The sequence below is a fragment of the Quercus robur genome, chromosome 11 (assembly GCF_932294415.1).
Source record: "Quercus robur chromosome 11, dhQueRobu3.1, whole genome shotgun sequence".
Lineage (NCBI taxonomy): Eukaryota > Viridiplantae > Streptophyta > Magnoliopsida > Fagales > Fagaceae > Quercus > Quercus robur.
This window is the reverse complement of record NC_065544.1, coordinates 36,862,072-36,934,160: the sequence shown is the minus strand read 5'-3', so window position 1 is coordinate 36,934,160 and position 72,089 is coordinate 36,862,072. Positions and strand designations below refer to the sequence as shown.

Below are 72,089 nucleotides of genomic sequence, written 5' to 3'. Positions count from 1 at the left end.
GATTTCAATATTCTCCATCTACCATTTTGCCTCATCCTTTATAAACCCACATTTTGATGGAAATATGCATGTACACAGCGGAAAATTAATGGATCTACTTCATTCGCAATTGATAACATGTACTATGTAAATTTCAGAATACAAGAACAAGAGAGTGTACCTTGATGTGATGAATTTCAAAAAAAAGATTGTAAGCACTTGGGAATACTTTTAATCTTTACTCCAATTCCACTAACGCCCAAGATGTGTGGTCTCTCAATCAGTAATGTGAATTTGTTCAAGAGAGAATTAGAAAGTGTCCAACACTCACATACACCATTTCATGCAAGTTGTTAGTTACAAAATTCTGTATGTTTCTCTCCTTATAACTGATTATCTAATTGGGCTAGCCTTTTGGGCCTTTCCAATTGGGCTCTAGTATGTGGCTTAGAGTGGGACCAAAAGGGACCAATAAGACACTAGCTTCAACGGGCCTTGGACTTTTCTATCAACTCTTGACAAGTCTAAAGTTACCATTAATTATATTTAATACCACTATATAAATATAGTTGCACTCTAGGCCTTATCTATAAATTATATCCCAATACTTTATTGTACATGCAACCCCTTCATAAAATATTCGTAGTAATACAAAGTCATAAATGTAAACTGCCACTTTGTAGATTACTACATCTTAATCATTGAGTACCTGATTTAATCCTTTTAAGTTATTCACCATATATTTATGAAATCCAATTTCATAAATATATACTCTAGTAATTTCTTACTAAAGTGGTTAGGCCTAACTCTCTGAATAACTGAACCCATTAAACTTATCTCAAGGGAATATTTTATATCTCCGTTAAGAGACTATGAATTCCATCTTGAGAATATATGTTCCATCAACACTAAATGTGGCTACCCAATATACTGAGGTTTTGACCATTACTTTAGATCTCACTCCTGATATATCAAAGCAACCTACATTCTATGATCAGATCCATTATTTTCTTAGGATTAAGAGTTCATGTTAATATAAGTCATGAGATTTATTATTCAATTGATAGTCGTTACGAGAATAATAAATCTCACAGCGGTCCAGATCAATATGTCTTAACTCTTAAAACATATCAACATATCAACTAGAAGTCACCACTTCCATGATCAAGACAAATCATCTTAGTTTATATGTTATAGTCTTCGCAGATGAAACACCCAATTTCATCATCGACTACGAACTATATTCTGAGTTTACAAAGAACTTGTGATTTATATTTTCTGTGACTTTTCACATAAACCGCATACTATGCATCTCATGAACTATATGATAATGTCTGAATATTCATGTTACCATTATTTCAGATAATAATAAAACAGCTTTATTAATTACAATATTAAGTCATATATCATGTCATACATAATGTCATACATAATATTACATATAGCATCAAACAATAGGATTTAAGGGCACTATTCCTAACAATAGCTTGTACCAGTCTCCTCCCCTTTAAACGTTAGCTGCATGAAATTGCAACAAGTTTAAGCCCATCTTAATATGTGTATCTTAGTTAAAATATGTTTAATTAATAAGAAATGAAATTTAAAAATAAAAATAAAAATTTATTAAAACATGTCAATTCATTTTGTCCCTTTCGGTCTACGTCGGTCTATTTTGGTCTATTTCTATCCACTTTGGTCCATTCGATCCATTGCATCCAATTTGGTTCATTTCAGTTCATTTGGTCCATTGTGATCCTTTCACTTTTGTCCATTGCAGTCCACTTTTGTCCAATTTGGTCCACTCAGTCCACTTTGGTCCATTCCGTTCATTTCAATATTCTTACTAAAGAATGAGAAAAAATATATTTGCGTTGAGAGTACCTATTCTAAATCCAAATTTATTAAAAAATATAGATCTCAAACTCGTTCTAAATTTTGTTAAATTTTAGCAATTTAATTTCAAATTTGTTCCACATATATTTAATGAATCCAAACTCATTTCAAATCCATCTATTTATTTCTTTATTTGTGCTTAAAAAGAGACAACATTAATTATTGTTAAATTTCTAAAACACTATTATATCACATTCAAACCTTTAGTACCATCATATTCAATCTTGAGGCCTAATATATATTGAGTAAAATTAATCTATAAATATTTGTTGAATATTCTGTATTATGTCTATAAATTACTTCTACGATTACCATTAATAATATTTAAACTATCTAATAATATTAATAATCTAAAAGAACATTTATATTATATTGCAAGTCTAAGAGAGAGAGAGAGAAAAAAAATGGTGGATAAATTTTATCATAAAGAAATTATGATAAAGCCAAATGTCTAATAACATGTTATAATCAACCCCTAAACAATTGTACTCACACAATAAAATAAAATAAAATATTGCAATATTTGTATGTATTTGCTACGTATTGGTCAAAACTAAAAATCATTTTGCAAGCTTAATACATATAGTGTTTGAATATTTCACAAGATCAATATTTTATCCTAAATTCTCAATGTAAAATCAATAAAAGCACATTTTTTTAAAAGTCAAATGTGTAAAGTTGTGATTTACAACTATTGTTGGCTTTGGTTCTGTGTCAAATTTGATTGTATTTTGTTAATCTTTTCCCTGTATGTTTGTCGAATTTAATGTAAGGGTTGAGTGTGAAAGATTGGTGAAGAATTGTGAAAACAGTGAGATTCGAGACTTGCTCACGACTAACTCGTGAGTGGACAACCCGCAAAAGGTCACGTGAGAAACACATACTGGATGCTAAACAGTCTTTTGCTAGGCTATATTATGCGAGTCTCTTCGCGACTCGGCCAACTCGTTGGTGACCTGCGAAACTCTCTGCCTGGAACTTTTTAATTGTGTTTTCCTCATTTTTTTACCTACACTATATAAACCCACATTACCCACGAAATTTTAAGGAGACTTTTCAGAAAGAAAACCTAGCAATACACTTGTGAGTTAAAGATTACAAACTTACAATCATCTATACAATTTCTCTTAGTTTTCCTCTACTCCTACCTCTCTAATTACAAATCCTTAAGAGGTTCTTAGCCCAAACATTTGCCTCACCCAATCTGAGTGTTAAGAGAAGTTTTGGTGCATGTGGCAAGCATTGGAAGAAGCCATTGATTGGCGGACGCAATTTGGAGCTAATTGCGAGTCCAGATAACTAATGAAGAATTGACTACATGAAGTCCATTAGGAGCTAGAACTTAGAGGATTCAAATACAGTGAGTAGCTTAGGCTTGGAGGGTCTTTTTGATATTCTTGCACTCCAACTTTATTCACTAGTGGATTGATTCATCTTGGAGGGCCGCAGAGAGGTTTTTCGTCAAGTACCTCGATTTCCTCTTCAATAACATGTTTTGGTATTATCTTGTGTTTGCATCTCTCTTCTCTTACTCTTATGCTTTATACTTATTGTCTATTGTATATGCATATGCTTCAGAGTAGTTTCGCCTTATTGTGTTACACTTACTCTTATTCCACACTTAGTTAAGTAGGGTAAAAGCAATCTAGCTGTAAGTTTAAAATTAGGGGTTTAAACAAGCGAGTTTTACACTATTTGAGCTTTCAAAATGCAATAATTTTCTTGTCATAATACACTTGAAATTAAGAATGAATATGAGAAGTAGTGTTGACGTGCTGGATTGTGAAAAATAATTTTTTTTTTTTTTTAAACCTCCAATTCTTACGAATTAATTGAAAAGATGTGCAATTTTCAAAGTGTCACTAACCTACCAACTTCCAAACCGACAATTCAAAATATAAGCAATTTTGATTTGGTAGGTACTTTAATTATTAAAGAGAAATAACTTTTTCTAATTGAGTTAATTAGAATCCACGAAACAATCTAAATTTAAGATGTATAAATATGATTAATAGTTTTTTTTTTTTTTTTCTTTTGGTCCACTAAAAGCCTTTTTTTTTTTTTTTTTTTTAATTTGATAGTTGGGGGAGGGAGGAAAGGGGATTTTAATCTTAATTAGAGTATTATAAATAAGGTATTAAAAGTTTGATCTTGTTCATTTAATTTTTTTTAAACACAAGCTAAGCTCAAGCTCATCACCAAACGAGATTTTATGTTCAAGCTTGGTTTATTTTCTTGTGGAGCAAGTTCGAGCTTGTTTACGATCTACTTGATTAACTTATTCTTTCCTATATATTGTGAAACCATGACAAAAATGCTTTACATCTTCACAATTCTATGAATTTTTATTTCAAATAGACTATCTATATCATCAATTAATAATCTACAAATAATAATTTAATATCATATGAATCTATTGACAAACTTATATAATCCAATTTCAAGTTTATATAAATATATTTTTAGACAAGTATACATATAAAAATATAATATTACATATAGTTAAATTGAGTCCTCATGTTCACGAGTTTGTTCACGAACACATTATTATGTTTGAGCTTAGTCTATATATATATCTCTAAAAGTTGAGTGTAGCATTTATTATTACTACACTCTAGTTAAGCCACATTAGCGTCTATGTCATTATCTCTTTTTTTTCCAATTTTCTTATAATATTTTATAACATTCACTCATTTTTTAAAATATTTATATTTTCTTCAACCTTTTTCCTTCCCTTACGTTTTATTCTCCCCACTATCCTCTACCTTAATATCATTATTTATTTTTTCCTTAATCTTCCTTTATTTTACCTCTTCTTATTCATTCCCTCTTACTATAAATTTCTCTCTCTCTCTCTCTCTCTCTCTCTCTCTCTCTCTCTCTCTCTCTCTCTCTCTCTCTCAAATTTTTGGTGGATTTTTATTTTTCTTGCATCTATATTTTAGGTTGATAAATTTTTGTGTTTTTTAAAACTCTAATTTAGGCTGATACGATTTAGTGTTTTGTGTTTTGTGTTTTAAGTTATTATTATTATTATTTTTCGTTCTCTTTGATTGTTAAATGTTATACTATTGCATTATAAAGAATTAAAGATAGTAGACAAGAATATAATATTATTTTATTACATAGGATGATTTAGATAATTTAGCGTTTATTATGACATCTTTTAATTTTAATTTTTTTTCTCATCTTATTTTATTCAATATTAAAATTCAATTACATCCTTCCTTATCATTAAATTATTTATATTTTCTCTCTCTTTTTGTTTTAAAAAATTATAAAAAGTAATATTTTTCTTAAATTCAATAAAAAAAAAAATAATTGTCCTCATCAAATTGTACTCATTTTTTAACATTTACACTTTCTCTAACCTATCTCCTTTCCTTCACCTTTTCATTTCCCCAAACCTTCTACCTTAATATCACTCTTCCTCTTTCCTTTTATCTTTCTTTATTTTGTTTCTTTGTATTATCTTCCTCTTAGTATAAATTTGTAATCCACTCCTCCATTCTTTGCATAATCTTCCTTCACAAAAAAGGGTTATTTCCCTCTCTTTCTCCCTCAATTTTTTGGTGGATTTATTTATTTTTTTTTTTTTTTTAATTTTCTTGCATCTCTTCTTTAGCTTGATAAAGTTTGTGTTTTTTAGAACTCTAGTTTAGGTTGAAGTGATTTAGTTTTTTGTTTTAAGTTTTTTTTTCACTTTTTTTTTTTTTTTTTTGAGAATACTAAGTATTAAAACACACACACACACACACACACACACACACACACACACACACACACAGGGAGAGGGGAGAAGGTTTTTTAAAGAAACTTATAGTGGTGTATATCCAAATATTTACTCCATTCTTTGCATAATCTTCCTTCACAAAAAATGATTATTCACACACACACACGCACGCACGCACGCACGCACACACACACACACACACACACACACACACAGAGGGAGAGGGGAGAAGGTTTTTTAAAGAAACTTATAGTGGTGTATATCCAAATATTTACTCCATTCTTTGCATAATCTTCCTTCACAAAAAATGATTATTTCCCTCTCTTTCTCCCTCAATTTTTTGGTGGATTTTTTTTTTTTTTTTTTTTTTTTTTTTTTTAATTTCTTGCATCCCTACTTTAGCTTGATAAAGTTTGTGTTTTTTAGAACTCCAGTTTAGGTTGAAGTGATTTAGTTTTGTGTTTTAAGTTTTTTTTTTTTTTTTTTTTTTGGTGAGAATACTAAGCATTAACACACACACACACACACGGAGAGAGGGGATAAGGTTTTTTTAAAGAAACTTACAGTGGTGTATATCCAAAAGAGCCTAACTTTTAGATACATAGCACAAGCTTTAAATCTCTTTAACTCACACTCATTTTCCAATGTGGGATTAACCCACTATTTTTTTTGTTCACTTTGATTGTTAAATGTTATCCTATTGCATTATAAAGAATTAAAGATGGTATATAAGAATATAATATTATTTTATTAAATAGAATGATTTGGATAAGTTAGTGGTTATCGTTATATATTTTATTTTTACTATTTTTCTTCTCTTATTATTTTATTCAATATTTAAATTCAGCAAAATCCCCCATATATATTATTAAATTATTTATATTTCCTCTCCTTTTTATTTTAAAAAATTAAACATATAATATTTTGCTTAAATTCAATAAATAAAATTGTCCTCATAAGTGTAATAATGCTAGGAAAAATGAAATACAAAACAAATGCCAATTTAGAAACACTAAATTAAAAAAAAAAAAATAATGAGGATATTTAACCAAATATAACGTAATGAAACTAATAATGCATATTTAATATCATAGAATTATCATCAAAATTTGGAAAACAATCGGATGCCAATGGAGAGAGAGAGAGAGAGAGAGAGAGATGGTAAAGCAAAAAAAAAAATCAAACATTAATTGGTGACCGTTAAATAGAAAACAAAGAGGTTGTAAGGAGAAGTAAAAAATAAAATAGAGATGACCATACGGAGAACATTAAAAACTTTATCATGGATGATCTGACTTAGATAAGAGTGTTTGAGGGGACTTTAACCATGGACGATTTGACTCAGAGTTGGAGCTGTCTCTCCCTGTCAGAGAGAGAGAGAGAGACCAGGTTGTAACCTCTCAAATGATGATCAAAACTCGGACTATTCCATCATAGCAAGGTTTCTAACTAAGAGAGCTCTTAACATGGATGTTATTGCAAGAACTTTCAACCCTTTGTGGAGGGCGCACAATGGTTTCAAGATTCAAACTATTGGAGACCATATTATTCTTTTACATTTGACAACCAAAAAGAGGTCGAACGAATCCTTTCAAGTGAGCCTTGGAGTTTCAACAAGCATTTGGTAATTATGCAGCAGTATGACAAAGACATTCCAGTTAGTGACGTGAAGTTTGATAAGGCAAGCTTTTGGGTCCAACTTCATGGCATCTCGCCACGATACATGACCTTGGAAGCAGCTATGAAAATAAGCAACATGATTGGAGAAGTAGCTCGCCCCAAGGAGTTTAATGAAATTGATGGAGGAAGTTTCCTGTGACTCAAGGTGATGCTAGATTTATCTCTCTCAATGTGCCGTGGACAGTTAATAACATTAGAAAATGGGAAACAAGTTTGGATAACTTTCAAGTACGAAAGATTGCCGAACTTGTGTTATTGGTGTGGACGCCTCACTCATAACGATAGGGATTGTGAGTTATGGATTGAAAGTGAGGGAACTCTAAAAACTGAGGGAAGGCAATTCGGACCGAGGTTGAGAACACCAACTTTCGTCGGGTCAAGAAAGTTGGGGGTGAAAGCGCCGGGATACTACGAGTCTAGGAAGAAAACTGCCTCAAGCTCCTCAAACGCTGCCATGGATACGGAGAACTTAGGTCAGGCCATGGAGAATCTTCGGGGAATAGTGGAACAAGAGGGTCAGAGCGGAAAACAGGGTAACGGTGACAAAATAGGGGGCATTCATGACAGGGGGAGTAACGGTAGCCCTGACATTAATCCTGGCATTAACCACATTAATGGGGTTCGGACAGAGTTATTGAGGGACAGTGCCAATGATAAAAACTCGGTCTTAACCTCCCAGACTGTAACTGATTCAAATGATGATCATTTAAGGGCATCGGTTTCACACAACGATAAGGTGGATATGAATCACGAAGTTACCACAAATTTAAACTTGACTAATGATGAGTTGGCAGGTTTTGAATGTCTTAAAGAGTCCAGGTCTCACTCCACCACAGCCAATGCACATGCAACATTTACTTCTCCTAGCACTAATCAATTAAGTGAAGCACGTAACCATAAAAAAATAGCTAGGGTTCTAAACTCAACACCACAACGCCGTGTTCTCCCCACTTGGACTCAAAAAACATGTGAAGGAAACAAGCCTTCAGCTGCACACGTTGAATAGATCGTGGGGAAGAAAAGAGAAGCTGAGACAGAGGGTAGATATTCCAATCTTCCTTCCAGATGCCAAAAATTCTTCCATGGTAACAATGATGTCTTTTTTGAAGGGGTGGAGGCTGTGGATCAGCCCTGCCAAGCGCGATGAATTGTATAAGTTGGAACTATCGTGGTTTGGGGCAATCATGTGCATTTTCAGAACTCACTGAGTTGGTGAAAAAAATGTCACCTTCAATCATCTTCCTCATGGAGACCAAATCAAAGGATTAGTACTTGAAGAAACTTTGTTTGAAGCTTCAATTAGAGAATGTACACATTGAACCACGGGTTAATACAGGTGGTGGATTAGCACTCTATTGGAAGAACGGGATTGATCTCAGAGTACTGGACTCCACACCAACATACATTGACGCAGTAGTTAACCCAGGAATGGATGACGCCTGGCGATTAACGGGTTTCTATGGAAATCCTGTAATGGCCAACCGGGAACATTCTTAGGCGCTACTAAAACATCTTTGCTTGAAAATGGAGGTACCTAGGCTATGTGTGGAAGACTTCAACGAAATTACCAAAGCTAAAGAGAAAAAAGACAGAGCAAACAGAAGGGAGAGGCAGATGAGGAAATTCAGAGAAGCCTTGGACTTTTGTGGATTTAGAGATCTGGGATTCGTGGGATCTTCTTTCACATGGTGTAACAACCAATTTGATGGTGAGGTGACTTGGATTCGGTTAGACCAAGGGGTGGCCACCCCATCTTGGATACAATTGTTTCCCACAGTGTGAGTGCATCATGTTCAAGGTACGTTATCGGATCATTGCCCATTGTGGATTTGTTCTAGTGATGAAAATGTTAGATTTTACAAAAAATCCAAGCCATTCCGCTTCGAGGCTGTATGGTTGCAGGATGAAAATTGTGAGGGCATCATCAAAAGTGCTTGGAATGGAGGGAATTCAAGAAACTCAATGGACAGGTTAATGGGTAAGGTTGAAGCTTACAGAGTGAGATTGAAGACATGGAGTAGGTTGTCTTTTGGTAATATACGCAGATTGTTGACTCAAAAATAAAAAAGGAGCTAGTACAAGCCGAGAATCTGTCCATGGCAGGGATGAACCACGAAAAAGTCTAGATTCTTAGGGGTGAAGTGTATGAGCTCATGGTCAAGGAAGAGTGCATGTGGCAGCAAAGGTCACGGGTAGAATGGTTGAAGAGTGGGGATTTGAATACAAGCTATTTCCATGGCCGAGCAACACAACAAAACAAGAGGAATTTCATATCCAAATTAATTTTGGATGATGGCTTGGTGGTGGAAGAAACTAAGCAGATCGGGGATACCTTTGTGGACTACTTCAAAAATATTTTCACTTCCTCCACCTCTTTAAACTTTGATCAGATTCTCCAAGAAGGTTTACACTCACTTATTCAACAAGCAAAACTTGCAGGTTCAATAAGAGGGGTCTCTCTCTGTAGTGCAGGCCCAAAGGTCTCTCATTTGTTCTTTGTAGACGATAATTTGTTGTTTTGCCGGGCAACCACACAAGAGTGCAGCACCATCCTTGTCATTTTACATCAATATGAAGAGTCTTCGGGGAAAAAGATTAATCAAGGAAAAACCCAACTATTTTTCAGCCCTAACACCGACCATCATGTGCAGCAAGAAATCAAAAATATGCTTGGAGTTAGGGCTACCATCAATTATGAAAAATATCTCGAATTACCGTCTTTTATGGGTAGAGCAAAGAAACAAAGCCTCAGCTACATTCGAAAAAGAATTTGGCATAAAATGCAAGGGTGGAAAGAGCGTCTAACAAGGGGGAAGGGAAGTACTCATCAAAGCGGTCCTCCAAGCGATGCCAATTTACATCATGGCGTGCTTCAAACTCCCAAAGAGTTTATGTAAAGATATTGAATCTCTAATCAGGAAGTTTTGGTGGGGCTACAAAGGAGAAGGTCGAAAAACACATTGGATGGCTTGGAAGAAGTTATGTAAGCCGAAATGTCAAGGTGGTCTAGGATTCAAGGATATTGAAAATTTCAACTTAGCAATGTTGGGGAAACAAGTATGGCGATTGCTTCATAACAAAGACTCTCTTTTCTATAAGGTCTTTAAATCAAAATACTTTCCCAATTGCTCTATCCTAGATGAGGGTGTGAAGGTGAAGGGATCTTATGCTTGGAATAGCATTCTCAAAGCTTATAGAGTTGTGAGGTTGGGGTCGAGGTGGAGAATTGGGGATGGAAAGTCAGTCTTAATTCGGGGAGATAAATGGTTGCTGGAACTGCACTCAAGTCGGGTGGTCTCACCCTAAAAAAATTTGCCCAATGATACTCGGGTGTGTGCTCTTATTGGTGAAGAAAAAGGCAAATGGAAGGAAGACCGTATTCTGAATGAGTTTGCCCCCTATAAAGCTGCTGCAATCCTTGGCTTACCCTTGAGTTCCACCCAAGCTAAAGATAAACTCATTTGGTCAGCAACGAGGAATGGACAATACTCCACCAAATCGGCTTACCAGCTCCTATCAAATGAAGAAGCAGTACTGAAGGCACCGAGTCCGTCAAACACAGCAGCCAACAAGCAGTTTTGGTTGGATATTTGGTTGCTAAACCTGCCAAACAAAATCCGTCACTTCCTTTGGAGAGCAGCAAATGACTCTTTGCCAACAAAACTGAACCTCTTGAAGAGGAATATCACAGCAAATTCCATGTGTGACCGCTACAGCTGTGAAATAGAAGACACAATTCATGCGCTTTGGGATTGCATAAAGGTGAAAGGTGTCTGGTGGGAGTTGGAAAGTTGTCGACCTTTTTTGGCTGAGAGATTGGTGTGTTTCCGTGACTTATGTTAAGGAATTTTAGCTCAGAATGCACCACGGTTGGCTGAGACATTTGCTTACATGGCTTGGGGCATCTGGCATAACAGGAATGCTCAGAGAGTGGGAGCAACCACGATGCCGTTGGGGAAGATACACACTGACGCTGTTGAATGATTCCATGAATTCCAAGCAGCCCAAGACATCCCAATGCAGCAACGACCGGTGGACCATCCAACGCACTGGTTACCTCCGCCACCAACTCAGTACAAGGCCAACAGTGATGGGGCGATTTTTCTGGACACGGGCACAATAGGCATCGGAATGCTGATACAGGATTCAGAGGGTATGGTGATTGCAGTGCTATCAGAACGCATTCCATTACCAGCCACAGTGGAGGACGTGAAAGCTTTGGCTTGCAAGAAAGCTATCTCTTTCGCCATTAAACTCGGACTACAAGATGTAGTTTTTGAGGTAGACTCCGAGATCATCTACAAGCATCTAGTTTCGGACTCAAAGTGCATGACAGCTTTCGGTCACATCGTGGAGGACTCACACAGGCTAGCCACAAGTTTGAGAAGTGTGTCTTTCTCACATGTTAGACGGAAAGGAAATAAAGTAGTTGATAAGCTTGCTAAGTTAGCAAAATTCTTGTATGAACCACAAATTTGGCTAGAAGACATCCATAGTGATGTGTCAAACTTTGTAATTCTTGACAGAAGTTTTCTGTTTTCGTAATGAAATTTCTCGCTTTGATTCTCAAAAAATAAATAAATTAAATCAACAATCAACTATTAAATACAATTATAGTACTAAATTTAAATTTAAAACTAATCAAACTCTAACCATAAAAACCATATTTCTAATCATAACTAAAAAAGAGATTCTCTAGGAATAATAGATATGACATAAGAAACAAAGTTAGAAAATTTTAAAATCTCTTTTTTGACATTTCATTTAACCTTTTATATATATATATATATATATATATATATATCATACACTATTACTTCTGAAAATGTAATGAACGATGCTGCCTCTAATTTAATGTCTTTTCTAAACAAACAAATATATACAATCTTTTCCCTGAGCTAAGCTCGAGCTATATACAAACATAACTTGGTTTATTTACATTTGTAAACACAAAATCTCAAGTTTTGAAATCAAACAATTGAATATGTTTTACAAATGTAAATTTGTATTGATGAATTTGTAGGTACAATTTGCTATATTTAGATTCTAATACAATAGAATAATCCTTTGATTTGATCTCCTTGAAAGTCTTTAAGTATTGCGCTAATGTAGTCTTGTTTCAAACACAAGGTGTCCACCACTTGAATTGGAAAGTGGATTGAAAAGTCTTTAGAATAAACTTACAATGAATCTCTGGCTATATGCCTGTTAGAAATTTCTTATTTTTCATGTTCTTTGTGTTCTTCATGGGTATTTTGAATGTTCTTGATTTTCATACATTTGTGGTGAAAGTTTTTTGGGGCTATAGAGCTTGAATCCAATGAAATTTTGATGGATCAAAGTCTTTAAATTTCCTAGAGGCTTTAAAGCTTGATTCTAATAGAACTTTGAGACTTTGAAAAGTGATTTGGATAAATGTTCTTTGAATGTTTTTTTTTTTTTTTTCTTTTTTGTATTAAAAAATTTGCAGTGGAAGTTCTTTGGGGCTTTAGAGACTTGAATCCATAGAGCTTCACTAATTTGTAGTCTCTTGGTGTTTATGGAGGCTTTTGATCTTGATTCCAATGAACTTTTGAAATCTAAAAGGATGACTTGAATGCTTTTACTTCGAATGCTCTTTGTATTCAAAGGGTGAAGTTCTTGGAGGCCTTGGAGCTTGATTTTGGCAGAGTTTCAAGACTTCTAAATATCCTCCACAAGACTGAGGAATGTCTCTATTTATAGAAGTCTTAAGGAGGTGTGATCACACGTGATTGAATATGAGCAATGACAGATGTCATAATTTAAATGAAAGGATTTTATATCTTATTCTCCAAGGGACACATGATATTATGTGATTTAAAAAATGTTTTAATTTAAAATAATACATGACAAATTTTAATTAAACTACTTATGTCATTTAAATTAACACGTGTTGACGTGGAATAGACTCTTAAGTATTCTTTGTAATTTTTATTTAGAAACATTTGGAATATTTCCATGTGTCTAAATAATGTCAACGGGATCCACTAAATAGCACGTGGCACTTTGTGATTAGGTGCAAAATTTTAACTTCTACAACAATTCTACTCCAGAAACACTAAGAGAGAAGGCAAACTTGAATCCCTTGGAAATAGACTAGTCTGTATGAAATACTAAAATTTTGAAGAAAAAACCAAGATGAATACTTGCACACGTGACACACATGGTTGAAGGACCCTAGGCCCTAGCTTCTCAACTAATGGTTTGTTAGAGCATTTCCAGCAGATTCTCCAAATTTTTGTACTATTTGGAGAATGAACAGTAACTTTTACATTTAATTACCCACTTTTTCAAATCCATTTTCCAACAGATTCTCTATCCCATTTTCTATCTCATTTAAATATTATTTCTTCATTATTTCTTTAACCTTTCTTTATTCCTTTTTTAATATTTTTTTTATTCTTTCTCTATTCATTCCCAACAGCTATATTTTTCAAATTTTCAACAGCAACACACACACACACAGCCCCTATATATGGGCAACACACACATGCACACGCACACGCACACAACCCCTGTTAAAGGGACACACACACAGCAGCACACATATAGCAACACACACACACACACACACACAGAGCCAACAGCAGCAGCAACACACACACACACACAGCCTTTGTATATGGGCAGCACACACACGCGCACACACACAGCTCCTGTTAAAGGAACACACACACAGCAGCACACACACAGCAACACACGTACACACACACAGAGTAACAGCAGCAACGCACGCACACACACACACAGCCCCTGTATATGGGCATCACACACACACACACACACACACACACACACGCAACAGCAGCAACACACACACACAGCAACAGCAACACACACACACAACCCCTATATATGGGCAGCACACACACGCACACACACAGCCCCTGTTAAAGGGACACACACACACAAAGCAGCAGCAACAGCAGCAGCACACACACACACACACACACACACACACAGAGAGCAGCAGCAGCAACAGCACACACATATAGCCCTTGTATATGGGCAGCACACACATACACACAATTTGAAAGAAAGTCCTATATATGGGAAGCATGAAATTTGAACAAAAGAACAAAAGCTTTAATACAATCAAAGCTTTAATACAATAAGGTTGAACACCACCTTTTTTTTTTTTTTTTTGATAAACTGCAATTTCATTAAAAGACTAAGGACTAACATCACCTTGGATATACATATATAGTGCAATAGGATCACATTGTAGCAAAACAAAATGAATAGTGCAACAGGATCATACAAGACTATTCTTTTACATTAAATTGCAACAGGATCACATTTCAAATTACATCAAATTTTACTTATACAAGACTAACATAAATGAAGAGAAATTTCAAATTACAATAAAGACTAAAGACATAAAAATTAATGCAAGCATAAAACTTAAAATTAGATGATCCTACAACTCGCTATATCGTTGCCACAAGTGCTCAATGAGATCCAATTGGAGTTTAGAATGAGTTTCTCTATTTCTAATTTTTTCATGGATTGCAATGAACGTTGTAAATTGACTAAATTCTTCTGTAGCCTCCTAGGACACTGTTGTAGGGATGCTTTCAGGCACTTGTTCATAATCAAGGTCTTCTGCTCCATTGGCATCACGTTCATCTTCAATTATCATGTTATGCAATATTTTGCATGCCTTCATAATGTAATCAAGAGCCTCTGTTCTCCAAAGACGTGCAGGCCCACAAACAATTGCAAATCGTGCTTGAAGCACTCCAAATGCACACTCTACATCCTTCCTAGTTGACTCTTGAGTTGTAGGAAAAAGACTATTCTTTCTACCTTGTGGAGATGGAATTGTCTTCACAAAAGTGGACCATGAAGGATATATACCATCAAAAAGATAGTATCCCATTGTATAATCATGACCATTGATTTTGTAATTCACCGGAGGTGCACGGCCTTGAGCGAGCTTGGTAAATATAAAAGAATGGTCTAGCACGTTGATGTCATTATGAGACCCAGGTAACCCAAAAAATGCATGTCATATCCAAAGATCATATGATGCTACTGCTTCCAAAATAATTGTTGGCTCACGACTATGACCAGTATACTAACCTTTCCACCCCGATGGGCAATTCCTCCATTCCCAATGCATGCAGTCAATGCTCCCTAGCATCCTTGGAAATCCACAACTTTCACCAACTCTTAGCAACCTAGCAATGTCATTGCTATTTGGTGACCTCAAGTACTCTGTAGAATAAATATCGACTATGGCTTCAACAAATTTTTTGAGACACTCTATTGTAGTGCTTTCTCCAATTCTCACATATTCATCTGTAAAATCCGCTGCTACTCCATACATAAGCATCCTTAGTGCGGCAGTCATCTTTTGAAGGGAAGACAAACCAAGCACTCTGGCAGCATTTCTTTTTTGAACAAAATATTCATCTTTCTCTTCTAGATTAGATTTAATACATAAAAAAAGAGAACGACTCATTCGAAACCTCCTTCGAAATACGTTAAGAGGATATACTGGTGATTCTACAAAATAGTCTTGAAAAAGTCTTTGGTGGCCTTGCCCATGATCACGTTGGATGAACTTACGACCTAGAACAGAATCACGATGTGATGTTGACGCCCTCTCTCTTTCTAATCGTTCTTCTTCCAATGTAAGAAGTGCAGTTATCACAAAATCATCATCAGAATCCGAGTCATTTAGAAGCATATTACGTGCATAATTTGTATTACGACCCATGGAACAAATTTCCCAAGTTGCTGCCACAAAAAAAAAAAAAAAAAAAAAAAAAAAAAAAAAAAAAACACATACAAGAATATGCCACTTTATCTCCAAACAGTGGTTGATTTCTAATTGATGCATCTATGCAGCCAAGTTAAGTGCTCTTGTAAGCTTGGGACTTTAAAGAACACTTTACAAAGTTTCATTTCATGCTGAATTTCAACCTCATCAGGAACAGAGCAATAGGAACTTTTTCTATATATTCCTACACACATACCTAAGCAACTAATACCTCATTTAGCAAGACCCAAAAAAATGGTACCAATCATAGCCATTTAATGCACAAAGTAATGCAGAGCATTAACTAGCATTCATATTGGTGAGAATATACACAATCAAAAAAAAAATATTCACCTCAATAGCAGCATCCAGTTGCAGAAGTACAGGAATTGGTGAACCGAGAGTAGGTGTAATAACTCCTGCTCTTTCTCGAGCTTTATGGTCCAATACCTCCAACTTAAAAATAAGAAAATCTAACCTACAATTACAAATGCACCTCAATGATACATTATGACTAAAATTTGTGCACAGAAACACACATTCACGCATTATCAATGAAAATCACATTCAGAAACAAAAATTCACAGAATCATATGGAAATTATGACAATGCTCTTTAAAAAGAACAAAAACAAGAATTCCCAGAAAACATTTTCCAAAAACCATTCAAACCACATAGATATCAAAAACCCACCAAGCAAAAATGACAAACATGCAAAACCCAATATGAATTCATTGATCAAACATCATTGCCATCACAATTTCAGCTACAAAAAAAACCAAGAATTCAGATTCTCAATATTTCCACACCAAAAAAAAATAATAAAAAAAAGAGACATAATAAGATTAAAGTTTGGGTACCGATATTCAGATTCTCAATGTTTTTGTTTGGGTTTTTTTGTTTTTCTTGGTATGGGTACCGATATTCAAGGTTGAGATTAATTTATTGACTCTAATAAGATTAATTAAATAGAAAAAATAGAGAAAAGATCAAGAACAGAGTGAAAGACAGACAGAGAGAAAAGAACCAAAAACCCAAAACCTAAACCCACATAGTGGTGAAGAACAATAGAAAAGGGTGAGCTTCAAAACTCGTATGATAAACTAATAAATTCAAAAATGATAAAAACCCTATTAAATCAAAATTTTGGGTACCGATATTCAAGGTTGAGCTTCAGAACTCCACTCTTCGTCACAGGTGGTTGAGCGAACTTCGATTGAAAGGCACGGTGCAAGTTCTTTTGTGAAAGACACAGTGTGAGATTTTTGTAAGAGAGAGCAGCAGTGAGGGTTGATTTCGTGAGAGCAGCGTTTTTGAAGAGAGGGAGCTTTTTGAAGAGAAACCAGACAATAGAGAAGAAAGAAAAACGTTTGGGAGAGAGAAAGAATTGTAAATTAAATGCCATTATTTAATTTTTTTAATATATAATAAGGGAATAGAGTTGCTACAGTGTTCTCTAAAATAAGAGAACTACTGTAGCAACTTCAAAAAAAAAAAAAATTAGAGAACCTCTGCATTTGGAGAAGCCAATGGAGCATGAACAGTAATGTTTGGTGCTCCAAAAATGGCTTTACAAGAACTGTTGGAGATGCTCTTAATTAAAAAAAATTTAATTTTTTTGAGAAGGGGCCCAAGTTGGTAACGGATGTCAAAAAGCTTAAAACTATGTTTTTGAACTATAAGCTCCGTTGGGTCAGAAGACAAGCCAATATTTCTATATCTGGGCTATCTCTTGCCTATCTGTAAAGTGTTTAAATGAAATTTCTATCTTTCACTATCCCAAAAATAAAATTTCTTCTCTCTACTAACCCCATTTACATTTTTTTTTTGTGTGTGTGTGTGTGTGGGGAAACCCCCCATTTACATTTGCAAGTTCTATATTGCAGACTCCACGGGATGATTTTTTATTTATTTTTTACCTTTTTTTTGTTTTCTTCGTATTTTGACAGATAAATGTATTACCCTATATTGGCCTTTTGTCCTTTTTAACCATGCATATTCATGCGTATAGGTTTAGCTCAGCTTGGCTATTATATTATTCGTGGATTTAATTTTGTGAAAATTTAAATAACTGCCACAAGTTGATAAATTCATTATCTTTTTTTTTTTTTTTTTGAAGTAAAATAACTTGATGCTTTTTTTGTTTGTTAATATTTTGATTGTTTAAGGCAATAGATTTGAATATTGGATATCTTTTTTAGAAACACAAAAATGTGCTTACCAACCAATTGAGTTACAAGATTTTTTTTTAAAAAATTTAAATTCCATAGTTGAGGATGGAGGGATTTGAACCCTGAATGTATTCATTAGAATACCACATTAACGCCAAGAGCCTTGTAACTTAACTAGCTGGCACCTCCTAGTGTTTTCCACAGAAATATTCGAGGTTCAAAATCTCTCATCCTCAACTATCAAATTATCAAAAAGAAACACCACATTGACATGTAAGTTTACAATAACTCTATAGATACAAAAATTTCATAAACCATCAAGATGACAAGTTAGAAATGATAGGTTCATAGTAGCATTACTCAAAGCCTACCTAAAAATTTAAATTCCATAGTTGAGGATGGAGGGATTTAAACCCTGAATGTATTCGTTAGAATACCACATTAACGCCAAGAGCCTTGTAACTTAACTAGTTGGCACCTTCTAATGTTTCCCACAAAAATATTCAAGGTTCAAAATCTCTCATCCTCAACTATCGAATTATCAAAAAGAAACACCACATTAACATGTAAGTTTACAATAACTCTATAGATACAAAAATTTCATAACCATCAAGATGACAAGTTATAAATGATAGGCTCATACTAGCTTTACTCAAAGCCTACCTAAAACCTCTCCAAAATGGAGAGAAAATGAGGAGGAATTGGGGGCAATTGCAAGGTCTGAGATGACCTGGAAGCACTTAATTATGGTCAACTCTGTAAGCCTGGGTTGAAAGAAAAAGATACAAATGCCCTCTATTATAACCTTCAAGTTTTAAACCATCCACACCTACTAAAGGCTTCTTTTCTTTACCTTATCATCTTCCTTCCTCGTTATCTTTTGTCATTTTCTTCTTATTTGCTACCCTCTCTCTCTCTCTCTCTCTCTCTCTCCAAAACTATTACTTATCAAAAGTCATTGAAGTATTTATTATGCAATTGATAGGAACCTTTATGCAAAATTGTGGTCGAATTGGGTTTTTTTGTTGCATATCCCTTGTGCTCCGCTCATATATATATATATATATATATGCCCGTCCTATCTGGCTATCTCCAGTAGTAAACCTGTTCTTGTGGTGCCTTTCAACACCTCTAAGGATTACTATTGTTTCCTGCAACTTGTTAAGCACTTTGCACAAGCACATCATCAAACTGATAAAAGGGGACAAGAAAGTTATAGTGCAAACACAAGACACACCAAACACTTCGCATTCCACATCAAACACAAGACATATAACATGGCTTATAAAGTCATAGTAGTGGTGATACTACAGCCCTTACAACAATATAAAACATACATATAAAATATCATTTGATGAGAATACATCTTGCGGGTGACCCCTCAGCACCAGGCAACCTAAGGGGTAAGCAGTGAAGGGAATATATTCCTGGTTGGATGTGATCGAGCTTTAGACTTTCCACGAGAATGATATCCTGAACCATTTTAGCAGTGTTAGTGTTGAGTGTCAATATTATTTTCCTGCATTAATTTAAATACGACCCCAGTGCAACAAAATCCAGTCTCCTTAATGTCAGGATGAAATTTCAGGATATTCTAGCAAATTGAATTCTATCACCTATATCCTCTCAAACTCATCCCAAACAAAAGTGGAAGAACATATTATGATACTTAAATTACTCTATTGATCAACATTGCATGGAAATGATGAAACTTGGTTTCGTAGACAAGAAAACTGAAAATACAAGAAACTTTACTAATGTCTCTGATATACAAGCCATATATTCAAAATTACACATTCTACAATTACAAAATAAGGATAGTTCTTCTGAAAAACGAAGGAAAATTTTCTAATTCCAGGAGCTTGAATGAAACTTCACCTATTGGATATGAGTTACTTCGGAACAAGTATTAAGAGAATAAATAGCTGCCAAAAGTAAAACATAGAAGAAGCACAATTCATCAGACAGTTTTTCTTACCCTGGCTTCTAGTAAAACAAGATGAGATGGAATTGCTTCAACATAAGCAGCAACACTTAGGTAATCAATTCCTATATTTCATAGCAGAAAGATGGGTTAGTGCAACCAGGTGACTTACCTTTGAAGATGGGTCATTTTCTGCTAAATAAAATAAAAAATAAAAAACAAACAAACAAACAAACAAATAAATAAAATATAATGACCTACCCTGGAAGGAGGAATGATTTCTTTCTTTCTTTTTTTAAAGTACTTGTCATGCCATTTTCATTGGAATCTCCAAAAGTTTGTGAAAGTTGTGACTTACCTCAGCGTAATGATAAAATGTCACATACTATTGAGGGATTGATCAAATTAGTCATGTAGATTGAAAGTGAAGAAGATTCTGCATTTGGTGCAGGACTTGTAGATTGTATTTAAGTTTCTGTTAAACTACGTGTAACTTAGTATAATATTTATCTATTATAAAGATGGACACGTGTAAGCAGCTCATCTATTTAGTTAGATAGTGGATCCTGTTTTCCAGATTTAGTAGCCGTTAGATATGATTAGTTTTCATTTCTGTTGCTCTGTTTCTTGTGTAAAAGAATAGAATTTTTTTTTTTCTTTTTTTATAACAGAATTTTATTATTTATTCATGAATGAGAATTATATCAAAATTCCCAAATTGTCTCGAACTTTAATATACTCAAAGCTATTTTGTGGAATTGAACAGTTTATGATAAGAAACTAATATGCACATCAACTTGCAAGGCATAAGACCAATATTATTAATGCATTTGTATATAAAATGAGGCGGATAGACAACTTGACCTATGAAGAAAGGGGGGGATTCTAAGAGAATGCTAATGGGGCAGTGGAAATGAAAGATTGGAAGAAACATGGTTGAGAGTCTTGAGACCCAATGCAAGGTAATTTCTGCCTATAACTATCCATACATGCCCCAAGAGCAGAAAGTAATGGATAAAAGAGTCCTGTGTTTTCTACCGTGGCCCCAAGATTCCTTAAATCACCAGGAATTAGCTAATGATTTTACTGGTCGTTACCATTCAGAACCAAATCTTTGCTCGTTGGATCTGCTTATAGTTACCTCTAAATAAGGTTTAAACTATAAGAACGAAAAGTCAAGTTGCATCATGATAGATTGCCGGTTCACAATGGTAAGAATTATATAACTATATGAAGTAAAGGTGTTGTAAGTTAAGCACACAGAAATTCTTAGCTCGCAAGGACAAAAGAAGGCCACAATAATTTTATTTTCAAGTTGCTCCAAATTGATAGAAAGTACAATCTCTGTCTTACCAATAAGTTTGATATCTGTGTTCTCTACCAACCATTCAGCACCATCCTTCATCAGTCCTGCAAAGCTTGTATCAAACTCCTTTTTCCACATTAGCCGCCTGAAAATAAAATTAGTTTTAGTTCACCAAAAAAAATTATTTTAAGTATGACTTTTTATGATTCTGCAATATCTTTTGCCCCTAGCATAAAATTAGATGTCCATACAAAGGAGCACTACAAACATGAACAGGAAGTGAATAGAGAGAACAACGGATGAAAAAATAAAACCACCTGAATTGGACTATATCTTACCATTATCTAAATAAGGATACTTAATTGAAAAAAAAAAAAGGCTAATGCCCATTTCCACAGCATTGTCAAAGGAAGGCAAGCTAGGAATGAAATCGAATGCCTGCTTGATAATGATGGTACCAGTATGGAGGATCCAAATGCTATTAAGGAGCACATAAGCAGTTTCTATAATAAATTTTTGGGTTCAAGCACCACTGTGAATGAGAAAAGGATGATAAGTAAGGTGGCTTTACTGTTCTCTGATCAAATACCTGAATCCGTGAAGAGCTGGCATAGGAATGTGACTAAGCACGAAATCCAGCAAGCTCTTTTCAGTATGGAGAGAAACAAAGCACCTAGACCTGATGGTTTCACTGACAAGTTCTTCAAGGAAGCCTTGAATACAGTAAAGAGGCTCTTATTGAGATTGTTTCTTCCTTCTTTAATACTGGCAAGCTGCTTAAGGAAGTGAACTTCAAAGTTATCACACTGATTCCTAAAGACCCCAACCCCTCTTCCATCACTGATTTTAGGCAAATTGGTTGTTGTAATGTCATCTAAAAGTGCATTACGTATCGGTCAACAAATGAAGAGAGTAATTGGGAGAACTGGTGGATTCAAACCAAACAGTCTTCATTAAAGGTATAAGTATAACTGAAAATATTCTATTAGCCCATGAGTTAGTAAAGAACTACTACAGGAACAAGGGGTTGGCAGATGTGCAATTAAAGCTGATCTCAAGAGTCTTATGACTCAACTAGAATGTTCGCCTCATGTGTTTAATGGTGGCTGGTTTTCCTCCAAGGTTTGTCCAATGGATTAAGGAGTGCATCAGTATCCCTAAATTCTTAATAGCAATCAATGGATCTTTAGTGGATTATTTCAATGGCAGGAAGTTACCGGGGCAGAGGGACCCATTGTCACCCAACCTCCTTGTTATTGCCATGGAAGCCTTTAATAGGCTGTTCAAATCCAAAGTCCTATCATCTAGTCTATTCAAATATCACCCCCAATGCAAAGGGCTGTAGATTACTCATCTTAGCTTTGCTGATGATCTCCTTATATTTTCTGTTTCTGATCTATCTTCAATCCATAATATTAAGAATCCCTTGAAGAATTCAAATATATCTCTGACTGTATCAAGCCAAGCAAAAGTGAGGTATTATGCTCATCTATTTCTGACAGTTCAAAGAAGCAAATACTAGAGGTTCTTCAATTCAAGGAAGGCTCCCTTCTAGTAAGATATCTTGGTATGCCATTAATCCCTGGTAAGTTTAGTTTCAAGGATTGCCAGCCCTTTCTTGATAAGATTCTAGCTAGAATTAATTCTTGGACCACCAGAAACTTTTACTTTTCCAGAAGACTCCAATTATTACAATCTGTACTTTACATTATTCAAAATCTTTGTTGAAATTGAACATTGCTTTAGCCATTACCTTTGGCATGGAAAGGAAGATTCCAGAGGGGGTATTAGACTAACCCGGGTATGTTTTCCTAAGTAAGAGGGATCTAGCCTTGAAAAGGCTGGCTGACTGGAATAAAGCAACAGTCATAAAACACATTTGGAACCTCTTCACCCAATCAGATTCCCTATGGATAGCATGGACTCATGCTTGTCTCTTAAAAGGGAGATGCTTCTTAACCAATAAAATCCCCCAAGACAGCTCTTGGGATGGAGAACTATCCTTGAACTCGGGTGAAGCAAGAAAATTCTTGAGGTATTAGATGGAGGATGGAAACAAGATCTTATATAGCTTGATTTATAATATCCAGATGGAGTTTTACAGCATAGGGCTTATGATGCTGCCAGTCAGGTTGAATCTAATCTTGCATCTGTTCATAAAGATAAATTTTGGATTTGGAGGCTTGCAACTGGTTGAATTAAAGGATGAAGATAAAGCCTTATGGTCCTCATCTCCTAAATTTGTGTGTGCTGTAACAGGGAATGAGATTGGTGAAACCTACTGTGGTTTAATCTAGCTATTCCTAGGCACTCATTCATAGGATAAATGGTCATGCTAAACAAAGATAGAATGATCCAATGGGGAATTATGGTAGACAAATTTTGTTGTTTCTGCAAGTTCTGTATCTCTTTTTTCATTGCCCCTTCACTAAAAGAGTATGGAAATCCATTATGAGCTTATGGTTACTGTCTGATCCCAAAGTCAGCTGGCAGGATTTAGTTGATTGGAGTGTAATACACCTAAAGGGAAGGGGATTGAGAGCTGTGCTCTGTAATTAGCTAGGTGGGCAACTATATACCACCTTTGGAGTTGAGGAAATGCAATTCTTCATGCTAAGAGGCTGTATGCCGAAGAGTAACTTATTAGAGCCATAATGAATGACATTAAAGGTAGAGTTGAAGGCAAGAATATGTTCAAGAATTCAATTCTAAATTGTGTACCGTGCTGTAAATGGAGGATGATTGCATCACTAGTTTTTAAGGCTTTTAAGCTTGTATGTCTGTTTGCCGCAAGTTGGGACTGATCAGTGTCCTTTTGTTGGTATTTTATGCGATAGTTTGTTATTCCCAGCTGGATCCTCTAAAGGTGGGGTTGGTTTCTGTCTTTGCTGTTCACATATTGTGGTTTTTGGGCTTAGCTGTGCTGCAAGCCTGCAGCTCTTTTTTGCAGATAGTTTCTGCGGTTGGTTTTCTGTTTGTACATGGTTAATTTGCAGCTAGCTGATGGTTGTTGTATTGGTGTTTGAACTCTAATCTTTGTTAATGAAATGACTGATTCTTTCAAAAAAAAGAGAAACATAGTAAGGGATAATCTTCCACCTTTTCATAGACATTTGTAGAACTACATTGTTTATCTGCTTCACATCATATTTTGCTTTAATTGATAGCTAAATGTTAATCACATTCTATTCACTACACTCTACAGGATATATTTAGTACTACATTGTTCAATCTTTTTCCCATCTATCACATTTTATATTCATTGGTAGCTAGATGCCAACCATATTCCACTTTCCATACCATATCTACCAATTATAGTAGTAACCAAAAGCGGCAGCACAGTATAATCTAAAATTAAAGATTGAAGAACATAGCTTAATCTACACTGAAAAGGTGCAGGCATGCCAAAATCATAAATGAAATCTAAGGTATAGCATCTAAAAAACATGTAAGATCAGATTTAACTTGATGACTTTTATGGATGCCATCTTAAGCGCAACATACATTTTGTAATGAAAACTAAGAACTAACTATGACATTTACTTCCTTTCATTAAAAATTATAATACGGAACCCAGTGCAGCAAAAAGATTTTGGTTTATAAACCTGTTGCACTGGAAAACAATAACTAGCAAAAGAACAAAAATATCAATAAAAATTTGGCTTTCATTATATCAAATGTCAAATGGAGAAATTCCAATAAGAACCAATATCTCTAACACTAGCTTATGAATGTCATACTATAGTTTAAAATTGGGCCATAGTCCTCTATGATAGTATGATGGGACTTCAACAATATAACTAAAATAAATTTACCTGTCAGTATTTAATGTTCTGAAAATGACACGTCGAATTCCCTTGGGAATATTCAAGGACTTCATAACTTCAGCTGTGTCAAGTGGACTTTATTAAAACCTAATATACCCAAAACTACAAAATAAATATGTTTTTTCATGGTTTAGAAAATCAATTTGTTACATCACGATATATGTTGAGCACCCCATCTAATTAAACACTGTTCTCCCATTGTACACACATACACGTGTGCAGTAAGAAACAAGTTATTGAAATGTACGCATGTCTCATAAAACAAAAAACTACAGTAATTTTTATCTATTTTTGAACCAATATTTGCTGCATATGGCTAGTGTAAACTGACAAGCCAATCAGATCATTCACTGAATTCTTGAGTTGTTACAGTAATTTTTATCTATTTTTGAACCAATATTTGCTGCTTATGGCTAGTGTAAACTGACAAGCCAATCAGATCATTCACTGAATTATTGAGTTGTTATTCTATCTAGCACAACTCTAATGTGAGATGCTTACTGAGATGGCTGTTTAGTGCAGAGCAGCAAAACTGAAGATTAAACTTTGAAACATTAGAGAAGCCATGATTACATGACAGGTTTGAACCCCATTCTATGCATCCCAAATCCCAAGAATAGGTAGTAATTCAGTACATGATAAAGAGGATTGGAACAGAGGAGGTGACAAATAAGTTATTTATAAATTAATTTTCAGTACATAATTTTTTTTCTTAAATCATTATGGTTCCACATCACAATCTTCTCAAACTTCACTAAAATTTCAAAATTGATGCACAAGATTAATCGATTAGTAACATGCTAGTATGCTACAGCCATTGCTCTGTTTCAATCAAAGAAGAGATAACATACCAGTAATGTTCTTATCCCTTGGAACATCAACTAACAGTGCAGGACCTATCGAAACAAACATAAATAACAATCAATGTAACGTAAATTAACAACTTTATTGTAAGCAGGGAGATGAAGTTCTAACGGAAAGAGTAAATTTAACAAAAAACAAGAGAAGGAAGACATTAAAAATAGTAGGATTTTTTAGATGCCAAAAAGGATGAACCTTTAAAATTGCTTAAGCTAGAATTTTGTAAGAGAGCAGTTTATTATACACACAAACTTACACATATTTCATCTTTGAACTGAAATTGTGTCTTGAAGTCATGATTTCAATTCAAAACGTTTCGCACAAAAATTATAGCTTCAAGACACGACTTTAGTTCAAAAATGAAATGTGTGTACGTTTATGTGTAACAAGGTGTATGTAAAGAGGATTTACCCATTCTACAATGTGCAAGGATCTTCCAAGTAAGAATTTGCATTGGTTAAAGATGAATTCTGAATTTATCAAGTCCCTCAATTTTTTTTTTTTTTTTTTTTTATATGGATTAGATTAAAAAAAACAAGGATAGTTCAGAATCATCTTCACTCCTCTCTAGGCAAGGTGTATGAGATACATCATCTTATAAACTACCGTTTGTTATAAAAAGCATAAGTTAATACAAAATGGTAAATTTAATCACTAAACCACCAATTTTAACAAAATCAGACAGCCTGGTCATAACCCATGCCAAAGCTTTCTTCAAACATCACAAAAACTTCTTTTTGCAAACCAAGGAGATGTTAAACAACTAGAACAAATTTCATTGTGGAGTAGACCCACCAATTCTAATCTACATATTCCACATTCCTATCCGTCTTATATCAAACTTTAAGAGTATAAATTGTAATTTAGTCAAAAATAATAATAATATCTAACATAGCTTTAATAACGAAATTGTTTTGAATTTAGTTGGTACGTACTTAACAGACACCTCATCATGTGAACTGAAAGACAACTTTAGGATGATTATTTACCGTTAAGCAGTTCCAAGTCAAGCGTATCAACATCGAAGCCGGCATCAAAGTAGTGATCGAACACGTGGCCTGGCGCGTCGACGTGGGTGCCGGAGTGAACAGAGAAATACTTGAGCTCGGAAACGTTGGCTAGGGAGCCATTCTTTATGGAGTGGCGGAGACGCAAGAACTGGCCTAGCCCATCCACGGAGTCCCAGGACGGCATGTCCTCCCTGAAACTGTGACTTATATCAAATATTCTACCATTTCCGTACACTTCTCTCCTTACAGGGACGAGTTCCTCCATCCCACAGTCGGAGATGGTGGGATAGGCAGAATCACTGGTCGCAACTGTAAGCACCCATGTGCACGATAGCACTAGCAGCAGGACAAGGGGTTTGATTTTGATCATCATCATGGTTTTTCTGAAGTGTTCAGTCTTCAGTGTACAAAAGTTATGGGCAATCAATGTAAATTATATATATATATTTGCTTTGTTATCTATGGATTGAATTTTTTTTTTTTGTGAAAACTGTTCGGTTGTGTTTGAAGTTTTAAGGTTACTTTTAACTTGTTTCAACCTTTTCAGATGCCTGCAAAGACAATTTGCTTATTTCTCATCCACAGCCACAACAACGATAATGACCTTTCATTATATTCTCAATCGACCAGTGTTGTGTGCTTTATCAGTATTTAAAAATAACACCCCAAAAAAAAATGGTATTCGGAAATTTATTACTATAAATTTATAAAAAGTTATGAAACATACCGGTACCAATGAATAAGAAAAGGGTGGATTCAAGCGATAGTGTAGCATTAATGATATCATTTGTTGCACATGACATATTTGTAATTGGAACACCACTAATCCTCCCCACTGGCCACTATATATAGAAAAAAACAATGAATATAATTAGTATCATGGGTTAATAATTTTAATAGATTAAAATAAGTGGTCTCAACCTAAAAATGTCTTTTCCATATATCTAAGTCCACAAAAATAGACCAAATTGGACCTAAGTAGACACAAATGGACTGAATTGGACCAAATGGAACAAAGTGGATTGAATGGACAGAATAGGACTGAATGGGAACAAGGTGGACCGAATAAGAGCGAAATAGACCGAATAAAACATAGTGGACGAATGTAGACCGAATAGGATCAAAGGGGACTAAAGTGGACTGAATAAGACCGAATAGAACATAGTGGACCAATGTAGACCGAACAGGATCGAAGGGGACCAAAGTGGAACGAATAAGAAAGAATGGACTGATTAGGACCAAAGTAGAAGTAATGGACCGAATAGGAACAAAGTGAACCGAAGTGACGGAATAGGACCAATGTGGACCAAAGAGAACCAAAATGGACAGAATGGACCGAATAAGAACAAAGAGGACTGAATGGCCCGAATAGGTTTGAAGTGTATCAAAATGCACAGAATGGACCGAATAGGACCAAAGTGGACCTAATAAAACCAAAGTGGACCGAAAATGACGTAATGGGCTAAATAGGACCGTAGTGGACCGAACAGGACTTTTGAATATACAGTAATATCATTTTTATTGCATTTTTATGAATCATATGTCAAAATTTTAATGTCTATTTTTTTTTTTTAATAACTCAAAACTAAAGAGTTTAGCCCAAATATAATAAAATTTCATACTTTTCAACCCAAAAATTATGAAAAAAAAAAAAAAAAAAAAAAATTTGAGCTAAACTTGAAAATGTAATCTATAAAAAGAATCAATTTAAGGTCCAATAAGTCCAAAATGGACCAAAGGGAACTAAAATTGAATGAGTGGATCAAATTGGACAGATGGGACCAAAGTAGACCTAATTAGATCAAATAGAAATTGTTTAATTTTTAGAAAGAACAAATTATCTTCAATAAATTTTTAAGAAAAAAATTATACATTATACTACAATTACAAAATAATTACTTATTCTCACGCATGGGCCTGCGACTAGTTGTTCTAAAACAAATCCCATTGGCAAACTTGGTGCTATCAACCACCACCAACCAATGTTTTGAATATAATTCCATAGCCATTTCGATTTGGTCATTGAAACATAATATTTCAATATCAATAATATATGGTTATACACTCACGTGGCATTTTGAGGTATATATATATATATATATATCCTGCCAACCATCTCGCCATTTCATCAAAATTAACCCAACTTTTTCTTTTTTCTTTTTCATCTTTATTTTCCTAATACTTTCCTCTTTCCAAAGTTCAATTCCCACCACCTCTTTACTTCTTCCATATATTTACTCCTTTCAATTACCTTCCTCACCATTGCAATTATTTTCCCATTGGGTCAGAGGGTGGCCATGGCCCCCCGAGAGACATCACATGGCTTACAAAGTCACAGTTGGTGATACCATATCTCTTACAACAATATAAAACATACATGTAAAATATCATTTGATGAGAATACATCTTGCTGGTGATCCATCAGAAGTAGGCAACCGAAGGGGTAAGCAATGAAGGGAATATATTCCTGCTTGGATGTAGTGATCAAGCTTCACAGCTTCCACAATAATGATTTCCTGAACCATTTTAGCAGTGTTAGTGTTGATTGTCAATTCTATCACCTATCCTTCTGAACCCGCCCCACACAAAAGAGAAAGAAGAGACCATCAACTTAAGCTACTCTTCTTTTTGTCTTTTCTTTTTTTTAAGAGAATCACTTAAACTACTCGATTGATCGTCAAAACATTGCATGGAAATTATGGCCAGAGACAGGACAGCTGAAAAATATAAGAATCTTACTAAAATTCTCCGATATTATATACAAGCCAGATAATCAGAAGTGCACATTTTACAGATACAAAATAATTATAAAATGAAAGGAGAGTTCTGAAGAAAAAAAAGGGGGCTTGATTGAAACTTCACCTATTGGATATGATTTATGTAGGAACAAGTATTAGGAAATATCCCATAAAAAAAAAAAAAAAAAAGTATTAGGACATAAATTGCTGCCAAAAGTAAAAGACATTAGAAGCCTATTTCATCATATAATTTTGCTTACCCTGGCTTCAAGAAAAGCATGATGAGCTGGAATTGCATCAAAATAAGTAGCAACATTTAGGTAATCAACTCCTATATTTCATACCAAAAAGATTGGTTAGTGCAACTAAGAAAAAACAATGACATCATAGCACAGAAATAGTGTACACACATACAGAGAGGGACTTCAACACAATTTCCCCCTTAGTGCAGATAATTAAAAATTAGGTTTAATGGATCCAAGAATAAATGTAATTGAATGAAAAGATACCATCCCAAAATTAAATTAATGGTTTAGCACATAGCAACCAAGTAAATTAAGCTTCATGTTTGGAATAACTTGTCAAGTTAATAGGTGCATGTGCATGTAGAAGTAATTCCCATATAGAACTAGTAATAAACTTGAAAAACAGATACAGAACATTGCACAAGTGTCGGTCTATCTGCAGTGGTAGATGGTTGTCTGGATAGGAGGTTTTCTAAAAATGCTAAGTAATAAAGGAAGGAAGAATGATATCTTTAAAAATATATATATATTTGGTAGTGATCATGCCCATTACATTGGAATCTAAAAACATTTGTGGAAGGGCATGATCACTGATTCACTATGACTTACCTCACAGTATAATGATCAAAGATCACATACTTGCTGCTTTTTGTGGAATTTAACGGTTTATTATAAGAAACAAATATGCACATCAACTTGCAAGGCACAAGAGGAAAACTATCTGCTATATCACGCGGTGCTTTTGTACACAAAGTGACACTAATAGACGCTTGGGAGGGGGCGGGGGGTTGGATTCTAGGGTGAGTCTAGTCTTATAGATTTGAAATAAGATATTCCACCTAATCATCTCAAATCCACAATCCGTCCTTGAAATTCATCAATAAAAAGTTCTTTCCATTTTATATTTTATTCAAGTCCCTTAAACTAAAAACTTAAATGTAAATCTTCTCTTCAAATACTTCCATCCAAATAAATCATTAATAATTTCCTTCAATGCTAATAGTTTGAAAAACAGCAAAGATATGCAACAAAATCAAGTACATATTAAATATAGTCAAAATGCATGAAATGTACGTGGCGATTGAGCTACCAATTGATATTTGTGGCTATTATACAACTACAAAAGACATGAGCCCTGGTTTCCAACAAAGACACAAGATGCTCAAGGCAACTTGGAGGGACAAAAGCAGGCCACAATCTTATTGTCAAGTATCTCCAAATTGATAGAAGGTACAATCTGTGTCTTACCAACAAGTTTGATATCCGTGTTCTCTACCAACCATTCTGCCCCATCCTTCGTGAATCCCACATAGTCTGTGGCAAACTCCTTTTTCCACATTAGCTGCCTGTAAATAAAATTAGTTTTAATTCACAACACGCACACAAAAAAAAAAAAAAAAAAAAAAAAAAAAAAAAAAAAAAAAAAAAAAAAATCTATTTTATTATGACTTCTTAAGATTCTGCATTTTCTTTTGCCCCTAACCTGAAAATAGATCTACAGACAAAGGGGCACTACAAACATGAACAGGAAGTGAAAAGAGCAAACAATAATGAATGAAATAATAAAATGACCTGAACCAGTACCTTATGAATGTCATAACTATAGTTTGAAACTCCAGTCCACTATGATGGCACTTTGACAAAAATATAACTTCAATAAATTTACCTGTCAGTATTTAATGTTCTGAAAAGCACACGACGAACTCCCTTGGGAATATTCAAGGACTTCATAACTTCAGCTGTATCAAGTGGACATTGTTAAGGCCTAATGAACCCAAAACCAAAGAATATAAAAAGGCATAAAATGTATAAACAAAAAAGGCACAAAATGTTCTTATCAAAATAATTATGTTTTTTCATGGTTCAGAAACTCAATTTGTTGCATCGTGATATGTGTTGAGCAACCTGTCTAATTAAACAATGCTCTCTCATTGTACACACACAGGCAATTAATCAGATGAGGCAGTTCAATTAATCAAATGACCATGCGAAATTTGTATTCATGTGCAAAGCATATTATGTGTATATAACTAACTATTCAACACTACAACTATTATTTTGGTAGTTTCAGAAATATTCTTAATCTTTGAAACATTAGAGAAGCCATGATTAAATGACAGGTATCACCCCATACTTTGCAACCCAAATCCCAGGAATAGGCAGTAATTCAGGGCATGAAAAAGAGGATTGGCACAAACAAGCTTATTTATAAATTGATTTCAGTACACTAGGGTGCATTCTTTTATCAAATCACTATGGTCCCACTCCACAATCTTCTCTATCCATCTTCACTAAAATTTGAAAAATGATGCACGAGATTGCTCGATTATGAACATGCTATGGCCATTGAAACAGAAAGCAACAAGCATAGCAGAGTAAAATCAGTCTCAATTAAAGAAGAGAGAACATACCAGTAATGTTCTTATCCCTTGGAACATCAACTAACAGCGCAGGACCTGTCAAAGCAAACATAAATAATCATCAATGTCACATAAATTAATCAATTTATTGTATGTAGGAGATGAGTTCCAATGTAAAGGGAAAATAGAACCAACAAAAAGTATTGAGAGAAGGAAGATGTTATAAATAGTAGAATTTTTTCAGATGCCCTTTAAAATTTCTTGAACTAGAATTTTGCAATGTACAAGGATCTTAACATGATTTCTTCAAGCTTCAAAGCAGGAAATTGCCTTGGTTAAGATGAATTATGCACTTCTCATGTCCCCAAATTTACTCTAGCCAACTATAATTATAAGCAAGGAGTATAAGATTCATCCAGCAAAATGGATCAGATAACCCATGCCAAAGCTTTTTTCAAACATCCCCACTCCACTAATAACCCTCCATTAATGTTTATGCATCAAAAGATTTTGTGCAAATCTAAGAGATGTTAAATGCTAGAACAAATTTCTGAATAGAGTAGACCCTGCAAATCCCATTCACCATGTCTACATTCCACATCACTCTCCATCTTTTTAATATTTTAGTTAAACTGAGGTGAGAATTTGTAGTTTTTCAAATTTAAATCATGGGTGACAATTACTAAAAATATATATATATATATATATATGATTATTAATAACCTACACCTTCTTCCCAAATGTCTAGTATGAGAATTCAATTGAGTTACACTTTATTAAACACATAGATTATTGAGCCAAGAAAATCAAGTGTAGCTCATCTTTTGTCTCAATCACCTATGTCCTTAAAAATATTTGGTAGTTCCTCCCGAATGTCTAGTGTGAGAATTTTTTCAATTGAATTCCACTTTATTAAACACATATAGATTTCGACACTCTCTCTATCCAAAATTAATGTCTAGATTGTCGCAATATATCTAATAGATAACTTGGTTTACAGGCTTTAGTAATAGATTTATAAACGTAATAAGCAAATTGATTTTCCTAAAAGAAAAAGAAAAATCATAAAAGTAACTGTAAAATAAGGAATAAAATATATATTTTTTAGAGATAAAAGATAGAAATTGTATTAATGAGTGATGAAAAGTGTATACAAGTGTACGTCTGAAACATAACGCTTCCTGACAATAAAAGGCCAAGCCATAGCACTTAAGGAAGCAAAACAAGAACTAACTACAGATTTGACAGAAAATTCTGCAGAAACAGAAACCCCTATGATTTGTTGTCCTTAATTGATCAATTACCTCCTATCCTAAAAATCCAAATTCTGAGAGTAGTTGTCACTAGTCATAGTACTTATCTTGATATTCAATTGTACTGGTCAACTATTTCCATTCATTTATCATTAAAATTATTATGAAAATTAGTTATATCTTATATATATGAGAATATTGAATATCACATGACATGAAGTAGCTGTTTGAACTAAAACTTAATAATTTTTAGTTCAAACAGTAGAATTAGAGAGAGATATATGGTTGTAATTAAGTGTGCAGGCACGTCCATCTCACGTGATGTAACCAATTTCAAATAATGATTCTAGTAGAAATGAATAGAAATAATAATTGATCAAATACTTTCTCCATAAGGGGAAAATAACTTTGAATGCCACACAAAGTGTGATTAGAAAATTTTAGAAACCCAGGATACTGTCAAATAAAATTATGACTACAAGTTTACTTTAGCCCAAAATATTCGTTTATTTCGAGAAAATAGATACTTTTACTTTAAAACAGTAAAATACCAAAAACATAAAAATACCACGACAAAAAATAAAATGTCTATACAGTTATAACAACGAGTTTGTAATAAACACCGCTAATCATTACTATAGTTTTAAAAATCAGACCGAACTGATTAGTTCAACCAGTTTAACTAGGAATCACCAGTTCTTTAACCATATCGGTTTTTAAAACCATGCTACTAATACGATGAAGACCTACCGTTAAGCACTTCCAGGTCGAGAGAGTCGACGTCGAAGCCAGCGTCATAGTAGTGGTCGAACACATGGCCCGGCGCGTCGACATGGGTGCCGGAGTGAGTAGAGAACTTGAGCTCTGAAACGTTGACGATGAAGCCGTTCTTCATGGACAAGCGGAGCCACAGGAACTGGCCAAGCCCATCGTCCGATTGAAACGACGGCATGTCCTCCCTGTACCTGTGGCTTATGTCAAATATCTTACCTTCTCCGTACACTTCCCTCCGTACTGGAACGGCTACCTCGTCTACGACGCCACAGTCGGAGACGCTGGGATAGGCATCGCTGGTAGCAGAAACTGTGAGCACCCAAGTGCACGATAGCACTAGCAGGAGATGGAGGACATGGGGTTTGGTTTTGTTCATCATCATGATCATGATCATGGGTTCATGGTTTTGCCAAAGTAACTAACTAGATTATATATAGAGGCTGCTTTGTTTTCTTTGTCTTTCTTTCTTGGTTTTTTTATTCTTGGTTTGTTGACAGATAAATCCATTACTATATTATATTATCCATGTGGATTGAATTTTGTGAAAGCTATTCCATTGTTTTTGAAAACTTTGTTTCAGTCTGAATTCAGGTGGCGTGCGGCTGCAAATTAAGACAATTTGCTTATTTATAATCCGCTATTAGACCTTTTATTATTTTAAAAATAAATTTTAAGAAAAATAAACAAAAAAAATTATGTTACTTTACTGATGTATCTATATTAATTATTGAAAGACTTTTAAGTGATGTTTAGATATTATAAATTTGATTATAATGACTTTGTAAATTGATGTGCGAACATTTATTTTAAATTTTTTTTTTAATTGAAATGTAATAGCTTTCATTAAAATTAGTCGCAGATCTATGCAATGTGTAAGAATATATAAATATTATGTAATGATGTATAATATATAAAAAGTAACAATTACTTCAAATATTAATTTTTTTTAAAGATTTCTATAAGTATATATATATATATATATTTTTTTTTATCTCTACAAAGTACAAGTATATCATACCATTATATTTTGTATGTTTAATTAATATTTTTTTTAAGATGAACTATATTTTTCTAACTTCTATTGTAGTGTATTATATTTGATATACAACTAAATTTTATAAGTTTCAAATTTATTATTCAAAATTCTCATCTCTTAAGGAATAATGAGATTATCATAATAATAAAAATTCATTACAAAATTACAATATTATCTTAACCAAAATTAAAATGAAATAAAAGGAATAAAAGATAAACTTTATAGTAATTTATTACTCAAAAAATCAGTAAGCATATTCAAATTCATAACCATGTAGATTGTGTTTTGACATAAACTCAAATTCTTATTTCCAAAAAAACTAAGTATTAACCCAAATTAAAATTCAATCAAAGCTATAAAAGGGAGAGAGAAGAGTTTGTAATAGGAAATTAAAAAAAACATAATACCAAAACGCATATTTAAAAAAAAAAAAAAATTCATCAACCTTAATTAGAATTATAAGAAAGAACAAAAATTCACAAGAAAGTAAAAAGAGAGAGTACTCACAGTTTTTTTGTTTTTGGAAAATATGGATTGAATAAGAGAAATGTTATCGAATTTATACAAAATAAAATGGAGAGAAGAATAATCATAATATAAGAAAGAGAAAATGATGAAAGAAGTGTAACAATAAAGTAAAGAGTAATGGGGGAGATAAAAGAGGTAAAGTAGAGAGTAGTGGAAAGATAAAAATGTAAAGAGTAAGGAGAAAGGTAGAAGGAAGTGTAATAGTTAATGTAGACTAATAGATAAATAGAGAAAAGAAGGCTTTTTTTTTTTTTAATAGAATTGGGAGAATAAAAGCTTAGAAAGAGAAAATAAAAGGTAAAAAATTAAGGGGATAATATGGTCACTGATGTGACTTAACAAAAGCATAGCAACCATAAATACTGTACCTCAACTTTTAGATATAAATAAATATAGACAAAACTAAAAATCATCATTTTTCATCGTCACCTTCTTCTTTTTCTTCTTCTTTTTTTTTTTCTTTTCAACTTTAAAAAGAACAAAAAAAAAAAAAAAAATCATCACGTACATTCCTCTGTCGTCCAATTGCAAACAGTAAAATCATTAAACATTTTCAGTACTGGTACTTTACTTTTGTCTTTTGTCTAGGTACATTATCAATGTGAAGCGGAGAGAAAACTACATTATAATTAGTTATTGACTTGCCCCTCTCTAGTCTAGAACTGTAGATATGATTTTTTTTTTTTTTTTTTAAGATTTTTTATAAAAAAGGAAAATGGCTTTCTTTCTTTCTTTTTGACAAACAATGCTATTTAAACATTTTTCAATATCTAATTATTTCCTTGGACATGTGTTGTCCGTTGTCTTATACACACCAAGTTATTACAGGGAATAATTCCTTTGAGATGACCCCAATGCTAACAAGAGATTTTGAACTTAAAATCTCATGAATACCATGAGACTTTAGGAACCACTAAGTCAATTTCTTGAAGTAGATAATAGATAACTTAAGAGCATTCATTTAGGATACTTTTTTCCTTCCTCATAAAAAGTAATTTTTTTTTAACATTTTTTTTATATTTCTCATAAAATTGGTATCAAAACTTTCCTAAAATAAGTTCATTAACAAATACTCTAAGGAAACCTAATACCCAAAAAAATATATTACTTATGTGCTTGATTGTTTAAAATATAGTCTTAAAGTTCAATTGTATTTTTTTTTTTTATGTTTCCAACAAAAGCATCTAGGTTTAAATCCCCCACTTATTGAATTTACACACATGCATATATATATATATATATATATATATCCCAAAAATATAAATTACGTACTTATGTGCTTGATTATTTAAAATATAGAGTAAGTTGAATTGTATTTTATATTTTATATTTTTATGTTTCCAACAAAAGCATCTAGATCTAAATCTCCTAATTATTGATGTAATTGAAGAGTTGGCCCACATTAGATCGTGCTCACTTAAAAATAATATCATGCTCACTTAAAAATAATACTGTAATCAAATAGATGATAACATATATATTATACAAATTAATGTAATGAAAAGTTGTTGGGTATTTGCGTCACGGTTGCTATTTTATATTTTTGGTTGAATAACAATTGAGAATTTATTACCAAAGTCAAGTTAGAGTTAGTAAATCGGCCCAGAGTTATTATAAAAGCACCCCAAGACACTATGCAATGGGCCAATTCATTTCCAAGTCCAAGTGCAAAAGTAAAGGAGATCATCTCTAGCCCACAAACCAAAGTCAAAATGTCTCACAAGATTTCCTAGACATCATTTTAGGAAGTGACTATAAACAAAATTTATTTTATATATTTTTTGTGAGTCCCGCACCATTTTTTTTTTTTTTCAGTTTTATTTTAAATAATCTAATTTTTAGTTTTTTGAAAATAAGCTAACTTTTAACTTTTTGTCTCATATTATGCAAATAAATTACCAAAAATATGCAATTTCCAAACAGGCATTAAAGAACATGCATGACCAGTTGTTGAATAGCTTTCAAAGGCTACACATTTTAGGTCAACAGCTAAGGCACATCTGATTATGTGGTGTGGAATTCAATTATTCTAAACCCACAACATTTATATAATACACTTTCTTACAACTATCCTATGTGAAAAAAAGTAATATGTTATTTATCACTTTTCAGACTTATTACTTTTTCTCCACCACTCACTTTACAACATTAAAACTATGTGACAAATTGTAATCCGATGTCTATCGCCTTTCACATGAACTCATTACTTTTTTTCCACCACTCACTCCACAACATTAAAGTTATGACACAAAAAGTTGTGCTCCTAGATTATGTAGGTAAAATTCCCAACCTACAGATTTTAGAATTTGTCAAATACCATAATTCCCATACTCCCCAATCCCATTCTATAATACTCAAGACTCCCCAAATTTGTTAGTTGAAGAGGCCATGTCGACAAGGGCCACACTACACTGCTATGGGGCACTTCAAAAACACACGTTCCGATGGTTCATATTTAGATTTACATAGAAAAACATTCTATGGATAAAAGAGGAAACCTCTCCCTCAAAGCTTCATTGGTTGGCAGCAAGTGCCACATTACCTTCCATTGCAGCATCTTTAGCGGCTTAGCCTAGTGTGTATTTTTGGCTTAAAAAATAAAAAATAAAAAATCATAGCTCAGGGGACCAAAAAGTATGAATCTTTTTTCTTTTTTTTTTTTTTTTTTTTTTTTTTTTTTAAAGTCAAGAATTGAAAATATACTAGTCAAGAACAAATATACCATCAAAAATAAAGTTAGTAGCCATTCAATAAAATATATTGTTTCTCAATATATTTTATGTCAATCTTTTATCAAAACGAATTTGGCACTTTTAAATTTCGAAAATAATCTCTGTGATTCTGTTCTAAATTTGCAATGATTTCCCTTTCAGTCTACAAATCCTGAATGGTAAAATTGTTGTCAATATGGGTTTTGCTGCATATCGCTTGGGCTCATCCTATCATGAATACTAGACCTGTACTTGGTGGTGCCTTATTGCACTCAACATCTCGTAGGATTACTACTGTTTTCTACAACAACTTAAACCACTTTGAACGAGCACACCATCAAACTGATAAAACTAGAACATGTAAATTCTGCAAACACAGAAGTGACAAACACACCAAACACTTTGAATTATTCCACATCAAACACAAGACGCATCAAATGGCTTACAAAGTCATAGGAATAAGACACATCACATGGCTAATAAAGTCACAGTAATGGCGATACTACATCACTAAAACAATATGAAACATAGAGAATACATCTTGCTGGTGATCCATCAGCTTTAGGCAACCTAAGGGGTAAACAATGAAGGGAATATATTCCTGGTTGGACGTGATCGAGCTTTACACCTTTCACAAGAACGATTTCCTGAACCATTTTAATAGTGTTAGTGTTGAGTGTCAATCTTATTTTCCCGCATTATATTTAAATACCAATGCAACAAAATCCAATCTCCTTAATGTCAAGAGATGACTAGTGAAAAAAATTCAGGAAATAGTAGCAAATTGAATAGAATATGCAACTTCTACTCGATTGTTTTAGGGATGGGAAAAAAAAATCCTTCTACTCAATTGATCATCAAAATTTTGCATGGAAATTATGAAACTTACGGTTAGAGACATGCCAGCTGAAAATTACAAGAAGCTCTCTCAAATTCTCTGATATACATAAGGGAATATACATATATATATATATATAAGTAGCTGCAAAAAGTATCGATCAGATATAAGAAGCCTAATTTATTAGACAGTTTTAATTTCTTACCCTGGCATCTAGAAAAACAAGATTAGCCGGAATTGCATCATCATAAGTAGCAACCGCTAGGTAATCAAGACCTATATTTCATAGCAGAAAAATTAGTGTAACAGAATGACATTATAGCTGAGAATGCTAATGGGGTATGAAAGGGAATGGGAAGATTGAATGAAACATAATTGAGAGCCAATGCCTGGGGATTAGAGCATATAAGTATCCATCCATGCCCCAAAAGTTGAAAGTAATGGATATATAATATGATTCATGTGTTTTTTGCTGTGGCCCCAAGAATCCTTAAATCACTAGGAAATAAGTAATGATTCTACAAGTCATTACCATCAGAACCAAATCATTGCTTGCTGGATCTGCTTACAGTTACCTCTAAATAAGCTTTGAAATATAATAAAAACAAAACGTTAAAGAGCATCATGATAGATTGCAGGTTGACAAAGTTAGGGCTTATATAAATATATGAAGTAAAATTGTTGTAAGCAGTAAGCACACTAGATACTTTTAGCTTGAATTTGGATTTAACAATTTTAAAAATTAAAAAAAAAAATTAAAAAAATTGATTTTGAGCTTAGAGGATTTTGCTCTAACAAATACACTTGGGATACTATAGATTTAATATAACATCTTTCATTTGACCATTTTAAATATATAAATTAATAAAGCTTAAATCCATCCATATTGTTTTTCATTTTATATTTTATAATTTTTATTCAAGTCGTTCAAACTTAAAAACTAAATCTAAGTCCTCTTCAAATACTTCTATACAAATAAATAAAAAATTAATAATTTCCTCCAATACGTGGAAAAATCTTTGATATGCTAAAAAATCATGTACATTTATATTAAATATCGTCAAAATGCATAAAATAAGTGAAAAATGTAAATGGTGATTGCGCTACCAATTGATATTCATGATCCATCCCAAATTATTGGTCATGTTTAGAAAGTCCAACATTTTAAGGAAACATAATTTAATATGTTGGCTTTCAATTAAACCTTGTGGAAACATAATTTATATTCTTGAAAATAGTATTGAATTTTTAAATAAAAATTTCCAAAGCTACTCTCATTAATTTAAATTCTTGAAAAAGAATAGTATTGAATTTTTAAATAAAGTACAGGGTAAGTTAAAAAATTTATTTATTAACTTTTTAAAGAGGACAGTATTTTGAGACATATATCATAAAATGAAATGCTGGACCAACAATTTAAGACGTGAGAGTATAATACAAACAAAGAAGAAATGAGCTCTAGTGTCCAACAAAGCAGTCAAAGCTACATGGTGCTCAAGGCAGCTTTGAGGGGCAAAAGAAGCCCACATTAATCTTATTGTCAAGTAGCTCCAAATTGATAGAAAGGACAATCTATGTCTTACCAATAAGTTTGATATCTGTGTTCTTTACCAACCACTCAGCACCATCAGTCGTGAATCCCGCATAGCTTGAGTCAAACTCCTTCCACATTAGCCGCCTGAAAATAAAATTATTTTTAGTTCACAAAAAAACTAATATTGAAGGGTTAAAAGGTTGTTTAATGAAACAAAACAAGCCATTAATTCTGGCCTGTCCAGAAATATCATCATTTATTACTACATTATTTGATCCTTTTCCCCATCTCTCACTTTTTATATTCACCGGTAGCTAGATTCTCAAAATATATATATATATATATATATATATATATATATTCACCGGTAGCTAGATATATGCCAATTAACCACATGCCACTTTCCATATCACATTTCTCGGATTATAGTAACCAAAAGCAGCAGCACGGTCTAATTTAAAATGAAATTTTGAAATATACATAGCATAATCTACACTGAAAATGTGTTTCAGGTGCAGGGCATGCATACCAAAAGAATTACCATGCCAAAATTGTAAAATGAAAACTAATTTTTCAATAACAAGAAGAAGACGACTACTACGGTACTGCATCTATTGTTAAATGATTTAAAAAAAATGATTAAATTTACTATTTCACAATAATTTTTTAACTTTCAAAAAAATTAGTAATTTAACATTATATTAAAATAGGAGATCTTTGTATAGATTTTGTAATAAAAGAACTAACACTGATAGTTACGAACTTCCTTTCATTAAAAATGAGAGAGAGAGAGAGATTGGTTTTTTTTTTTTTTTCTTTTTTCTTTTTTCTTTCTAAGAGAAAAGAGTTTGGTTCATAAACCTTTAATTTGCACTAGAGAGATTTTTCTTTTTAGAAAGAATTTGCACTGGTAAGATTAATAACTAGCAAAAGAACAAGAATATCAGTAACGATTTTGGTTCTCATGATATCAAAATCAAATGCCAAACGGATAAATATCAATAACAATAGCTTATTAATGACAAAACTATAGTCTACGTACATAGTTCACTGTGATGGAACTTCAACCAAAAAATAATAATATAACTTCAATAAATTTACCTGTCAGTGTTTAATGTTCTGAAAATGATACGACAAAATAAAGGAAGTTAAAACATTTAGGTCTCTCCCCATGTAGGAGCCCCTCCCTCTTGACCTCCCTCGAGTCTCCCCTCTCTTCTTAAGGGCTCTTCCTTTCACTTTCTATACAGACACCCCACTGTGCTCACTTCCAATCCCCCAAAGCCTTTACCCTCTACATCTTTTCAATGGACCAGAATGTGATTGAGGGCCTCCAACATCTTCACCTCACTATGGATGAAGAAGTAGACATTCTCATCACAACCATGAACAGATCAAACCTCATGGAAGAATGTGCTCTAAGCCTCTTCGGTAAGCTCCTATTAGACAGACATCAGAAACAATGGACCTTAAAGAACACTCTTAGGGCTGCCTAGAAGATGGGTTCTAAACTAAGAATAGTTGATGTCGGGAAAGATATTCTCCTATTCAAGTTCACTTCAGAATACTAGATGGAATGGGTCGAGAGAAACAGCCCTTGGAACTTTGATAATAACTTGCTGCTCCTGTGCATAGATTTCACCCACTAGCCTTTCTAGGTTCAAATTTGGAGGCTCCCTTTTGAGAACTTGTCAGAGGAGGTTGGAAGAGATCTGGGGAACAGCTTGGGTTGTTACATCGAGACAGAAAAGTGGTCTTGGTTATCTAAGCAAGCAAGATTCATGAGGATCCGAGTTGATTTACCACTTAACAAACCTCTCCACAGAGGAGGTAACATAGTAAATCTTGAAGGTGGGAAGACTTGGGTCACCTTCTAAGAGACTCCCTACCTTTTACTTCCAATGTGGATTGCTTGGTTATGACGATAAATATTATCCAAGCCACCCCTTCACTCCCAACTCTCCCAAGCAATACAGGAATTGGATGAAGGCAGGTGGAAACCAAAAGGGTGGTTCTGAAAAATCCAAAACCCATAACAGTTGGGGTTTTGATGAAGAGAGATCAAGAAAGTCAAGTGAAAGATCAGCTTCGGCAACGACAAACTCATCAAACCCGGAATCAGTGCGACAGGCAAGGACAGAAATTCAAAATAGTAGTCAAAATGGAAACAACGCAGCGCTCGAGAAGTTTGGTGGGATCAATGGGTCTATCTCATAGGCAGTGGAAAATTGGAGTTGTGACTTGACAGAGAACGTTGACACGTTGCCTCAATTGAAGGGTCTCTCACGTGACCAGCACAAGATAGAAGCTTTGGGCAAAAATAGCCAGAGATGAGTCCTCACTTGTGGGCCTTCTCAGTCCACTCCTCTGCGAGGCCCAAGAGGTTACTAGCCCTCTAAAGCCCACCACTAAGATTATAACCCCCACGAAAAAACCCAATACTCCACTAGGCCTAAGTCAAAGCAAGCAACCTAAAGGCAAAGGTAATTGGAAGAGGATAGCTTGGGAAAAAGGAAAACAGGCCCAAGGAGCTTCCATGCAAACCATTAAGGACTTGTCAGGGTCCAAAATGCTAGGTAAGTTGGACTTCTCAGTTGATTTAGAAGAAAATCTCCCCCCTCCCCCCCAAAAAAAAGGCACTATGAAAGCCTCCTTGCAAGCTCAGTTGCCTCACTAGTTAGATCGACGGTGGCTACAAGTCAGCACCGCCGGGCACAATGAATTATGTATGTTAGAACAGCCAGGAAATTAGGAACCCTCGGACAGTTTTTGCATTGCGCGACTACATGCGACAATGGAATCCCTATATCATCTTCCTGGTGGAGACTAAATCAAAGGTAAAGCATATGGAGAAAATAAATTCAAATTGTGGTTTTCTAACAGCCTAATTGTCCCCAACCAAGGCTAAAGTGGAGGCTTAGCCCTTCTTTGGTTAAAGAAAATCAATTTGGAAATCATATCCTTCTCTCAACACCACATCGATGCCACTATCACTGATCAACAGAGCAGCTTCAAATATAGATTTACTAGCTTTTATGGTCATCCAGAATCCCACATGAGGAAGGAATCCTGGAACCTTCTCACTTATCTAAATGCCCAATATTCTTTACCCTGGTTTTGTTGCAAAGATTTTAATGAAATCTTATCTTTTTCTGAAAAATCAAGTGGAACTTAGAGATCATAGAGGCAAACAAAAGGCTTTCGAAATGCTATGAATGCTTATGGCTTCCAAGACCTTGGCTTCTCCGATCCTGAATTCACATGGTGCAATATGCAAAAAGGTAGTAACAGAGTCTGCCTTTGACTGGACAGAGCCTTTGCCAACTCAGAATGGCTCAACCATTTCAAAGATACCAGGGTCCACCACCTAGTTAAGTCCACCTCAGATCATTGCCTCCTAAGAATTACAGACTCCTGCCCTTCGCCTCCAACCAGAAAACGCTGCTTCCATTTTGAAGCCATGTGGGCAAAAAGAGAAGACTATCATGAGATCATTGAAGCTGCTTGGAATGGGAGCAGCTCATTGAACACTATGGAGGGGATCGCTTCCAATCTTAGCCGCCGCACAACAAAATTAACTTCATGGAATAAAAGTGTGATTGACAACATTCCAAAGAAAATCCAGGAAAAAAGGAAAGTTCTTAACAACCTCACTGCCCAAGATCATAATGGCTCTCATGGGGCAACAATTAATGAAATTATGAACGAAATAAATGACCTTCTAAATAGTGAGGAGATTTTGTGGCATCAGTATAGCAAAATTCACTAGTATAGAATAGATAGAAATACAAAATTCTTCCATGCTAGAGCATCAAATAGAAGGAAGAAGAACACAATTTTAGGCTTGTGGAACGATGAAGGCAGATGGTGCGATGACAAAGACAGTATTTCGACTAGCCTACTTTGAAAAAATATACACTACCATCTCTCCTAGTGGTACCCAATAGATCACCAATGCCATTCCCAAACGTGTTACAAATGAGATGAATGTCGAGCTCACCAAAACCTTCACCAGCGAAGAAGTCACAAGAGCACTCCAACAACTTCACCCCACCAAGGCCCTGGGACCCGACAGTATGTCTACCATTTTCTTTCATAAATATTGGAGCATTATGGGATCTAATGTCACCACCATTGTGTTGAATGTGCTTAACCTCAATATGCCTATGGCAAAAATTAACAAAACCAACATTTCCCTTATTCCGAAAACCAACAATCTCACCAAAATGATAGAATTTAGGCTGATCAGCTTATGTAATGTAGTGTATAAGCTTATCTCCAAGGTACTAGCTAATCACCTTAAAGCCATCCTCCCCCATGTTATCACTAAGAACCAAAGTGCCTTTACTTCAAAAAGATTAATCACAGACAACATATTGGTAGCTTTTAAACTCATGCACTACCTGAACCACAAATCCAAAGGGAAGGAGAGCTTCATGTCCATTAAACTTGATATGAGTAAGGCGTTTGATAGGGTGGAATGGGGCTTCATTAAAGGAGTTATGGAAAAACTGGGCTTCAACAGGAAATGGATCAACCTCATCATGCAATGCATCTCTTCAGTCTCATACTCAGTGATCATCAATGGTGAAGCCTATGGCAATATCATTCCTACTAAAAGCCTTCACCAAGGCAACCCGCTCTCCCTCGGACTCTTCCTTCTTTGTGCCAAGGATCTTTTTACCCCCATTCACCAAGCTGCCAAGAACCAAACTCTCAATGACATATCCATTTGTAGAGGCTACCCTACAATCACCCATCTTTTCTTTACAGGCAACAGTCTGCTGTTTTGCAAGGCAAACACTTTGGAATGCATGGAGCTGATCAACATCCTTAATGCCTATGAAAGGGACTCGAGACAAAAAATTAATGCAAATAAGTCATCAGTCTTCTTTAGTCCAAATACTCCCCTCGAGGTTAAAGAAGGGATTTTAAGGATTCTAGGTCCAATGCAAGACACTCAGCATAAGAAATATCTTGGTCTTCCCTCATTAATAGGGAAATAAAAAAACACTGGTGTTTGTTGAAATAAAAGAGAGGGTGGGCAAGAAGATCGGTGGCTGGAAGGAAAAGCTTTTCTATCAAGGCCGTGGCTCAAGCTGTACCAACGTATACCATGAGTTGCTACCAATTACCTAAAACTCTTTGTGATGACCTTTAACGAAGGATGAGGAATTTCTAATGGGGCCAAGGAAATCAAGAAACAAAATTGGCATGGGTAAGTTAGAAGAAGATGTGCAAATCCAAGCTTTTTGGTGGTATGGGCTTTCGAAATCTACAAGCCTTCAACTTGGCATTATTAGCTAAGCAAGGTTGGCGGATTCTCACAAACACCAACTCCTTAGTGGCATGGGTCTACAAAGCCAAGTACTTTTCTCACGATGATATCCTAAACTTAAAGAAAGGCAGCAACCCAAGCTACGCATGGAGGAGTATTCACAACAGCTTGGAGATTATAAGAAAAGGCACCAAATGAAGGGTGGGTAGTCACAAAAGGATCCATATTTAGGAGGATAGGTGGCTCCCAACACCGACCACCCATAAGGTGATCTCCCCCCCCCCCCCCCCCCAAAAAAAACCTTTTAACAACTTCCCGATGATCTCCTCACTCATTGATGAAGATACCAAATGATGGAAATCTGAGCTTATGAAGTCCTTGTTTCTTCCATTTGAAGCTGATACTATCCTCAGGATTCTTATTAACTATAGTCTACTGAAGGATAGTTTAATTTGGATAGGGAACAAAAGTGGCTCATTCACTATCAAGAGTGCCTATTACGCTGCTACAAAAGTGATTGTGCAAAATGGGAATGAGGGTAGCACAGCAGACCACTACGACCCACCCTTTTGGAAGAAAATCTAGCAGCTCAAAGTCCCTCCAAAAGTTAAAATTTTTGTTTGGCGTGCCTGCATGAATGGCCCCCCCACCATGTACAATCTCTGCTGCAGAGGTATGAATTCTTCTAGTTTTTTTCCCTTATGTGATAAACATATGGAATCCATTTCTCATGCCCTCCTACATTGTGACCATGCAAGGCAAACTTGGGCCTTGTGGTAGGACTGCCAGATGGACATTGAATCCTCAGAAATGAACATTATGGACCTTGTAGGCCAATTCATAGAAAAAGGGTCTCTCAAGGAGCTTGGATATCTTCTTCATGACTACTTGGACCATTTGGGGAAACAAAAACCAAGCCATCCACAATGATGCAGGCTTCCCACCTTCTTAAGCCTAGGAATCAACAAGAAGAACCTTATTAGATTTCAGCAATGCTTGCTTCCAACCCTAGTGCAATCCGTCTCCCACCATAAATGGACACCCCCTCCCCCCCCCCCCCCCCCCAACTAGGCTACTACAAGGTTAATGTAGATGGAGCAACTACAAATAATGGGAGGAACTCCTACATAGGAGTAATTATCAAAGACAGCTCGGGCAACACCATCGAAGCACTAAGCAAACCTCTCCCATCAGACTATCCTGCTAAGGTGACTGAAGCTTTTGCTCTCCTCCAGGGAGTCCTGTTTGCTTCAGAGATGAAGATTCCCCGAGCCATCTTCGAGTCAAATGCTCTGTCAATGATTCAAGCACTAACCTTGGGGGATTCTAGTAGCGATATTGGTCATAGCCTCCATGATATCAGTTCTTCTTCGCAATCCTTCACATGCTATACCTTCCAGCACCTGAAAAGGGATAGTAATAGAGCTACACATGTGTTAGCCAAAGAAGCAAAACTCTCGGGCCAAACTCAAATTTGGAAGGGTGTTACCCCCCTTTCATTCAGCAAATTCTTAGGGATGATTTGATGTAACTTCCTTTGATGTTTTTCTACCTTAAGTCCTAGCTCTATTGTAATTCAATTTCAGGTTGGAATGATATTTTTCCAAGTTTCAACATCAAAAATAAAAAAATGACACGATGAATTCCTTTGGGAATATTCAAGGATTTCATAACTTCGGCTATGTCAAGTGGAGGACTTTGTTAAAACCAACCCAGAACTAAGGAAAGACAAATGGAATAAATATGTCGATTCATGTTGTAACATCATGATAAATGTTGAGCATCTTGTCTAATTAAATATTTTTCTCCCATTGTACACACGTGTGTGCCGTAAGCGACAATTTTTTGAAATGTGTGCATGTCTCATGCAACAAAAACCAGATTAATTTTTATCTATTTTTTAACCAATACCTATCATTCCTCATGAGTTCTTATTTTTTATTCAGTATGACTCCAAATTGAGATGTTTAGATTATTTTTCTATAGCACTAAACCCAAAACCCACTAACCTCTCTAATTAGGAGAGAGAGAGAGAGAGAGAGAGAGAAATGTCATAGACATATGGAAAAGGAAAAACAAAATTAAAGGACCATAAATTAGAGCAAGATAACTGAGAAAAGTTGCCCTTGCATTCTAAAGCTAGATAAGTACATATATGAAATTCCTGGAATCTTGAAACTGAGGCAGTTTAAATGATCAAATAACCATGCAAGTTTTGAATACAATGCTTAATCTATTTTTTATATATCCTAGTATTGAACACTACAACTATTGTTTTAGAGGTTTCAGAAACATTCATAATCTCTGAAAAATTAGAATTGTGATAAATGACAGGTATCACCCCATACTATATATGCATCCTAAATCCAAGGAATAGGTAGCATAAAGATTTTGATTGTAGAGGTGTAAGGACACGGTTTGAGTCCTAGGCCCAAAAATGCAAAGAATCTAAGCCCAAAAAGCCTAATACAATGAATTTGTAGAGAGTAAGTTAGAAAACTAGCTCTAATGAGTTGATAGCAATTATAATGGATCCAAATGATAATAAAGTAAAAATAGATTAGTTGTATCTAATGAAAATTGTCATCAACACAGTCTGAGGAGATCAGTTCTTGTATATAATTCTTGAAGTTAGTTACAACTATAGTTCTTATTACTACAGTAATTCTCTCTTAATTCCCCAATCCCTTTTCTCAGGGCTTTCCTCCTATTTCATACTATTCTCCCTCTTTCATTTCTACCCTTTACGTGTAGAGTAGATTATTGGTGTAGAACCTTATCCCATCAGCACTTCTTGAAGTCTTTGGGAAGTAGCTGTAAGGCTGAAAATTACTGTTCAAATATCACTTCCTCATTAATGTGGCAAAAAAGTTAGCTACAGAGCATTCAATGTGGTGGTAGCAGCTTTCTCTTAGATATTATATGGCTTCCCTCTGTCCTATGCTTCTAGGGTGTTCATCCTTATCAACAAAACCTCCTAGAACGTTGCCCTGGATGGCAAACCACACCATCAATTCTCGGCTAAGCAGTCAAGGAGACATTCATCCTCGGACCACTCTCTTCGATCATCATGGCCAAATCCCCTCCTTTATTTACGAACACCCATCTCCATAATAACGTTTACTTGTCCTCGGACTTCTAGGCGTCCTTGGACTGGGCCCCCAGCCCAATATACACTATTGGGCCCATCAACCCTACAAAAGGAAATGTATATTTGAAAGAATGAAAATTAAAAGTAATTTTTATATTTTTCCTAAAAATAACCAAAATCAGTATTATTGTTCCTAGTTGATCTGATTTTATGGTTTGTCATAGGGATGACAATTTTGCCCCACCCCACCCCATGCGGGTTTTCCCCGCCCCGTAAAGGTGGTGGGACAGGGATGGGGCAATATTTTGTCCCCGCACCCCAGGATGAGGTGGGGATGGGTTTAGTATTTTTATCCCCGCCCTGCCCCGCCCCACCCCACACTAATAAGGACTATAATTGTAAATTTAGTAAACCTTAAATCACTAATATTTAAAGTGAAACACAAGAGTACAAAACATGGGATAAAATATTTTTTATTCTAAAACCCTACTGCTATTGACACCCCCTAACCCATCCCTCTTCTCTATAGTCTATACATGTTTTTCAAGTTTCAAGCCAGACTCCACTCCAAGTCCAAGACGTTGCTTTTTAGGTTCATCTCATTCACTATCTTCCTTTTGTTTTAGTGTTTCTTAAATCAGTTTTTTTTTTCAATTTAAATTTTGGTTCTTTTTTTTTCTATCTAAAATTGGTATTTTTGTTTATAGCTATTCAAGAAGTACAGTTAGAAGGAAAAAAGGCTGGTCATGTAGTGCTTCCAGTAGGTTTTTTTTTTTTTTTTTTTTTGCACATTGTTTCATGCTTCCAATAGGTAGTAGGTTCGAGCACACTTGGATTTCATTATGTATTAGGCAGTTTGAAGTTAGATGTGATTCATTATATGTTCGGCCCCACACTTGCTATTAGGCAGTTTTGAATTATGTTGATACGTATTAGATTATTTAAATACTTAGTTTATTTAAATGCTTGGATTTTAAAACATTTTATTTTGTTGTGATTTATATTATTGTAGCAAAAATTTTATTTATATATAAAAAAATTGTATTAGTGGCGAGGCAGGGCGGGTCCCCGTGGGGCCCCAAGGGGCAGGGATGGGGCAAGGTGGTTTGCCCCACACCCCAGGGCAGGGCGGGGATGAAGATCCCATCCTCCGGCCCTGCCCCGCTCCATTGCCATCCCTAGTTTGTCATGCATCACTTTTCACGTGCCTTGGCTAATTACATTATCATTTATCAATGTGAACCGAAGAGAAAACTTTTTTTTTTGAGAAACCAGACCAATTGCTGCCTGGGAATTTATTAGCAAAACAGTATCAAAAAAACCTTAATGAACATCAAAATAGGCCGAAGGAGCAATGTTGCCAGGTAGGCCCTCTAACCAAACCTGCAACTATTAGTTTAATTACAACTTTTTTTTTCCTCAGCTTTAGTTTAAATAAAATAATGCTAGTTTATAACATTTTTTTTTTTTAAATTAGAAGAAATTTTACAACAAATTTTAAGCAAAAAGTTATTACTAATATTAATTTAGACTCACCACTAAATTTTTTTTTTTTTTTTTACCAACTGTAACAGTTATTAGCATCTTGCCACTTATAATTTGTTGTGAAATTATTATGAAAATGAAGTGGACATGTCATTTCTCTTTTAGAATAGTTTTGTTACAACTTTTATAGGAAATATAAAAAAATTTTCAAAAAATCAGTTATTCTTTTTATTTCGGATAAAAAGTCCTTAGTGTTAACAATTTTTATAAAAAAAATAATAATAATAACATCCTTTTACTACCCTTACTCATATTCCTCAACATTTTTTTATCCTTAGTCCTTAGATTTAAAAGGGTAGTTGAACCTTCCTCTTTAATGGAAAAAATCAAAAGGTATTTGAACCTTTTTTTTTTTTTTGATGGTAAAAGGTAGTTGAACCTACGTACATATGTAGTGAACTGGTGGATCCTCTTACGCACGTGACATCCTTTTTTGTCTACCCGCGGCTACGAACATGCGATAGTCTTTATGGTCATACTTTAATTACTATTCCCAAGGAGTTTTTTATTTTATTTTTATTTTTTTCAGTGATACTTCCATGGCAGCATCTTCAGCCTAGAGTGTATTGGATTTTCCTGAATCTTGGGTTGGTTGTATGCTCTTCGTCCTCTGGTCCTTTAGGTCTGCATGAAGCCTTGAGATTGACTAGCTAGCTAGGCTGATTGTCCTAACCGGCTAACACTCGATGTTCCATTTATGGTTTTTATGTTTTCTTGGGCCCTAAACTGATCTTAAGGGGTGCCAAGAAACAACCTACTGTGTCTCATTCGAGCAGTGTTGAATTTGAATATTACTGGCTAGCTCACATGTGCCAACTGCCAAAACCATCTAAAATATAACGTGTTATCGATCTCCAAGCTGGTTAAACTTTACTATGGCAATCTAAGCCCCATTTACCTACATTGCTTCCAACCTAGTTTTTCCATGCTAGCACCAAGCACCTTGAGCTTGATTATCGTTTCATCCATGAACTTATCCTATAAACTGTTGCTGTGTATAGTTTGATCCTTATACCGATCAATCTGTTTATCTCTTCACCAGGGAGCTCCATAAACATCGCAACAGGCTTCTACGTCAAAACTTGTCCTCAGATCATTGAGTTTACAAGGGAAGTGTTAGGCTACCCTGTGAGTACTGCTCTACCACATCTGTATATTATGCTGTATATTATACACAATCAAAGAGCAATGCAAGCGCACAGTTTTCAAGCATTTCTACATGGTTCATAATAACCTATGCTAAATATTAGGAATAAATATCCAGCATATCTTTCAGAGTTTCTTTATTGCATATTCTTTCTGCTTCAGTGAGGCACAATAAAACCTATCTTCACGGTATTTCTCCTCAACACCTCCCCAGGCTTTCATTGTTTCCTGTAACATTTAATCGTTGTGCATGAGTATACCATATACGTACTGATTGAGAGAGAGAGAGAGAGAGAGAGAGAGAGATCACTATGCCATCAGAAAGTAAACTTACATGAAAACTATTATTTACTAAGAATGCATCTTATGGGTGATCCCTCGGCACCAACCAACCTAAGGGGTAAGCAATGTACAGAATATATTCCGGGTTGGACGTCATCAAGCTTTAGGCCTTCCACGAGTATGACTTCCTGAAATATTTGAGCAATCTTAGCATCTTGTGTTGACCCTTCTAATTTTACATGAATCCATACATTGTTGCACAAACTAAGTTTTTATTTATCCTGTAAAAGAAGCCAGAGACATATAATGGTATTTCAACTTCAATCTGGAACACCTATAGACTAGTCAAATCATATTTTCCAACTATGATGTTGCACTCTTGATTGCAAGGGACAAACTTGTAGGGAAAAAAATATGTCAACTACTACTCCACAGTTCAAGATGAAATCATCCTTCACCTAGTAGATAGTTACTGCTCAACAGCTATACCATATAAAAACGGCAAAACACTCGTAGAAAGTTAACTAGAATGAATCACTAAACTATCAGACATATTTTCTTACCCTGCCTTCATGAAAGACAAGATGAGTTGGGACCAAATGATCATAAGCAGCAGCAGATAAGTAATCAACTCCTACAATTCGTAACAGGAAAATGCATTAGTGCAACCATTAGATTTGCAATAGAGAGAACATAAATGAGAATATCTTAAACAGAAAGGAGTTTCACCAATGTCCCCTCCCTGTGGATTAGTTGAACATTCCTCTCAATAGTTTTCATTGAATTTTAAAGGGGTACTAGCATATTGCAACAAAGAAATTTTACATAGAATGCTTTTTGCAGTATCTGAAGTATTGAAGAACCAATGACAAAGAGATGATTGAACCTTGGCATGTTGCTGAATGCTACAGTAATGGCATATGAAAAGGAGGAGGAGAAAGGAATTTGTTCCTTAGTTCCCAAATTTTCTCAAAGATGAGTAAGTAGAGTAGGAATAGGGAAAGAGAATTTATGTGTCAGTCAAAGCATTTAATTTGTGATGCTCAAAACATTTTTAGGAGAGGCTAATTCTCAGACTTGAACTTGCAAACTGTCGCTTTAGTGGAAGGAACTTGCCATAGCAACCCACAAAAATACTGTATCTTTTCCATCATCACAAACTTAGGCTGAAAAGGATGCTGCCTATAGAATTAGAACAGCAATATCAAATCAATTAACACCCAGATTATTGCAGAATCAATGTTTAATATCACCTTGATGAGGGCATTGAAAACACCATCAGATAGCCCCCTTAACATAAAGAATAATGGACTCCAAGTCTCCAACAATCAACAAATTCATATATGAGCATAACTGAAATGGGGATGTGATATAGATAAGAGGCAAGATAAAAGGAGATGAATGACAAATGACAGTCATCTGGGTACAAATTGAGAGATTACGCTAAGATGGCTACATCTTGTACAATGAAGATTATTGACTCCTCCAGTTACAAGTGCCAAAAAGGACGAAGGTTGGGGTGAACAGAATAAGGAACAATGGTATCTTATTAAATGGAAAGTATGATCTAGATACGGTGGAATAGTGAATCACAACTAATGTAATTGTACCTTGAAAATTAGAAAAGACACTGTTTAGTTTATTACACTGAGACAGACAAAATAAAGATAGAGAACCTAGGAATCAATGCCTCAGCTTGCTTGAAGTCACCACCAAGCAAGAGACAACTTCAACACCTAGGGTTGGCTAGAGTCAGCACTAGGCCATTGGGACAATTTCAAGAGAAATTTTATTCATAATCAAAATAATCCCCCTCCATAGGAATACATTATTTTGTAGATAGTGTGTTATTTTAGTTCAGTATCTACATTATGTCTCACACATTACTCTTTCAAATTGAATCCAAGGCAACATGGAATCATAATTTTGTCTTGGTATCAAAATAATACATCAATATTAAATATGGCAAAATTCTAATTTTTACTTATACTAAATATTTACTCTAAACTTACTAGATACTGTCCATATCATAAATTAAGTGAAAATTTGTCTGTGATTATTACTTGAAAGATCTTAGACATCCTATGTAGTGATTGAGGTTCCATATCATAAACAGCATACATTAGTAACTACGTTTCGAAAATTAAGTGCTGTCATCCAACATTGATGCAAGATTCCACATAGCAAAAAGGCTTATAGTGGCTCTGAAATTTATCGAAGTCAATCTATATCTTACCAACAAGTTTGATGTCAGTGTTGTCCACTAACCATTTTGCCCCATCCTTCATAAATCCTACAAAGCTTGTGTCAAACTCCTTTTTGAACATAAGCTTCCTGAAATGGGATAAGTTTTATTTCAAATCAAATTTTATAATTATTACTGTTGCAAAGGTTCAGCATTTTTAACTCAAACAATCATTTTCAGGAAGGGGAAGTAGTTGGAAGCAAGCTGAAAGGGAGGCTATAGTCATCACAACAAGACCCTTTCTCGCTTTTCCAATAATACAGCAACTTGCTGAATCCAACAAGCCAGTTTTGTCTAGGAGAATTATTATGTATCCAGAAGAAGAAAGGTGAAGGAGTACAGAGTACTTAAAATCCAAGGATAAAGGCTTTCTCATATATTATAATATTATATCTTACCTTTTCTTAATAACTTCAACTTTCATCTTCACATGGTCATTTTTCCCACTTCATCATCATTAATTATCTGCCTTTCCTATGATGTGCACTATCACATTTTTCATAACATTATAATGGTCTTTGATGGTTAACCCTTAACGACATTCTACTGTCTACAGGTTTACCTCTTTTAGGGCTAGTGTAACCAACAGCAATGATTATGATATTCTGCTGGCAATATGTTTACCTCTTTTAGGGCCACTGTAACCAGTGGCAGAATTTTGACAATGAATATGATATAATGAATTGTGTTATCTAGAGTCATCTAACCACCTGCAAACCATGAGTTTTGAACATGAAGCAACTTATAATGGGAAAATGAAATGAGAAGAGGGAGGGGGGAGGGGGGGTGTGGGGGGAGGGTATTCATCTGATAAGGATTTGTAAATAATATAAACTCATTTTGCATCACCAGAGAGAAATCTATATTTGTTAGGTAATATATGAACCCACAAGAACCAAATAAAAGGGAAAACTGATTTTCATTAATATGATTCTAACATCATATATACCTAATAATTTGACCATTAATAAGCTCAAGAGACAATTGGATAGAGAATAAAAGGTAAAGAAAAAATCAGTATGATATGTTGACCTTATGCAAGTACAAAAAATTGTGGCAACTTTTTTTTTTGATGGGGAACCTGTAAATTTCAATAACCAACAACAGAAGACAAATGGATTACATCCTGAGCACACGCATGCTCAATAAGGCTAGGAGTTTCCACCAGCCAACCCACAAGGTCTTCAACATTGTTTAGCATGCTGAGCAAGTACATGGGCAGGCATGCTAAAATTCTAATTCCTGACCTCCTTTGATGGCATTCTTAAAAGATTGCATGTAGTAAGTACAACCACAAAACAAAAATGACTCTGATCTGAAGATAAACTTTAGTTCACAAATAAAAATGTCTTCCATAAACCTTTGATTGTGAGGGGAAAAAATATAGCAATGAATATTTTCAGTTAAAAGGAATCTTAAAAATTACAGTTTTCTGATATCATGTAAGATGTAAAATTTTCAATCAAACCGTTAACCAATTACCAATATCATGAATATTAAACCTATTAAAGCAGATTTATTATTTGTTAGCCAAAATTGTGAACAGAAACTGAAATACTATGGTGAAAATCTTCAAAAAAAAATTAATCTAGAATTACCTGTCAGTATTTAATGTTCTGAAAAGCACACGGCGTACTCCCTTGGGGATATTTAAAGACTGCATAACTTCAGCTGTCAGGAGAAGACTTCATTAGGCCTACTGTCCAAAACTTAAGAACATCATACACAACATGTTCTCATCACTTGTACATTTTCATTTAGCTTTCAAAAAACTTGTTACATAGCAGGGCATAAGAAGTGCCAAATTTAACATGGCACAATCATACCCTCAATTAAAACAATGCCAAAATACATGGTTGGTCCCTAAACTTTATTCCACAAGTTAATTTAGTCCCTAACACACTTTATGCGATCGCTTTTAGTCCCCAAAATACTTAAAAGTAATCAATTATAGTCCCTAAAACACTTAAAATGATCGAATTTAGTCTAATGGAGTGACGACATGTCGATTTTTAGTTTAAAAGCGATCACTTTTAAACTCCATGAACTAAGATCGCTCGTGTACTAATCTTTAGAAACCAACAGAGTATTTAAACCAGAAAAGCTGACTAAAAATATACATACCAGTAATGTTCTTATCCCTTGGAACATCAACTAACAATGCCGGACCTATCAAAACAAACAAAAACACATACATATAATCATCTATCACATCACATTTGCACAATATATAACAACTCAACCTTTAAAAAAAAAAAACCCAAATTGGTATATCAGAAATAGCATCAAACAGAAAAAGCAGAGCAAGTAGGAGTAGACGAGGCTCGACTCGAGAGTGTGAGATAAAGTAGTACCATTAAGAACTCCCAAGTCAAGCGTGTCGATATCGAAGCCGGCATCGAAGTAGTGATCGAACATGTGCCCTGGCGCGTCGACGTGGGTGCCGGCGTGAACGAAGAGGTTCCTGAGCTCGGAGCCATTGTAGAGCGAGCCGTTCTTCATGGAGTCCCTGAGCCTGAGAAACTGTCCAACCCCATTTTCAGAATCACCACCTGAGGGAGTTTCAGGAGTGTACTTGTGAGTGATATCTATGATTCGACCGTTATCGTACACTTCTCTGCGTTCAGGTACGAGGTGGTTGTCGTTGGTGGCGGCGATCGGGTGCAGTAGTGAGCAGAGTAGTAAGAAGAGAAGGGGCTTGCCCATCATCGTCGTCATGGTGATCATGGCTTTGTGATGACTGATGAGAGAGTGCAAAAGTGTGGAATCGGTGGAAAAATACGCGAAACTCCCGATTCCCGAAGCAGAGACAGAGAGATATATATTTATATATTAAATTAATTTGTTACAAATGTATGGCTGTACGTGTTCCGCGTGTTAAGTAGTTAGGATAGGAAGAGACTTATTATAGTTTTTTTTTTTTTTTTGAGAAGGAGACTTATTATAGTTTGAGTGACGTTTTTTTTTTTAAGATTAAATTGACTTGCAAATGTATAGCTGATACAAGAAGACAATATCCCGAACATGGCGCAGAGCACGTTATCAAAAAGTTAATAATAAATAATTGATTCACATATTACCAAAAAGAAAAACTAAATAAAATAATTTCTATAATTAAATATTTACATAAAGATAAGGAAAAAAAAAGACTATGGGAATGACAATAAGACGGGACTAACGCGAAGGACAATATAAAGATGAATAAAAAAGAAAAGATAGATTTCAAAGCACAATACTAGTATACCATGCGTGATTGGCATTTGTTGTCTAGTATTAGATGATTAGATTAGATTAGATTATATATTATTCACCATACCTAATACCCTCTATTCCAGTGGCGATTCCAGAAAATTTTGTCGGGTATTTCTCAACAGGCATAAATTACGCCATTTAATAAAAAGAAAATTATATATATTGATAACAACAACAATCAAAAAACACGCAAATACATAAAATTTACAATTATCTTCTACGAGTTTTCATATTTTGAAATTGTTGTATGATAATTTCATTATCAATACTACAAACTACATCTTTTTCAATATATACAATCAAGCAATCATTCATCCACTGATCTCCCATTCGATTGCGGAGTTCATTCTTTATATATTTCATTGCTGAAAAATTTCTTTCTACTATTGCAGTAGCAATTGGAATGGTCAAAGCTAACTTCACAAGCAAATAGACTAAGGGATAAATCGCATGCTTCCTTGTGCTCACTAACTCCTTAAAGCTCTAAAAAGAAGTCGTTGTTACGCATATTAAAAATGTAATTCTGTAGTTAAGAGTCAAGTGCCAAAATATCTGTCCCAAGAAAATCAGAGGGATAGAACTTAGCAAGACATATCAACTTTTCCTTATCAAAAGCCACAAATGAATTACTTAGATTCAAGCAAGCCATACAAAGTAACAAATCGGTATTCGCCTCAAAAAAACGGTTGTTAAGCTCTTGAAGTTGCATATCTATGACTGTGTAGAATAACTCAACATGATAATGATGTAAATTTGTCTTTTGTTGAGTGTTGCGTCGCGACCTCCCACTAACTACAAATGTTTCATCCATGTTCAAGATAGAAATATCATGCATGGTACAAAATGAAGATACTTCAGTCAATAAAGAATTTCATTCATCTTCTCTCATCATTTGCAATCGTTGTTTAGATACTTTAACAAGATCCATAGCATTTATTATATCCTGATTTTTTTTTTTTTTTTTTTTTTTTTTTGCAATGCTATTAACAACTCATTTGTGATCTCTAAAATGTTTTTCATCAAGTGTAAAGTAAAGACAAATTCAAAAGATAGAATTGACCTCATAATAGATCGAGCTTCAACTTTTTAGTCGGAGAGGCCATCTTCTTCAATAATTTCAAGTACATCAACAACAGTAAAGAACATCAAAAGCAAGTTGAGAATAGTTCCATAATATGATCCCCAACGTGTATCACCAGGGCATTTAAGATTTGTCTCTTAATTCAAACCTTACTAACTTTTACGTACACCATTCTCTAAATCTTTTTTAATTTTGGCAAATTGTGCATCTCGAAGAGCATCTCGTCTCTTACAAGAGCCTCCAATAACAGTTACTAAATTACTAACCACATAAAAAAATTCAACAATGTTAATGTAATTTTTAGCAACAGCAACAAGTGTCAATTGAAGTTGATGCGCAAAACAATGGACATAAAATGCTGACTTATTCTCTTTCAAAATTAAAGTTTTGAGACCATTGATATCACCTTGCATATTACTAACCCCATCATAACCTTGCCCACATAGATTCAACAAACTCAAATTATGTTCACAAAGTAAACATTCAATAACACATTTGAGTGACAAAGCGGTGGTACTTGCAACATGTACAATACCAAGGAACCGCTCTATAATAATTCCTTTTTTGTTCACATAACGAAGAACAAGGGACATTCGTTCTTTCACTGAGATATCACATGACTCATCAACTAATATTGAAAAGAACCCATTGTCAAGATCCTTGATGATGGCTTTGGATGTTTCACGTGCAATTGCATTCATAATGTCTTTTTTAATATCCAAGTGGGTAAACTTGCAATTTTTCGAAGCTGTTTGCAACACTTCATTGATAGATTCATTGTGATCCCCCAAAAATTGTACAAGCTCAAGAAAATTTCCTCTATCACCTAAACCTTGAGATTCATCATGATCACGAAAAGCTAATCCCCGGCATAAAAGGAATTTTATGCAATCAACTATTGCATTTAACTAAACCCGATAATCATGTTTATCTTTATTTGATTGCTTAACCAAAACACTTTGAATGTGTTGCTTTTCCTAAATCTTCTTATCTAAATCCCCAAACAGCTGCGAACCACAAACAGCTGCAAAATCTTCTGATCTAAGGATTAGGAAGAGACTTATTATAGTTTGAGTGACGTGTTTTTTTAAGATTAAATTGACTTGCAAATGTATAGCTGATATAAGAAGACAATATCCTGAGCACGGCGCAGAGCACGTTATCAAAAAATAATAATAAATAATTGATTCAAATATTACCAAAAAGAAAAGCTAAACTGTTTTTGGTTTCAGTTCCCAATTCAACCCAGTTTTGGGGGGGTTTTTTCGGACCGAATTGGTGGTTGATTCTCGGTTCAACAGGTCGAACAAGCCGGTTCAGTCTAGTTTTTAAAATCATGATTGTGGATTCTATCAATATTTTGGTGAAACCTCATTGCCACATAAAAATTTTAAAAAAAAAAAAAAAAAAAAAAAAAAAAAAAAAAAAACATAAAGTGTTTTTATTTTTTCTCCCTTTTTTTTTTTTTTTTTTTTTTCAATAATTCAAAAGTTGTGAAGGAGATTTGAACTGTAAATGATTTCATTGGAAATACCATGAAGAATCAACTAGTTAAACTTACTTTTGATAGGCAGATTATTGGAAATGTGATGTCTTGCAATCTGGATACCTAAGAATGTAACTATTTCTATGTTTAGTTTAACTGAGAATCTAATAAGATTCCTAAAAATGTGATATTATAATGTTTGGTTTATTCATAAGAATCTTAAATGAATTATTTATTTTTGCCATACTATCCTTAGATTTGTAAATTCAATATCATTTTTTTTTTTTTAAATCTTCCTCCAAATAAATAATGACAAAGAAAATGTAAACTATAAATTATGACAAATTTATTAAAACTATAGTCTAAGATTTCAAAAGGACAAGTACAATACAAAAATAACTATTTAAATTCTTATTCTTTACGAAAATCTTGTTAATAAAAATAAATAATTTATTTTACTTTAGCATCTAACCAATCCCAAATAGGGGATATAAAAAGGGGAAAAATTAATTTTTAACCATAATTTTAAAAATAGCTTAACCCATAACAAAACAACCTGGCAGAGTTTAGGTCTATAAGATATTGATGATTTGTTTTATGTTTTATCTCCATTGCTTAAATAATAAGGAAAAAGGGTTAGAATTGTCAATTTATAAAAAATAAAATTTCTTTTAAGCTTGGGAATTTGCATACCCACATATTTTAAAGGGAATCCACATTCCTACAAAAAGGAAGTTAAGGGGGAATCCAGATACCTCTGGCATGTGATTCCCTGGTGTGATTTGCAACCAAACATAGGAATATTAAACATTCCTAGGAATTCTAAAATATTACCCTGTACCAAACGCCAAGACTCTTAACGAATTTATTCTATTGACAAAACCTAACTATGACAACATATTAAAATTATTATTAAGAGAATGAGAAGAGGAGAAGAATTAACATAGTTTAGCTTGATAACCAACATCCACAACAAATGGCTATATTTTTACCATATAGAACAGTGTATTAAATAGTAAATTTAACATCAAAACAAATTTCACAACTATTAAAATGACAATCTATAATGTTTGTAGCGGTCCGACTAAGACTTAGAGGGCTAAATGTTTGCCTGTTTGGTGACATATTTTTTACAATTTGCATGGCCTAATCTCGTTGGGTATTATTTGCCCAATAAGCAAAAGACCAAAAATAAGAAAATAGGAAATGGCTCAATAATACTATTCCTTACACTTCATGGGTTGGACTTTCCCCAAGACGTCTTTCTCATCTTTGATTTGGTCCCATATCCATATACACCACTACACGAAATGGGATAGAAAACCCACCAAACCAAAAGTTAAAAAATTCCCCTTAGAGCCAATCGAGCCAAGGAAAGCCAATTGGGCCTGATATTTTCTCCACTCATAAGACTACATGGCATGGGCCAAACTTTGTCTGTAAAAACCCAAGATTCATCACCTCACTACTCACACAAGCTAGGTAGCCCAAAATCCACCTTATGGGAGCCCAAAGGGAAAGAAGAAACCCACACAAGGAAAAGGCCACTTGGACCATATCAATATCATTAACTATTGCTTTGATTTTGAAATTATATATTGATAACAAAAAGTGAGAGAAGAGATTGGTGATTAAAAAAGCTTTGTTTGCTTCTTTACATCTGTTTAGAGATTGAGAAAATTAAAGCACATGTTAATGGTAAGAAAGTTTTTGACACAATCTTAAAATTATAATAACTAAAATGAAACATTTCAAAAGATGAGAACCATTTTAAAACTTGGAGACTAAGGGACTGTTTGGATTGGCAATTCTCATCACTCAATTCTCAGTTTCCATAACTCAATTATCAAAAATGGTGGGACCCATCTCAATTCTCAAAAAAAAGTTTGTTTGGCAAGCCATAACTCAATTTTCAATTTTTTGTTTTCATCACTCAATTCTCTGATTTTTGAGTTATGAGTTATGGAAACTGAAAACACCTTTTGGCTGTTTTCAATTTCCATAACTCATAACTCAATGACATTTTTGTAATTAAACACACATGAAGGACCCACTCAGCAGCAACTTTTAACCAACTGACTTTTTTTTTTTTTTTTTTTCCTTTCTTCTTCACTGGGTTCGGTCTTCACTGGGTTTCTTTTTTTTTTTTTTTTTTCTTCACTGGGTTCGGTCTTCACTGGTTTTTTTTTCTTCTTCTTCTTCACTGGGTTCAGTCTTCTTCACTGGGTTTTTTTTTTCTTCACTGGGTTCGGTCTTCTTCACTGGGATTCTTTCTTTTTTTTTTTTTTTTTTTTTTTTCACTGGGTTCGGGTTTCTGGGTATTGGAAAAAAAAAAAAAAAAAAAAACTGCACCGCGACAGGCGTGGGCCCCCCAAATAGTGTGAAAAATAGTGAGTGATGGAAATTGAGTGATGAAGGCAAACGGATGTAAAAAATTGAGTGATAAGTGATGAGTTATGAGTGATGAGTGATAAGTGATGAGTGACGAAAATTGAGTGACGGAAATTGAGTGATCAAATTATGTTGGCCAAACAAGCTCTAAGGGACTGTTTCGTTGGAAGAGTGGAAAAGTGGGAGGATAGAAAATGGTAAAATGATGGAAAAGTGGATAGAAAAAGTGAGTTTATATAAATTTACGCATATACCCTTATTAAAAAAAATGATGCCCAATTAAAACCTAAAAAGTGATAAACAAAAAAAAAAAAAAAAATCAATCACCTAAATTTATTAAAAAATAAAAATCATATTCATAAAAAAAAATCACATCTAAAAAAAATAAAAAAATAAAGCAAAAATAAATAAAAATATAAAAAATACTAGACGAGCCTGCCCAGTAAATCAAAAAAAAAAAAAAAAAAAAAAAAGAAGAAGGTAGGTAACATAGGAAAAAAAGAAAGAAAAAAAAAAAGTGTAAAGAAAAGCAACGTGGGTGAAGGTGCAACTGTACATGAGCATTTTCGTCCAAAAATGATCAATTTTTCTATTTAGTTTTCTCTTCATTTTGGAAAGAAAACTTTTTGGTGGACCAAGGAAGAAAATACTTAGACTCTACCATTTATTTTTCATCCTCCTCACTCAACCAAACACACTTCAAAAAAGTTTTCCTTCCCATTTTCTCTCCAAAGTTTTCCATCCACCCTATTTCACCTTCCAACAAACACACCCTAAATGTGTATAAAAAACTTTCTCCCGTTCTTTTATTTCTTTCCATTATGGTGCAAGAGCTAGTACATGATTGGTTTCCTCATTCCTCTTTCATTAATTAGGATTTGTGTTTTTGTTTTGGATAATTTATTATACTTTATAAGCTGTTCTGTATGCTAACTGCCTGATCTTTCATCGTTCAAACTTCAAAGACATTCAATTCAAAGTTACGTACCATTATGCTTGAAATCAATGAGGGATATAGCCATAAGATTCTAGCTACAGCCTACTGAAACTATTTATTTTTCTGGTTCACATTTATCTCCGATTTATTGATCTAGGTAAGGCACAATGAAATTCAAAAGTAAGAATACTGCCCCTATTTTCTATCTTTACTGTCAAAAAAAAAACTACTGCCCCTATTAGCTCCGTAGATGTACATGACCTTGTCCTAGACTCTGCTTCATGAATAGCCGCTGTTATTGCTATAAAGTATAAACTGATTGCGATAAATAAGGGATTATCATCTTCTCCTACCAATAATAGGCTAGAAATTCCTAGCATGCAACATTTTAAGGTTTGACCTCTCTATTCACCACTCAGTCCAAATGATTATTCTAAGTGATGGATATGTTTTGATGGGCATGTTTAACAATGTAGGTGTGTGTTTGGGTTTTTTTTTTGGTGGTTCTTTTTTGTTGAGTATACAAAAATTAGGAATAATAGTTTTATTACCTGTACAAAATGTCCAAAAGGCCCAACCAATTTATTACATTTGCTGAGTTTTTACCATATGTTACTACATCATCTCTCTCCTGCTCAAATTTAGCACAAGAAAACCCATCTCTACATTCTGATTCCACTCGCCTTCTTAGGCTAACATTGTTTCCCTGTAACAATTTAACCAATATGCATGAGTATACCACTAAAACCAATAAGAAAACAGGTTTCAGATTAAATTAGGAAAATTATTGCATAAGATAGATCACTTTCAGTAATATACACTTACAAGGAAACTATTATTTATTTGATGAGAATGCATCTTATTGGTGATCCCTCAGCACCAAGCAACCTAAGAGGTAAGCAATGGACAGAGTATATTCCTGGCTGGACATTATCGAGCTTTAGGCCTTCCACAAGGATGATTTCCTGAATTTTAAAGCCTTATTAGCATCGTGTGTTGAGCCTACTACTTCTATATGAATCCAAATACAACAAAATTTAATTGTTACTTTATATTTTAAAGCCATGGCATAGACATATAATAGCATTTCCATCCCAATCTGGATCACCTATAGACTAATCAATGATGCTTTCCAAATGGGACGTTGCACTCATTAATGTAAAAGAAGATAAATGTGGGAAAACAAACATGTCTGAGATTAAACCAGAACCAGCTGCTCTACAATTCAAGTTCCCAGGCATCAACCTTCTGGTAGATGCTTATGAGCCAAATACAGTAAGAGGGAAGAAGACATTGATTGAGAGCTTGACTAAATTACCAATCTCTACAATGGCCAACAGGGGAATATGACTCTTGACCAGGTTATATAAAAAGTCAATGCTGGGAAGATAATGGCAGTTTTTTTACTGTAAATAACTAAATACCACCACAATAGCCAGTCATCCACAACTTTTGCTTGAACAAATTGTTAACAGAATTTTTTAATGTTATTTTAGATTTTTTTTTTTTAATTTAAATACAATATACTTAGAAAAGAATCTAAAAGTGGTTTAAAGAAAAAGCAGTCAGAATACTGTACATAAAGAGGTGAAGCCCCCACTAATATATAGCCCTAATGCCATTTCCTCCTCCCATAATAACAGTATGGAAGGTGAGGTTGTGGGTTCAAGCCCCACTGGTGCATTTGTAACTTACTAGTCAAAAACTTTTCCATCCAAAATATGAGGTTGAGGTTAAAACAATTAATGACAGTGTTTGTGGGGTTTGGGACAATGATGATCTTCATGATTGGAGAAGGGTAGGAGGGAAGTAGTCTGATGCATTTGGCTCGTGTTAACATCACTGCACTAACAGCTGAGAAACAGACAGCAAACGGAGGTAGCTATGACCCAATCCTGATATACAGGAATGATTCACAATTGAATGACAACATTACTTGAGACCAGATATTATGTCATATTGGCCCCAACCACCAGGACAACATTACTTCAGCTTCATAGACAGAGAATCAACCTCAGAAATCTCACAAGAATCTCTAACATAAACCCAAACAATGAAATACCAAACTATATATACAGTTGGACAAAAGAATCTCAAATTTTGAAGCTCGACAAATGAATCCTCACCATATATATTATGCTCAATTAAAATACTAGGTAAAATCAGCAAAACATTTCTAAAAGTCAAACATGGAAGATCAAACAAAGATTTTCTTACCCTGTCTTCCAGCAAGACAAGATGAGATGGGATCAAATCATCATAGGCGGCAACAGATAAGTAATCAATTCCTACATTTCATAGCAGCAAAAGGTGTCAGTGCAAACACTAGATTGGCAAGAAAAAGCACAGAAATGCAAATATCATGAGCAGAAAGGAAATTGAAATTCACTAATGCCTTCTTGATTTGCAATAACTAAACACAACTCTATTTGCAGAGTCAGTTTTCAATGAATTTTATAAGGGTTAGCACATTGCAAGAAAGAAATTTTTTGTAGAATTTTTTGCATTATCTGTTGAATTAGCAGGAAATGTTAAGTAATTCACAACTGGAAGACCCAGTAACAAAAGGAGGATACAGAGCGTTGGCCTATCTTACCAACAAGTTTGATGTCTGTGTTGTCTACCAACCATTGTGCCCCATCTTTCATAAATCCCACATAACTTGTGTCAAACTCCTTTTTAAACATAAGCCTCCTGAAATTGCAACAAGCGTTAGCACAAACCAAAATGCATAATTATTACTTTCATAGTTAAATACGAAATAACCTTTAACAACTTTTTAAAATACGAGAAAGGCAATAGTTCTTCTTCTTCTTTTAATTAAACATCAAATGCATTAGTACCAGTATCACCAATGACAACTTACAAATGCGAAAACAACATAATATAAGATAACGTCATCAGTACAAAAAGTTCCACTACAGTAGGAATTCTGAACTTACCTGTCAGTATTTAAAGTTCTGAAAAGGACACGACGTACTCCCCTGGGGATATTTAAGGATTTCATAACTTCAGCTGTAAGGAATAGACTTTGTTATCTCCAAATATATCCAAAACTTAGGAAAATATAACGCACAAAATGTTCTCATCACTTAGAAAATATAACAACATTCCATTTAGCTGAAAAAAAATCATGTAGTGGTGGGCCTTGTGGCTAATAAGCACCAGCCTTAAGATCGCATGGTAAGTCTATTTATAAATGGACACATGTTTTTTAAATTATAATATTCAAGAGGTTCCAATCTTTAAGAAATCAAAAGTGATCTTTTAAATAAAAAAGTGAAATTTTCGTACAATTTTTAAATATAAAGTTTAATCCTTAAAATTCTCAATTTTGTATGACAAATTACTATTGAACTTTATACAAAGTTTTATGAAAGAAAGATATCTAATTAAAACTCATAATGTTAAGAAGTTATTTATCAAAAATAGAACTCAAGAGATATTAAATCAATAATCTTCAAATGGTGTTGGTTTACACCTTTCTCAGAAAACATGATATTTTTCACTAAAACTTACGCAAACACACACATATACAGATATATATATATATATATATATATAATTCTATTAAAAACACCTTCCCACCCCACCCTCAGCAACAAATCTGGGCTCTGCCCCTGCAGGCAACACCAACTGATGCAGCATCTAATTTCATCACAGACACATAAAGTAGAATTTCAATGTTGCTGCCCAACAAAAATGAAGTAGCATGTTGAAAATTTTGTAGCAGCACCCCCCACCCCCTCCAAAAAAAGTTTCCTTTAAACATAGGGAGAAGCTAATCACAAGTAACAAAAAGAGGGTTCTTTAGAAATACATACCAGTTATGTTCTTGTCCCTTGGAACATCAACTAACAATGCTTGACCTATTGCAATAATCAAATATAATCCCATCATCACCAATAATATCTCATCAAGACAATAAAATGTAATTACTATATATCTAAAATTGATCTTACATTTCATCACAGAAAAAGATGGGAGACCATTTAGATGCGCAAGGTACGAAGAGCAAAAACGTATCAAAAAATAAAAGAAAGCATGACAGATAGTATAATAAGCATTTCTCGAGAAATCAGGAAGGACACTTTACCAAAACAGTCTCATAGGAACAATGAACTAAACATATCCTTCTGTTTCAAATCAAGCTAAAAAAAAAAATCTAACATTCACATTTCAGATGCACCAATCCACAGAAAGAGAATCTGCTCTCCAAAGGAGGAGGAAAATATCTTCTTCGCAATTACGAGACAGTTAGAGAGAAACCAGTAGAAGATTTGACATTTGTTTATATGAATTTAACAGTTTTCATAAACCATAAAATAGAACATGAAACTCGAATTTTATCTTCAACTATATTAGAATGCCCCATCCAACATACATTTTGCCCATTTAAGCTTAACTCATCCCATGAAGAAGTCAACACATAATACCTTACCTTCCTTTTAGTGGAACAGGCACTCTCCAATCCACCATGCATTCAAAATTATTGCACACAAGCCATAGTATCCAACAAGAAGGCAGTAAAGTACAGAGAAATCACACAGAAAAGCTTTGACCACCAAAATACACACTAATACAAAAAAAGGTTAAATTGCATATTTACTTTTAAAAGGTGTCATCATTTTTTAGCCATTAGATGATTTATGAAACAATTTTGAAATTATAGGAATCAAATCCAAACACTTTTTAAAAGTAAAAAAGACGATTTTAAAACAAATGTCAACAGTAGAGGACCAAACATGCAATTTAACCAAACAAAAATTATCTAATAACAATAAGATCAATACCCTGGTTAAATATCAATCAACCAAAACAAAAAGGCAGAACAAAAGAAACCCTTTTTCAACCTAACAACTGAAGGTAACTTTCCACTACCTTTTACCCCACAAACTCCAACACTAAAAAAAACCATGATTAGTCAAAACATCCACTGATTCAATCTACCACTACAATACACGAAAAAAAACACTGAATATGAACATCATAAATTCATAACTGTGTAAATTAAACATAACATTGACAACTTAGAACACACCAAATTTTTTATTAACTTTTTTTTCCAAAACAAACTGCTGAAATGGACCCCATTGCAATTGATTCATAATAAAAGTTAGGCTTAAAAGTGATTTTTTTTTTTTTTTTTAATATAAGAAAGTGGTCAAACACAATGAGCAAAACAAGAACATGATTCAACATCGAACACAAAGCCAAGAAAACAAAACAGAACGAGAACAGTGAATAGAATACACGAACCATTGAGCACGTCCAAGTCGAGCGTGTCGACATCGAAGCCAGCGTCGAAGTAGTGATCGAACACGTGTCCCGGGGCATCAACATGGGTACCCGTATGAGTGGGAAGCTTCATCTCCGAGTTGTTAGAGAGCGAGCCATTCTTCATGCTCTTCGGAAGCCACAGAAACTGACCCACCCCATCAACCGAGTCCCACGACGGCATGTCCGGCGTGTACCGGTGGCTAATATCGATGATTCGGCCGCCGCCGTAGACTTCCCGGCGAACCGGTGCAAGATCAAGCTCGCCATTGTTTGAAAAGTCCGTGGTTGTTTGGGTTCCTGGGATTGAAGGATAGGCTTCTATGTTGGCGGAGGATAGGGTGGGGATCGTGTGCGACACGGTGCAGAGTAGGAGGATGAGGAGGACCAGTGAGGAAGAAGAAGTAGTCATGTTTTGTTTGTTTGATAATGATGATTGCGATGATGGTGGAGTGGTGTGGTGGAGCTTTTAAATGGTGTGTGAGAGGGCGAGTGATGAACACGCGATTTTCGGGAGCGTGGTGATAGAATCTGGTTCTAGTTTATGGAGAAATAGTTTATGTTGGGACTTGGGACTTGGGAGTGCTGTGTTTGTTGTAAACTTTAAGGAAAAAAAAAAAGAAAAAAAGAAAAAATCAAAGTTGGGATTTTAATTTTTCACTTTCGTTCCTTTGATTGCAATTTGAAAGTGCCATGAGACATTTATTAACGGGTCCTCTTAGAAAAGTTTCAATATAAAATTTTTAAAAATATAAAAATTTATTAAAAATTCAGTTATATTTTTCTCTTTCCATATAATTTTAAAAAAAATATTTCATAAATCAATATTTTAACATCCATTAACTCTTCACTAAAATATAAAAAATAAAAAAGTACCATAAAATTCTGGAAGCTTTTCAACCTCCCTCCAAGTTTTGAAACCTACTCAGATTATAAATCTACCCTAAAAGTAACTCTAAAAATTCTTAAATAACTCAAAAGATCTTAATCCAAGAAATGTATATTGTCTTAACAATATTTTTAGAGACTGTTGTTATATTATCTGATGATGAGGAGGAAGTCACGTTTTGTTTGACCATGGAGGTGGAGCTTTTAAATGGTGTGAGAGGTCAAGTGATAAACACACGATGTTTGGGTGTGTGGGAATGGAGTCTGTTTCTCTGTTCTTCTTGTAGATAAATTCTTAGAGATTGACCATAAATTATTCTGCAACTTTTTGCCACAATTTTGATATCGTATATTGTGAGTAATTGTTTATCATTTACATATGAATTCACAATTTTTTTCTTCACCTCTCACACTCTACTGCATAATTCAAAATGAAATGGATGCATTGTATCTTGACACGTTACCTAATGTTATTAGAAAATCATCTTATGTTCTTTCTTCCCAGTAAGTTATTTATAAAGAATGAGGTTCCAACCAAACAATATAACATTATTCATCTTAGTTGAGGTTTTTTTATTTTGAAAATTATAATCATTAGTCGTTAACCTGTGCGATGCACGAAAAAACTATTGACTTTGAAAAAAAAAAATCCAACAATGAGTAAATAGACTTTTTGCTAGTTAATATATATATATATATATATATATATTTTAAATGATGAAATATTTAACTTCTATACTTTTCCATAGTTTAGAAGTGTTGTCTAACATTGAACATTATTGAGTTGCAAGTGCATAGTTACCGAAACCTACAAAGTAATTTACAATTCTTAAATTAATAAAGAAAAACTCCCAATAGTTATATATACACACACTCAAAACTAATATAAACTGCAAATATATAAACAAATACCATGATATGAGAAAGATACACCAAGTTTCAAATTTGAATAGCAATATGACTTTATCATAGTAATGACAATATAGACAATTCAAAACATGAAACAATATCAAAATTATAATACCTAATTCCATTATCTTTTATGTTGAATCCAAACAAATAATTAATCAACCAAAAATCATAGCTTTTAGTATTAAAAAAAAAAATCACATCAACCTAAATAAAAAACATTTAAGGTGAAGAATTAAGATCAACCTACTGAAACGCAAATACCAAAAACCCCAAGACTTAAAACTTCAAAATTTGTAGAATCCCTAAATTCTACTTCAAAACCAAACCAAATTCCATAAATTTATATATAGCATACCAAATAAAAATTTATCGTTCCCTAAGCTAGAAGACATAGGTTGCAACTTTGATTTTTCTTCAAAAAAATAAAGATGTTTTATCTGCTATGTACAATATAAAAAAATAATTAGTAGAAATTTCAACCCAAAAACTAAACCCACGAAAACAATGTCAATATGAATATGGAGATTAACCCAAATACTCAAAAGAAAATCAATTCTAAACATAATAAAAGAATAAGATAGAAAGAAAATCTCAGGCACATATGAAAGCAAATAAAACATTCAACATAAAAGATCTAATTAATAACAATATAAACAAATATCCACTGTTGAATTGAAATTTTATTAATAATAACGATATAAAAAAATTCGACATAAAATTCATTAATCATAGAAGAAAGTTGAATTAGATTGCTTGCGGGTTTTTTTTTTTAATTTTATTTTATTTATCCTAAAGTGAAGTTAAGTTTAGGGTTTTGATGTGGTAATTGCTAAGGTTTTGAGGAGGGAAAAAAGACTCCTAATAGGAGTCCTTCTCTTTTTTCTTTTTTCTTAATCCTAACTCTCTCTCTTTTGTTTGTTTGTTTGTTTGTTTGTTTTTTTTTTTTTTTTTTTTTTTTTTTTTTTTTTTTTTTTTTTTATGTTGTTGGTTACGTGAGTCTCTCTATTTTCAACGTGAGTCTCTTTTTTTCTTTTTTCTTTTTTGAGTCCTATCATAATTTTTGTTTTTATTTATTTAAATAATGTTGAT

At 34.2% G+C, this 72,089-nt stretch overlaps 6 protein-coding genes across 6 annotated transcripts; 1 reads left to right on the top strand and 5 right to left on the bottom strand.

Moving 5' to 3' along the window:
• The first annotated feature begins 11,302 nt into the window (after window positions 1-11,302).
• On the top strand, window positions 11,303-11,830 carry LOC126704993 (uncharacterized). The gene has a single exon (XM_050403966.1). The coding sequence runs from the start codon at window positions 11,303-11,305 to the stop codon at window positions 11,828-11,830; it is 528 nt and encodes a 175-aa protein (XP_050259923.1).
• Window positions 11,831-14,858: 3,028 nt separating this feature from the next.
• On the bottom strand, window positions 14,859-16,031 carry LOC126704992 (uncharacterized). The gene is made up of 2 exons (XM_050403965.1): window positions 15,392-16,031; window positions 14,859-15,268 (listed from the first exon to the last, which is right to left on the bottom strand). The coding sequence occupies exons 1-2, from the start codon at window positions 16,029-16,031 to the stop codon at window positions 14,859-14,861; spliced, it is 1,050 nt and encodes a 349-aa protein (XP_050259922.1).
• Window positions 16,032-19,457: 3,426 nt separating this feature from the next.
• LOC126706605 (cyclase-like protein 3) lies at window positions 19,458-29,679 on the bottom strand. The gene is made up of 8 exons (XM_050406141.1): window positions 29,550-29,679; window positions 27,900-28,014; window positions 27,152-27,569; window positions 26,153-26,197; window positions 25,290-25,362; window positions 21,522-21,619; window positions 20,223-20,293; window positions 19,458-19,717 (listed from the first exon to the last, which is right to left on the bottom strand). The coding sequence occupies exons 1-8, from the start codon at window positions 29,576-29,578 to the stop codon at window positions 19,592-19,594; spliced, it is 975 nt and encodes a 324-aa protein (XP_050262098.1). The 5' UTR covers window positions 29,579-29,679; the 3' UTR covers window positions 19,458-19,591.
• On the bottom strand, window positions 28,969-34,992 carry LOC126706607 (cyclase-like protein 2). The gene is made up of 6 exons (XM_050406144.1): window positions 34,519-34,992; window positions 32,567-32,611; window positions 31,822-31,894; window positions 31,404-31,501; window positions 30,171-30,241; window positions 28,969-29,688 (listed from the first exon to the last, which is right to left on the bottom strand). The coding sequence occupies exons 1-6, from the start codon at window positions 34,934-34,936 to the stop codon at window positions 29,560-29,562; spliced, it is 834 nt and encodes a 277-aa protein (XP_050262101.1). The 5' UTR covers window positions 34,937-34,992; the 3' UTR covers window positions 28,969-29,559.
• A 17,212-nt stretch (window positions 34,993-52,204) lies between these two features.
• LOC126706608 (cyclase-like protein 2) lies at window positions 52,205-57,597 on the bottom strand. Its single transcript, XM_050406145.1, has 7 exons — window positions 57,131-57,597; window positions 56,901-56,945; window positions 56,375-56,447; window positions 54,768-54,865; window positions 53,095-53,165; window positions 52,584-52,719; window positions 52,205-52,477 (listed from the first exon to the last, which is right to left on the bottom strand). Exons 1-6 carry the CDS (start codon window positions 57,501-57,503, stop codon window positions 52,594-52,596), a joined length of 786 nt encoding a protein of 261 aa, XP_050262102.1. The 5' UTR covers window positions 57,504-57,597; the 3' UTR covers window positions 52,205-52,477; window positions 52,584-52,593.
• Window positions 57,598-64,452: 6,855 nt separating this feature from the next.
• LOC126706606 (cyclase-like protein 2) lies at window positions 64,453-69,726 on the bottom strand. The gene is made up of 7 exons (XM_050406143.1): window positions 69,183-69,726; window positions 67,748-67,792; window positions 66,866-66,938; window positions 66,520-66,617; window positions 66,141-66,211; window positions 64,749-64,888; window positions 64,453-64,629 (listed from the first exon to the last, which is right to left on the bottom strand). The coding sequence occupies exons 1-6, from the start codon at window positions 69,610-69,612 to the stop codon at window positions 64,763-64,765; spliced, it is 843 nt and encodes a 280-aa protein (XP_050262100.1). The 5' UTR covers window positions 69,613-69,726; the 3' UTR covers window positions 64,453-64,629; window positions 64,749-64,762.
• Between the last annotated feature and the right edge of the window lie 2,363 nt (window positions 69,727-72,089).

Bases quoted from the DNA above. Each gene is read 5' to 3' on its own strand.
- LOC126704993 (XM_050403966.1), top strand. From the start codon at position 11,303: ATGCAGCAACGACCGGTGGACCATCCAACGCACTGGTTACCTCCGCCA.
- LOC126704992 (XM_050403965.1), bottom strand. From the start codon at position 16,031: ATGGGTCGTAATACAAATTATGCACGTAATATGCTTCTAAATGACTCG. The intron at 15,269-15,391 runs GTTAGTATACTG...TCAACGTGCTAG, and splicing joins TTGCCCATCGGGGTGGAAAG to ACCATTCTTTTATATTTACC.
- LOC126706605 (XM_050406141.1), bottom strand. From the start codon at position 29,578: ATGTATTCTCATCAAATGATATTTTACAT. The intron at 26,198-27,151 runs GTAAATAATCAT...TTGTTTCGATAG, and splicing joins TGACTTGGAACTGCTTAACG to GTCCTGCACTGTTAGTTGAT. The intron at 21,620-25,289 runs GTAAATTTATTT...TTTTATTTTCAG, and splicing joins AGAACATTAAATACTGACAG to GCGGCTAATGTGGAAAAAGG.
- LOC126706607 (XM_050406144.1), bottom strand. From the start codon at position 34,936: ATGATCATGATCATGATGATGAACAAAACCAAACCCCATGTCCTCCAT. The intron at 30,242-31,403 runs GTAAGACACAGA...TATGAAATATAG, and splicing joins CACGGATATCAAACTTGTTG to GAGTTGATTACCTAAATGTT. The intron at 29,689-30,170 runs GTAAGCAAAATT...AAAATGGTTCAG, and splicing joins ATGCTTTTCTTGAAGCCAGG to GAAATCATTATTGTGGAAGC.
- LOC126706608 (XM_050406145.1), bottom strand. From the start codon at position 57,503: ATGATCACCATGACGACGATGATGGGCAAGCCCCTTCTCTTCTTACTA. The intron at 56,946-57,130 runs GTACTACTTTAT...TTGTTTTGATAG, and splicing joins TGACTTGGGAGTTCTTAATG to GTCCGGCATTGTTAGTTGAT. The intron at 54,866-56,374 runs GTAATTCTAGAT...ATCCCATTTCAG, and splicing joins AGAACATTAAATACTGACAG to GAAGCTTATGTTCAAAAAGG.
- LOC126706606 (XM_050406143.1), bottom strand. From the start codon at position 69,612: ATGACTACTTCTTCTTCCTCACTGGTCCTCCTCATCCTCCTACTCTGC. The intron at 66,939-67,747 runs GTATGTATTTCT...TATTCCTTACAG, and splicing joins AAGGGACAAGAACATAACTG to CTGAAGTTATGAAATCCTTA. The intron at 66,212-66,519 runs GTAAGATAGGCC...TATGAAATGTAG, and splicing joins CACAGACATCAAACTTGTTG to GAATTGATTACTTATCTGTT.